Genomic DNA, 72,089 nt, shown 5'->3' with positions numbered 1-72,089 from the left:
GTTTCTCCTTCTTGAAAGAGCTTACAGTTCATCTACCTGGTCAGAAAGTGAAATATCTTCATTAAAATAGATGCACAGTGTTCTTTAAAGTTATGCTTACACCTAAGTCTTAGAAAATATCAGCCCAAGTATATAGAAATAGTGTTAAAAAACAATTTCTTCCTCTTAAATGTCCATTAACTTAGCACAGTATAAGAAGAGCAGGACAGGAGCCACCTTGTACATGCACACTTCACAGGTGTGCTCTTAAAACAAGGCACCTGTAGGTCTTCTCATCTCCATCACCATTGTCTCTCTCATTCTGAACCACTCTCAATTAGGGCTATCGAATATTCTTAAATATTTTTAAGAACTAGGCTTATCCTTACTTTACTAAATGCTCCAATTCATATTTTCTTTTTGATAAACTCCAGGAGTAGCTTCACCAAAAAACTCTTAAGCTGCTACTGAACTTACCCTCCTCATGGCGACAATTGCCAAGGAAAAGTGACAGTTAACTTCATTAATCTCAGCTCAGGACACAATGTTGGCAGTGGTCTTTTTCTTCCTTTTTTTTTTGTTTGTTTGGTTTTTTTTCTTTAGCTCCTCTTGTTTGCTCAGCCTGCCTGGCAAGCCCAGACTTGATTATCTTTTATAGGGATGTGGAGTGAATGCAATTACACTAACAGCTGCTCAATATTTGATGAGCAGCAGCCAAAGCTAGCCGGAAGGGTCAAGACAGCGTGAAGCTGGGGTGAGATAATGTACACTTGCAAATTTTACTTACATTCTCCACAAGTTTAAATTAGTTTTAATGAAACATTAACTGAAGATTTGACAAATGACCCCCTGAGACTTAAAGTTTCACAGGGAACTTGCAGTGAAATTAAATTAATAGGCAAATTTTCAGCATGTAGTTTTTGCTGTGAAACCAAAATCTTTTTACCACTTAATTTTGTCATATTATCTTATTATGTTACACTCAAATCATTTTCCCTTGTGCAAATAATACCTATTATTTACTCCCTCTTACTTATTAATGTCAGAATGTCTCTGACCCAATTCCTTTCAGAAAACTGACCATCCTTTGAAAGGTATCTCCAAGATCTTCCCTAGTGCCAGTAAAACTAAATAAGATTTTCCATAAACATTTAACATGTTCAAAATATTTCCTTTGTGTTGCATACTGGTTTAACATTTAGTACATTTTCCTTCTGAAATAAAAATTTTGAAAGAAGAATGTATAGCTTCATTGATCTTTCTGGAGAAAAAAAAAAAGAAACAAAAAGAAAAATTTACTTCACTATTGAACTGAGCCTGCTTCAAGCAGATATATGAACATTTACAAATTTATCCAGACATAATAGGTGCAGAAAAAATACTTTGTAAAATGATGTTCCAACTGTGCAGCTCTAATACTTTTCAGTACTGTTTTAATACCATTGCTTCTGGAAATGGCCAGTGGTATAAAAACAGGCCTAAAAGTAACCATTCAATATCCTCATAAATCAGTCAGGCAGAATTCACATTCAAAAATGCTTAACTTAGGTAAGCAACTCAGTGAATAAATAGCCAGATCTCATATTAAGTGACTAGATGATCTATATCCTTAGAAGCTTTCCAAGGATTTGGAAGTTCTAAAAGCCACTTGGATGCAGCAGATAAGATCTCATACCGCCAAAATTAAACTCCAGTCTGGTTCAAGACCACAATGATTAAGAATCTGTGACTATTTCTTATGAATCAGTGACAGAATTAATGAACACCCAATATCATGACAGTGCCAGGAGAAACCATCTTTGCAGGGGCTTTCCAGGGGCCCCATGGGTTTCAGTGAGAACCCAAGTAACAAACACTATGGAGAAATTTGCCACAGTTTTCTTAAGGTTAAGCTTAATACTAACCCAGCTCCATCAGGAGCTCCCTGGAGTAAGGGTTGGCACATGACATGGTAAGTATGAGTTATATATTTGGCTCCTTTAGGTGGGATTGGAAGAGTGATTTCTAGATACTAACAAAAAACATCGTGGACATTAAAGCATCTGACATACCACACAGTAACTGGCTGTTTCCCTTCTTATTCTTCTAAATCCACATATAGTCAATAGAATTGTTGGTATTTCAGGCTCACACTACCCCACTGATATTAAGGACACAGATTAAATTATACAGGTCACATAGACCTGTTTAAATAGAACCATTCAAGTTGGAAAAGATCATTGAGTCCAACCATTAACCTGTCACTACCAAGTCCATATAGAATAGAAACATTCAAAAACCGAATAGAAACACGTTAAAAAGAATCAAAACAGGTTTTTTAAATACAAATTATTATATGGAAAAAAATGCTACAAAACAATACAGAAAATAAATACTGACTTTGTCCAAGGGCTTTCAAAGTAAACGCTTCAAAAGGCTATTCAAGTTTGCAGGATGAAGAGCTCACGGTGTTCAGAATGACAAAATGAGCGGTGAAGGCAGCAAGGGAGAAAAAGAACCTCCCCTCTGAAACCCTGCACCATAAGGGGCACAGTGTGGGTATCTGTGATTCTTGTAATGGAGGTACAGATCACACAAACCCTGTAAAGTGTCTGTATTCTTCCCCCTCAGGTATTTTATGACAACTTTGAGGCACGCAGGGCTAAGGACACCGTTTATATTCCCCTACACAGGCGTCTTAAATCTCAGCTTTTACACAGAATCTTTTTGTTAACTCTTACTCAACCTGGATTAGTGAAATCCAACTTCAGAGATTTTTCTCTGCAAAATCAAAATCATAAAGCATTTTAAAATTAAAAATAACAGATTACACCTGTTCTCTTAGTTCAACTTTTCTTGAGGTCTTATAAAGTAATTCGACTACACTAAATATGTCCTAGTCTGTTACCATGGTCTCATTTATAAATAAAACACTGATAAAATTTCCCATCTAAAAAACTTAAAAATTCTAAGCAAAATACATATTTATAGTAACATGGCATAACAATACAGCATGGTTCACAATCATCTTTGTATAGTTTAATTTTCTCTCCAAGCACAGGAAGCAAACAAGATTCTTGGACTTGATTAAGACTCCTCTGTCTAAAGAGTTGGTGTAAAAGCTAATGTATAAAATTGTAATCTTAAAACATTTCTCATATTTCTTTTTTAGAGCTAGGCCATAATAAATTGCAGAGAGATGATTTTTTTGTGGGATCTACAGACTTGCCTTGCAGACCCAACTAAGGAAGAAATGTAAGTCTATCAACTAATGCAAATACCTGTGCACATACAGCAAGTCACACAGTATTTATCCTAAACTAACTTGAATTTTGTATGTAACATGAAGAGCTCCTCTTCCATTACTAGCTCATTCTGGCCAGGTGGGCCAAATAATTCAAGCCCATTAATAAATTAATCGGATTTATGAACAATAAATCTGGCTCAGGCATAAGAGTGTGTTTTTCTTCTGTAAAGAAGTTTTCTGAAAATTTGGTCTGTCATCCTCATTCAGGAAGTTCTAACATTCACTGGAGATAACATGTAAGAACAAAAACTACAATGCAGACCTACAACTGGGTTCTGCAGCATCTCTCACCGCACAAAGAAGGCAGGCTGTTGCAGATAATGTAAAGAGGAGTCTTTATTAGGTTACTAAAGGAATGAAACCATTTTTCCTAGCCCTCCAACCTGGGAAGTAACCCAGAAATTTTGCTAACCAATAAAATCAAAGATTTTTCCATGATGTGGCATGAACTTCAGAGGGAAAAGTACTACGCTAACTTCTATAGGGTTGGCGTGAATTATGGAACTTTCTAATGATTCAAGAATTACACACACGGTTGTTGTAATCTCTTCCTCTTTCATGGCAGATCAGCAACCCACCACTCCAATGACAGTATCTAGAGTCAATCCCTCTGATTATCATTTGGCAGCGTTTTGAAGCAGGCAGCTAGAGAATGTGTTCCTGTGTAATTTAATTAACCAGCCATTTCTGTTCCATCAAACATCTGTGCTCTGGCTGACCCACTTAAAAATATGAATGAAATAGTTGAACTTCTTCCTTTTAAAAGAGTAGTCTTGTATTCTGTACTTGGGCTCTTCCTATAGCAGTAACACTACAAATGTCCCATAATTATTAAACTAAACGTTGTAGCTCCTTATGCTAGCAATAATCATCCTTAAACACTGACTTCCTTATAGACCAGGTTTTGTCACTGTTTAATGTAAATTCATCTTCTGGATAAATTCAGCAGACAATGAAATTAGCTGAGTTCTATGTTATTCCAAGATGAAAGGGGAGGTAATCTCACTGTGTGTGCTGATGGTCAGAAGTAAACTGCAGGTCTCACTTGTCCATTTGGTCTTTAAAACAACAATAATGTCCAATTCTTCTACCACAATGGCTGAAAGTGGGTTCTGCATTAGCTCGGTGTCAAGTCCTTCCTGAGGTCAGTAAGGGGGTTTGCTACAGAATGCTGTCTCAAATTTCTTTCACCGAGGCTCTCAGAGCACATTGCTATTTTCTATTACAAGAACTGTAATTGCCTCTGCAGCCAATTACGTGTGTTCAAAGGGAGCAATAGCTGCAGGAATGCATCACTTGATGTTACAGCATGTTATAATTAGGTTTTCAGCCCTAATCACTGAGAAGGATAAAAACTTCCCCTGCAACTTATAAATGCCACTATCAACAAGCAACTTTTTGTTGCATAAGCAATTCATATGATCGACACTGGGTTTTTTGTGGAGCAGAATTCCATCTATAAGTTCACTTAACACTGTCAATGAGTTTAGTGAATTTTGCCCTGGAGAGCAGTGCATAAACATTCACTTTTCTAACAAGCAGCACAATTTGGCTGATCATGGCCCATCAACAGATAGTTTATCCCACTGAATACAAAATAAAATTCTTGTTTAAGATTAGTCCACTAATGCCTCATATTTCGTTTACACTTGCCTTCACTGTGGAAAGGGAAGCCAAGAGGTCAAAGAAAAAAAACAAAAACTGTATTTTAATTGTGTGAAAACCCAAACATCTTTGTAAAAGTAATCCCTGTTACTAGTAAGAACTATAACAAAACCTTGCAATTTTACACGTTGCAGATTTGTTACAATTCAAAAGAACAAAAACATTTCTTAGGACATTAAAAAACTCTTCAGGGGAATTCATTGATTTCCACCCTCTTTGACCATGGAACAATATAAGCGTAGACAAATAAATTTGTCTTGGAATAAATTCCCCAAATCTGCTACTCTGAAAATGATCAAACTGTTTCATCTTCATCATCAGATTATTTCAGTTTTTCTTACGTTGACAGTCTAGTACTGAAAGGGAGAGATTCAAGAAGAAAAGTTATGATTCCACAACATAGTTTTTTTCCAAATGGAAAAATCACAGAAATAGGTATAGTAAGTCTCCCTAAAGGCAAGATGGGATGCACTGGGAAGGGAAAAAAAAAAAAAAAAAAATCTTCACCAGGAGTCCGGAAACCTACCTGCATTCAGTGAACTCAATCCTGCTCGATACATCATTATCACATGCTCTAAATAAGAATAAGAATCTAAGAATTGATTAATCTAAGAATATTATAGGAATAAACTCTAAATAAGAAGCTAATCAAGAAATGAAGATGTCATCTTTTTTTCTTCTTCTTCTTTCTTTTCGTCTCCCTTAGACAATTTTAGTTGCAAAGCTGTGCCAGATTATTGTCCTTCTGGAGGGGAAGTCCTTCTGGGCAGAACAAACAGGAGCAGCACAGCCCCTGCCAGTGCTCCTGGAGCACGTGCCGGAGGAACGGCCTGGCTGGGCCCGCTGCCCCCGCAAGCTGTGCCAGTGGCACTAATTAAGAGCAGCTGTGGAAATTCAGAGGGACACCTCTGAGGAACAGGGCTGATGCAAGGGCCAGCTTCCAAGGAACAAGCATTTGTACATGAAACAGTCACAGCCAGTAATGCAGCAAGATGACCCAGTGGCAGCAGTGCATGAGCCCATTTACAGCTTTTCTACACAGCTCTTGATGCTGAAGCTGTCCCAGAGACCTAGGGACTGGACTCAAGCTTGTCACATCTGGTCTCCACTGTTCCCCGGAGAGCAAGTGATCCCTGGGTGTCTCCCAGCTGACAAGACACTGGCATTTCTCCCTCCTCTTCCATCTGAGCAGCACGGGCAATGGCTGGCCTACAGCCACAGAGTAGCGGTCACCCACAAACTCTGCAGCTGAAACAGGCAGCCAGGGCCTATTTAACAATTTATCTGATGTTTAAATAAACCACTGCAGAAGTGAAATAACTGCAGGTGCTAAAACCCTGTGTACTCACCCTTTCTCTCTGTCAAGCCCTGATTTGGCTACTCCATCGCAATGATTTATTTAGCCTATCCAGCAGAATTACAATGGTCAGTGTGGCGCGAGCTTTTCTTTAAGCAGCACATTTACCCACGCAGACACATGCACTCACAAGAAGCTGCAGCTTTCAACACACAATAGCTGCAAGACATCATAGTGTTAAAAGCATCACTAGAGAAGCAGTCAGACACTATCAGAGGACTAAGGAAGCAAATGGCCAAATGATTGCATCTTTGTCAGTGCCATTTTACTCCTTGCAGGAGTGTTGTAGGTGATAATTGACATTGTCATGATGTAAACAGCAATTGCCTCTGGGCACTAATGTGGAACATGTGCTGTTTTGAGTCATCCCCAACCTCTGTAAATGAGCAGAACAGTCTTGGCAGCCGCCGTGTCGTGTCATGTGTTAGTCAGCAGCTTCGGCACCGCGGCTGCTGCGACGCAGCTGAGGCTGAAGGACCTCCTCCCCCCACCAGTGCATGATAAACTTCCTCACAGACACAACTGACTTGCAAGTCACTGGTCTCATCTCATTGGAATCAAGAGGTGTACATCACACGAGTGCTCAAACATGCTGGTCATCGGGTATCTCCACACCACGCGAGAGGCACGCTGGAGTACCTGACCTCTGGGGAGGGATACGCTGCCTGCACACTCTGCCTCTGGCATCGCGTCTTCTAAGCACCCGAAACTCCTCCAGGTCCTCAGGGAAGAGGATGTGTGTACAACCGTAAAGCATGTCCAGTGCAGGACTAGGAGCATGGATATAAAATCCCTTCCACTGATATTAATGAGCCTAATGAATTAATTCACATATTGAAGTGCAGCACCTAAAGATTTTGATCATAATTCTCCAAAAATCTGTGCTAGATTTCACACTGCCAGAAAAGTTCCATTAATGTAAATGGTATCTCCAATAAAGCAATGTACCCACAGAATAATTTTACAGGATCAGGGCCTCAGTTAATTACAGTAACTCCTCAACATGCTATTTTTCCAACAGTCATTTATAAAAACTTTGGTGACAATTTGTTAAAATGAGAAAGTGATGATTTGGGCAAAAGGGTCGGTATTCTTCCACAGACACAGAAATACTGCTACCAAAAAGTGAATGCGAGGAATCTAGTGTGAAGAAAATAAAGAGCTATAATAAATGTGGTGACCGCAGGAACAAAAGTAAAATAGCTTACACTGCTGTATATTTAGGGCAAAGTCCAAAAGCTGTCATTTACATTAGACTACTTTATACATTTAAAGGGCAAGTATAAATAGAGAAAAAGGTCCCTATGGAACAGGCACTTGCTGTTTCAAAAGTCATTCTTAAAGCAAAAGTGCAAAATAGGAAATCAGTGCCGGTTATAAATAGGGCAAGTGAAAAGAAAGAAGTCTTAATGACATGAATTACCTAGCTACTCTTACTAAAGCCCTGTATTCACTTTTCATTTAAGCATTCAAGCGCCTTTCAGAAGGTTACTCCTAAAAAGCAAATATTAAGCCCGCATGTTCAAGTATTTCTGAATTTATTAAGAGTCTGTCCAGGAATTATGCTTGTGCCAAAATGAAAATTAACCTAGTTATCTGTTTAAGGTTCTAATGTATTTTTCCAGAGAAATCTTTTATGTTGCTCTCTCTTTATTGTACATCAATGACTGGTAAAGACAATTAATACATATAATAAATGATTCCCTATAGTACTTAGGGAAAACAAAAACAAAACAAACAAAACAAACAAAAAAAAACAACCAACCAAACAAACAAAAAAACCCAAACAAACAAAAAAAACCTATCACAGTCTGAATTGTGAGTAGATGACTCAGGCTCTGTGTTCCTCGCGTGATCTCAGAATGAGAGCCCAGTCCCTACAGAATGGTTTTCCTGCAGACCAAGTACACCAGCCACAGCAGCACCCTTCCTTCCACACAGATATGCCTGTGGTCCTTTATGCTGCTCTGAAATGGCTCTTTCCTCAAAGGAAAGCTCACTTCCAGAGTCAATCACCTTCATTTATTAATCCCATTTTCTTCTGAGGCTTCCTGTAATTTCTAGCTGCTGGGCTTGCTTTTGTGATGAAAACAGTCAAAGGGTGAAATGTAACTAGAAAAACTGTATTGAACTGTCAGCTACTTTCTTAGTATTGCCAAACTGTTTAAGAGGTGGAGAAATAGCCCTCTGCGGAAAGGGTTGTTAGATTACTAATGCATGATGCTATCTAGTTGCTTTCCAAAACTGTGCTGACAGATTCTGCAGAAGGTACTCTACTACCATCACTCAAATGCCTTCCATACAACAGTGAAAAGCCCATCAACAGCATTGAAAGGTTTAAACAGAGTTGAAGAACTACTCCCATGGTCATTTCTACATGCTGCAATCTAATTAAAACAATTCGGAATTTCAGACAAGAATGAGAAAGTCTGCAAGTGATGACAAGGAAAGTTTCGACTCTCAACTCACCAAAACACCCAACTGGGATCTCTCTAAGTATTAGCAGGTGAGAGCCAACAAGAAGGCTTGTAGAGCAAGCTACTGTAGATAAATACTGGAAAATAAGATTTTTTTAGTGGGAATTCTCAGGCAACCTGAATAGGTGACATTACCTACACTGAGCATATCGTCATGGTTGAAAGTCTCAGCACTGAAGATCACCGTTGCAAGCACAGGGAAAACAGTAACCTAACCACAGAATTAAGCTATGACTAAATACCTACAATACAGAATAGGCTAAGAAAGCCACCAAAAGGACTAATAAATATAAATAGTGAGTAAAATAATCACAGCTTTTTAAAACTAAAAGATGTTACTGGTAGCTGTTTCATTATTTAGAAAGCAAGCTAGTCTAAAGAACAGCTGTTTTGTAATCTAATGTGAAGACAAAAGTCACTGCTCTAGGAGAAACAGGTTTTACTGAGCTACGTTTCTGCAACTGTTTTGCTTCAATCACCCTCCATTTGAATATCAGATGATGTAACAAATTCAGTTCCACTTGCCAGATTTCTGTTTGTGTGTAAAAAGTAAAACAGCCAGGCATTACAGCTTCAACAGCGTATGCGGCTGTTGGAAAACTTCCTTTAGGGAAGGTTTATTGTACATACTGATTTTAGTCTAGCAAAACAAGACATAGAGGACAACACTTAAGAAACTTTGTTCAGCTTCCCATCAATAATACCAACTGCAAATCATTAAATGATCTAAGTTAAGATGGCTTAACTTTATTTAGCTTTGTAGAGAAAACCAGACACCATCAAGCATTTCAACACTGTCCATGTAAAGGCAATGAGAGTGGAGTTACTAGTTTTAAGTACTGCAGCAGGTAAAATTAGGTTAAATACAGTCATTAGAAAAAAAGGCTGTGTCTACATAGCAGGGTTCACATTCATTTGTAGAGCCAAGTCTGTTAGCTTTCAAACACTGATTAAGTATCAGCTATGTTAAAAATAAAGATCATAGAAGCACACAAATTTAAACTGGTAAAAACTAGACAATGCCCTGACAGATTCAATGCAAGAATTCCAAATTTTATACATTCTTCACAAGCTGATTGGTAGGATTTCAACAGCTAGACATCAGATAAGACACAGGGGTCACAATGTCATTCCTCCTCACTAACAGAGTCCATATCTTCTTGTTAGTACCACCCTAACATTTCTATCCTGTTTCATTGCCTGGTGAATTTATCAGAAGGGATGGAGCATGGGTAAGATATGAGCAAAGGCTTACATGACAAAAACATGACAAGCTGAAGAACATGATTTAAGAGTTGTAGTAAAATAAAACCTATTAATATAGCAGCAAGCATGTTACTTGTCATTGTTCTTCAGTGCACAGAAATAAAATCCCACTCTACTGAGCAAATGCTTTGCGTGATTTTCTTAGCATAATTCTGGCTGTCAGTTTTGTTGTTCTCTTTGTAGGAATTCTGAAAGATGCTCTGTATAATTGGGTGTATGTTATCCCCCACAACGCATTCGCAACATTTTCACAGATTCACAGCAAACAATATTACTCTCTCCAGTATGCCAGTACAAACACAGATTCAAATGCCTGTATACAACATGATATGGCAGGAGCATTTATAGCCTGGTATTTTAGGAATACGAATTTTTCAGGAGAGGGAATATCTCTAATAAAACAGATACAGCTGGGAAAAAAAACTGGGGCACAAGGACCCTTCTACAGACAGCTGGAAAATGGAATGAGGTTTCTGGGATGCAGTCTCCACTCTACTAAGAATAAAGTATTAGGCTTTAAAAAGATGAATTGTATTTCATTTTAACTTGTTCATGCTAGTGACTTCATACAGTTGTTCACAGAGCTGGGCAAAACAGAACGATTTAATGACAACTCCTAATAATCTGGTGCTAGGAGATGGGAAAACGTGATTGTTTCTCTTTTTAAAGAACTGCTTTGTGGTGTGAAGCTGGCCAGTCTCACAAACTGCACAGAACTTGGAAGTACACATAGGAGACAATTTGCTTGCCCAAAGACCGGGCTGAACCTTTGAAAAATCATAGGGTGATAAAACCCCAGATTTGCAGATGTTCTAACCTTTGGGAAAACAGTGGTGCATATATTCCATGTCAACTCTGTGGCAGATCCAACCAAAAGTCCCAGAACTGAACAGCTGCAAACGCAGAAAGTGGAAAATTAGGCTCCAGTTGCAAAGCTTTTGCCCATACGTATAGCCAGTGCCAAGGTGTCCATCCATTGCCATGTGACACCTGACCTGAGTGTATCACACTTGCCATAGGTATCATCTCTCCTTCCTCAAAGCACTGGGAGTTACAGTCCCAAACTCTCTTTGAGTTTGATTTTGCTTCTGCTTTCATCATTCTAAATCAAGTGGGAATAGCAGACTGACAGGCCTTGTGAACACATACAGCAAGTCGCAGCTAGAAATACCCTTTTGAAGTTTTCGGTCTGCTCATTACAGCAGGAAGCAACAGTCCTGATCGTGTGCCACATTTGAGCAACCCCATCCACATCCATGGATGCTCTGAAAAGCATACCGACGCGTTTCCCTTGTTTAAGAACAGATGCATCTATACAAGAAGAAACCTACCCTCACTGCCCTTCACTTTGCCTATAGACTTGTCTCAGCATTTCCTTAAGACTCCAGGCTATAAAAGCACATACACCAATGAAAAAGGTTCTTTCTGACTTTACCATCAGTGTTTTATTATGGAGATAAGAATATCAGCTAGGGAATGACGCCACAGCTTCACGGACAGACACCCAGCTCAGCCCCCACCTCCCATTCTCACAGCAGCACGAGAATTCTTTGGCAGCGTTTAGTCAAGCTGGGGTAGGGCAGCTTGTGCCACAACAAGACAGACAAAATGAAAGCTTCCACCTCAGCAGGCAGCCACAAGTTGCTATTGTCTCTAGACATGATTCTTAATGAGAACAAAGCCACCAACACTTTAAAAGCACATGAGAGGGTGTGATCATTAAATGAAAAATGCAAAACCACTTGGTTTCTTCTTCACTATATTAGACTCCTCTCCAAGATAAACATATTAAATAACAAATAACTACAAGGCAAAAAAATTATCTGCTGAGTCTTCTTTTTGTTTGGGGAACTTTTGCCAAACTTCTATTTAAAAATAACTAAAACCCACCCAACATCAGCATTCCTTGTCCTATTTCCATCAGCATTCCATATACAGGTGAACCCACTCCTGACATCTTCAGCAAAGAAATCCAGTCAAGAATACGACTCCCAGCTCTAACCTTCCAGATAAGGAATATAGCTTTTTCTACTATGAACATCTCCGATTTTTTGCTCAACCTTCCAAATTTCTTGGCAAAACTCAATCACTGTCTGGCTCTCCTGAGCTTACTGGAGTTAACCTAAGTCCAAATCTGGCTCTGTTAGACACTGACTTCTCTTTGCAGTCTTTCTAGGTGTGCACTCCAGGAACAGCTGAGAACAATGGAACTACCAAATAATATATTGAAAACAAATGTCAGATGTGGTAGAAATCCATGCAGAATAATTAGAATTACATGAATTAATGTGCTAGGAAGACTAATAAAGTGATTAGAATATTAAAAGGATGAAAGGTATAAAGAAAGAAAAAGCTTTGACATGTCCATGGGTCTCTGAAGTCTTCATCAGCTAGTTATGATAATTAACAGTGCTAATTGATCTCTGTTGGTCACAAGTACCATGGAACACCTGGAACTCATGAGAACAACTGATTCCAAACCTTGTACTTCAGGAATGACTTAGAAACACACACTGATACTGATAAATACTCATTCTTTGCAGTTTGTGCTATAAAAATAAAAGAATAAATAGATAGATAAAAGTGTACATCAAATAAAAAAACCCAAACAACACCTTTAAATTCATTGCAGAATTGATCTTTTTAATGATTCTCCTGTACAGGTCTTATTGACCAGCTCTCTTAACAAGACCTACTGAAGCTTTGTAGAATCACCACTAACACGACAAGACAATGATGAATCTGGAGATCTTCAGTAAGGGAGCTTTGTTATGCTGAACTGTGCGGCCATAGAGAATGCAACACAGTGGTAAGGAGCCAGTGCATTCAGCAGAGGGCTTGCAGAGCAGGTCAGGTAAGGTCTGGAGAGCTATGGTTACGCTATCTGTCAGCACTTACCAAGTCCTTCCTTACCTTAAAACACCTTTCATGCTCCTGGGAGTTACCGCTGTCCCAGACTGGAGGGGGGGGGGGGGGGGGGGGGGGAAGTGTTAGGTATTACTGCACACTCTATTTAGAGTGTTTTGAAAATTCACACAATGCACACACACTCTTCTATTTATGTGAGGTCTTAAAAAAAGTCAGCAGCTTGAGGTAATCCAACTCCCACTGTTCAAATTTTAAGAGGATTCTCCAGGAACCGTACAGTCTTATTCTCCTAAAAAAGTTTAATAAGGCATCTTAGACTAACGATGTGAAGGGGGGTAAGCAAGAGGAGTTTACTTACATTCGCTCTCATTGAACTCCTTCTGCAAAACTGCTGATTATGTATGTAATACTGTACAGCCCTGTTTTAGATAACATACTGATGAACTTAAAATAGGAGTATAGAGCTGATCTTGGCATGAACTCATTCCATTACATTGCAAACAGCATAACCACTCGTGCCATCACGTACTTGCCATCTAAGGAAATGTATCAAATATTACGTCCCACATGTCAGGTTTAGCTACCGTGTTAGTTACTAGCAACCAAAATCTCATGCAACATGATAGTTGCCAAGGTAACTACTCTTCCAGAGGAAGGACAAAATCTGACAACGGTTTGTGCGCACTCTCATCTAACAGAACAGCTGCCCTAGGTAATTTAGGCACCCCATAAATCTGAGTGGATCTCCATGGTTTTGTACCCTCAGCTAAAACAAACCTGTTGGAGGCCTGCTCAGGGAAAGACCCGCTCTGTACAGATGTGTGAATTCTGGAATATCAGCATTGTGTAACCTCGGCTCTAACGGGGCTCCCTCTGCCCATGAGAGCATCACATCGTTCCAGCCTGCAGAATGGAAACAAGGATTACCTTGGACGGGCCAATACAGTTGTTCCAATGACATTTTAAGTAGCTGCAGGGCAACATAAGTTCTCCTTGACAGGATAATTTTTGAGTTATAACGCAGCTGGAGCTGCTAAAACTTGCACAAAATTATGTTACCCACTGTGTTTTCTGAAAACAATACAAGAGAGGGTCTAATATTATCTAGGTATCTGAGGAGCAGGGTCCTTCATGCACTGACAGTAACAATCTTCCAAAGGCAACAGGCAAAGCAGTGAATACAGGGAATGTAACACAGTTTGACAACCTCAGAGAATCATTCAGGCCTTCTTCCCTTCTTATGTATGGACTTGTTGCTGTGAGCTACCCTGCATGAACAACGCCTCAGTTCTTCTGGAGGAAACAACGGCACCTCCGTTAGCTTATGTCAAAAGACACCTCAGCCGAGCAAAGAGATTGAGCAGGAGTTTACCAGTGCAGATGTGTCTTCAAAACAGGGACATGAGTAAAGGCTGTCAAAGTTGAGGTGCATAATCCATAAACTGTATTTAAATCAAGACCTTCAAATTTTTAATTGCACATATGTACCAAGAAATCAGATACAGACCTTGAGTGCATAAATGATTTCACAATAGCCACAGGGGTTTATCCACTGAAATGAAGCCTTAATTGGGTTCTAAATGACATAATAATCTGCTTGCAAGGGAGATGATGTGACTGTTGGTGTAAAAATACTGGTTTTGCAAATTATTATACTAGCTTCACAAAATCTGCTTGAAAATATCTGGCTTTGATCAATGGGATTCTTTCTCTCAACCACTGACAATTTGGTGCAAGAGATATAATTAACACAGGCTGTTACATACTAAGAGTCAGATACATGATACACAAATCCAGACTAAAAATTTACCCAAGGCTGGAGAATTTATACAGAACATTAGTGTACTCCTGTGCTTCCACAACTATCAGATTGTTTGGTCTTCCTAATCCTACTCTCCTTCCCTTATACTCCCACATAGAAATGAACCAACCAGCACTAATTTTCCACTGAAACTATCCTTGATAAATAAATCACCTCTCATTCTAAGGCTGTTATCACAATGACCCTTGTGAACTAGAACTACTGAATCCTAATAGAGCAAATGAAAGATCAGTCAAAAAGGCAAAATTTAAAGCAATCAAATAATGTCAAAGAAAAAGGAAAAAACAAATCCTAGTACCCCAGCAGAAAGTTAGGAAAAACTTAAAATCCAATACATATATTACACTTCTAAAGATTCAGAAGTCATAGCGGAGGTTACTAAATAGTTCCTTGACATCTGTGAAGTTAATGAATGTTTTTAGCCAAATGATCTGCTCCGTGTTTTCATAAGTGAAATTGTGGCGAGCATCATCACCTGGGTTGAAATTTAGCTTCACCGCAACCTTCTTGACACTGGAGAAGAGACCCCCATGACTGAAACTCTTCTAACGTTTAGCACTGGCAATAGCTTGACCCATGAGCAACATAAAGTCTGTTGTCAGTGTTTTGCATAGACTGGCAAACTTGTCACCTGTTTTCCTTATTCACCACTTCTCCACCTTTTCAAGGAAACATAACCGCTAGTCCAGCCTCCATCTGTAGCCCTTGTGGTGCAATAAACCTAAGAAACTGGTACATCTAATAAAAGCTCTAAAGCTGACTTAGTAACATGAGACAGATCTTCATTGTTTATTGCAGGAGAAGTAGCACAACACAGCAGCTGTAATCCTAAGGAAAATCATATTGTTTAAAACTTATCGATTATTAAACTATTCAAGAATAAAAGTAATCTCAACTGACAGGGTAATGCCAAATCAAGTGTCTGCCCTGAATACTTAAAATGCTTCTACGATTTAGTTCAGAGAATAATACAGCATGCCTATGAAGAGCAAGTAACAAAATGAGATAATCATTTATCCAAACTAAAAGTGCATGTGTATAACAAACATTAAGAGGGCATGCATTGATCCATATATTAATCAGATTCATAACAACAGACCAATTTTTCTCTCTCTGGGGTGTGAAGAATAAGGTTATGAATCAGAATGCAAACACGGAAAGATCACACTTGAATAACCTAATTGTGTACAACAATGATAGAATGAAAAGAAACTTAATCAAACTCTGAACTGTTGTTAGGTTTCATCCTCTTAAATGCAGTTCTGTGACATGACTCTAATAAATTATTTGGATAGAAAAAAAAATGTTGGTTTACCTTATTAATATTCTGAACCTCCTCTGCCCATTTTCTTCATGCTTCATCTCTTCATTTGAATAGAAATAAACACAATTACAGGGGAAAAAAAATCTCGGTTTAATGCAAGTTTCAATTCTTTTTTGTTACAAATCACATAAATATATACTTTTTATAAATTTACTGCCTTATAGAGGAACTAGAGTTTTGCTACATTTGAAAACTGTCAGCTGATCTTTAAATATTTATCTTTGAATTCCCCTGGTTGCATGTACTTGGGAATGTTTTCATAAATACATCAATAACTGTCTTGTACAGCTCATTAAGGAAGCTTTTTATCCTTTAGTGGAATAGTTCAGTTTACAGTTGCCTGTGAATCATTTTTATGGACCTCCATTAAGCATGCCCTTCAAACTGCAATTATTTGTCAAATTTCATATATACAGAAGCAATCACCAGAGAAACCATGAAAGCTGAGAATATGCATAAACGTTTGGAACCAGAAGTTGGCCCATCTCCAGCAGCGTATTCTCTCCCCTAACACTGACTCCACAGTGGGTAAGATGTTTAATGGCTCCACCTACGCGAGGCAGGCAGGTTGTCCGAAGGGCAGGGTGGGCACACTGGCTTACACTGACCAAGACCGGACACCTTGAATTTCCTCCTCCAATCTGTTAACAGTCTTCCTCTGAGGTCCCAGGACACCATTCCCTCACTTGTGGTTTTACCACTTCCCTTATGACCTTGGATACTGAAGAGGGGACCTCCGCCACAGTGGAAAGCTGCAGCCACTCATGTTTCTTGCCCAACCCAAAGCAACAAACACCAGCAAGCTTCTACTATAGAGAAAGCTTACTTGCAGGGATGTTGCCCTTCAACTTAATATGCCAACGTTATTTTTACTTCCTAGAACTTAGCAAAATAGAGAGTTGGAGAAGTAAATTTATAAATACCAAGTTTGGGAGCTTTTTTTTTTTTATATATATATCATAAGTATATATATGTGCTGAAAACTCTAGAGTGCTTTCCTCAAGAATTAGCTTCCTGGAAATCTTCACTAGAATTCTATTATATTTTCGCCAAAATCTAAAATATCTGTCAAAAACTTAATTACAGAACTAATCTGCCAAAACAGTGTGAATTCAGTCAAACAGGTTACCTTACAGTGAGCTGAAAAGGTTATGCAACAGGTTAAAAGGTTATGCAACAGGTTAAAAGCTCCAGTCCACTGTGATGAAACAGCTGTGATTATCTGCACAAGCACTCTGTAAGAGAAACATAGCGAAACAGTAGCATCCAAGGCTACACTCAATTGATTCATCTAGTCAAGACAGATGGCAAGAATGTCGAAGACAAGGTGAGAAGATGAAAATTAAGAAAGAACTGCAGTAGACTTTCTTCCAACTGGATGGTGCTCTTGCTGCCAAGGACAGGCAGCAATAGAAGCTAGTGGCTTCTCAGTGTCTACAGAGAGCTGAACTGTAAGAACAAATTAGATTAACATGATTAATTGACTGATTTGTGTATTCTGACCCACTGCTGTTGCAATCTATTAAATATTTCACTGTCATATCTCACCTTCTGCAAGGGCTGTTGGTCACAAGAAGTTAACATATATTCTCTATTGAAGTTCAACTATACGCATTTCTGAATGTTGGCCTCATGAAACAAAATGCTTTTCTAACAATATAGAATACATTTTAACATATACAGACGTGGCTGTTGTAGCTTTTGCCACCGTTGAGCACCACATATTACGTTCCTCCTGTATCAAATCAACTTGTGACTAATATTATAAATACTAAAGAATATTCATAATGATTTTCCACATATTGCAAAATACTACTGCAATTTAATTGTACAGCATGCTTACATTATTAAACTAGATACGAGACACTAATCAGCTACAAGGTAAAATAATATTAATGTTTTTATCAGTACTAGGGAGTGACAGAAGAACTTTTGTTCAGTTACAATGCTGAAGGGAAACAGTAGTGGGTGTGGTGGCTGGTGATAGCTGCATTGTGCACACACTGCTGTGTACTTCCCTCATTCTGATATTACTGATAGATTTCATTGCTCCTCACATGTTCATGAATGTAGCAAAAACGGGTAACAGAAGATAAAACTGGGTAACAAAGGAAAAAGCTCATTCAAAAGCAAAAGAAAACATACCTTCTTATCTTTCAAGGAGGTTTTCTTGCTTGATCCAGCCACTTTATGTGATGTGTAAAAATAGGCAACTCCAGATTTTTTTCATTAGTATTAATTCTTGCTAAATAGGTCATACCTGAAAGATTATCAACGTGTTTTTAAACACTTTGACATCCAGTGCTGCCACAGTTTATACTATTTAAAATACATTTGCTTGTCACACTTGAGCAGGTTGAGAAAGGGGCTTCATATTGTAACCCATCTCCAACTCTCCCTATCTCAACCAGTAACTGTTTTTTTCTTGATTGATGTAACAATTTCTCTAATTGCCATGTGCTTTGAGGTACTGCAGAGAAGTGATGCCCATTACTAACAGCTGCTGTTAATAGAAGATTTTTCCATAGCACCAACAGGAGCCTTTCATTTCAGGAAGCACTAAAAGCTCTTACCTGGGTTCCAAAATTCCAGCTGCATTTCAAAGCCCAGCAACACGACTTTCACTGCAACAACTCCGCACTGTTAACTCTGCAGCCTCGTACTGTAGAAGATGAGGATCTCTCAAACTCAGAAACAGAGAAATGACCTAGTGCATGTGCAGAGATCCTGATGAAAGCAGCAAGCAGCAGCATCAAGCGTTGCGGCACTCTGAAGTCTGGCCATCATGTAGATTCTCAAGCAGTTGCTAACTGCATGTTGGCAAAGTCCACAGAGGCGCTGAGCAGATCTGGAAAAAACATTCAAAACACAGTATCCCAGCAATGCATTGGGACTGAGACCTAGTAGCAATTTTTAGCAATGCTAAAAATACAGGCATGAGCACTTGTGCAGGAAAACAGTTTATTTCTCTTGTTCAACTGTTTTCTGAAGTGAACTTGCACTTGCAAGTTGAGACTCTTCCCCACATCATTTGCACTTTGTCCAATTCTGGTTGGAATTTTGTCTGTAGGACAGATCTTAGCCTTTACACGCAACTAAGGGAGGGGTAGAAAATCAATAACTAGCATAAATTAATCTCCCACAAGTTTCTTTCTAAGAAGTCAAATTCACGCTCAAAGCTGCCTGCAAATTTGAAGCATGTATTATTTATTAGTCTTACAGAGTTGAATAATGATCTCTTTGCTGGAGTAGTGTTTACAGAAGGTTCACAGTATAAAGGAAGAAAAACTCCTTCTGAAGAAAGTTGTACTTTCCCACCATTAATTTCACGATGTAAGAGACAGGATGACAGCAATGTTGTTCTGCACTACAAACCCACCTATATGCAGACATCCTGGGAACTGTACCCTTGCGTGTAGTAGCCTGGTATTCACCTAGAAATGGGCTCGGAACAAACCTACCGCCTGGGTGCTTTGCCATGAATTTCCAGCGAGCAGTCGCAATGGTTAGAGTTGAAGAGTAGACAAGACCCCCAAGAAAACCACTGCCTGCAAGGTTTTGCCTTGGTCTAAGCAACACTGTTCTTCCTAGCGTGCCATCGCTAGTGCCCGTGGAGCAATGTACCAGGTGACACCAGCACAAAAGTCTTGCCCAAAGCTGGTTTTATAGAATGAGGCTGAAGGTCCCCACAACTTATAAATCTGAACCAGAGCACAGCTGGACAGTGTGAATCTTGGTCATTTCCACAAGGGATGTGTCGTAGGAATATTACTGCTTAAAAAGTCTCTACCACCTCTCTTACAATGAAGTGCCTTTTCCAGCTGATTTTTCTTTTTAACAGAGCTCTGCTCTGTGTTTTCAAAGCTTTTTTATTTGGGGGGAGGGAATAGGGAAGGGGAGGTTGGTTTTATTTGTTTTGGCTGTCTATCGAGTTGCTGGCAAGATAACTCAAAATATCTGTAGTGCATGTGCCGTGGCAATTATTACAGTGGCAAGAAACTCCCAAAGTAAACAGTCTCCATAAACAGATATTGTTTTCTACATCTGAACCTGTAGGACTCAAACAAAAGCCACTCTCTGTGCAGGTTTTCCTTGCACTGAATTTCTGGTCACAGAAATCACTCAAAAAAAGTCACAAACAAGCACCTCCAGTTACTCAGGTGTTATGACAACACTGCCACTTCAAGCTCCTCCACTCCCATACCTACCTCTGATTTCCCGTGAAGGAGGAACCAGCCGATGCTCCACCTTGCAATGATTCACATGGTGTTACTGATGCTCCCTCCAGGATGCCAAACACAGCTTGTGAGGTTCTGCACACCCTCAACTCGGTTCAACATGTCAAGCAGCTTGGAGGATGGCAGACAAGCCCCAAGGCTGTAAATGTTTTCAGTGTCACAAGAGTGAAGAGTGTGTTTGTTCTGTATGTTCAAATATTAGAAGTTCAATGACCTATACATACTATCTAAAGCAACAGAGCATTTAACCCAGCAGTTATTGCATATCAGCTAAAGGGTTATGCATTCTTCTAGTTTAGTTAAGAGGGAAAAAAAAAAAAAAAGTATCTCTTCTTTTGGTTTATGTACTACAGAGAATGCATTCCAGAGACTTCATATACCAGTGTTGTTATGAAATAGGTTCCCACACCAGCAAGCAAGCAGAATCGATGCACTTGTGTACAGCTTCTACATTATTTTTCACAGCTATCCAAAAATGAAATGTCATATACAGAGACTTGTTCTTTATTGCTTAATTCATCATTTCCACAGCCACAATCCCCAGCATAGCAGGTGACGCTATACAAAGTAGCCTATCACACACTCCCCTAAAATGAGCAGCACTGTAGTTCTGTTTTGTTTCAATAAAACTATGAATGTTAAACGATACTTTTTATATATTTTTCTTCAACAGCTGCACCGCATCCAAGAAACTTTTTATTCCTCACACTGTGTAAAATGATTAATACACTTGCTATGCTATAAAGAACTGTAGTGAAAACTACAGGTTGCAGTGGTACAAACACTTACTAGCTCCTTGAAGCTTTAAGTTCAGTGAAGTTTAATCATACAGTTCCACTGCACAAAACCTAGTTGACTAGCAGTTTCAGGTAACACCAACCAAAAACATTTATTAGGATCTTCAAGTTCAATGTGAAACCACTATCACAAAGTTTTCATCTTTCTCTGAAGACTGGAGAACAGACAAAAGGCTGTAAGGGCTGTAAAACACTGAAAGTTAAATTGAACCTTTAAAGCAGAGATACGTAGTACAACATAGGAACAAGTTTAAGGCCATAGATACAATCAGATAAATAATTGTTTCATGTTAACTCGGACAGAAATCAAATAAAAGAAAATAAAGCATCTGTTAGATATAGCTTCACATTTCTCCAAGATTAACTAGACTTTGGATTCTTTTGACAAGGAATTCTGCTGCAAACTTAAGTCTTGTTTTATTTTGCCTGGAAAGTAAATAACATCAGCCACACTGTGCAAATGTAATGTTTCTATATAATGTGCCATGGGAGAAATTTTATATTTCATTTACCATCACCTTGTATCTGTGATTCCTCCACTTTGCAATTTCCGCAATGAATTAATGCTCACTTGAAATGTGACCATTATTTAAAACAGCCAAGTGTCACCTCTTCTATGGAAGCAAAGCAACATGGTTTTAATTCAGTGTAGATTTGGCTTCTTGACAATTTGTTGCTTTTGAATAAGCAGAAAAATAAATTAGTCATGTGCAGTGCTTTGGAAGCAGAAATGCTCATTCTAAAGCTGAGAGCCATTAATAAGCATTCACAGCCTTACAAATGAATAATTGTAGGGAACCCAAATGCTGGCCTAAATTTACAGTATAAATTTAAACACATCATTTAGTCAACAAATTTACTAGAATGTAGGACACAACAAATTCAGAGAAAAATAGATATTAGAAGATGCATTTTGAATTGGTATCAAATTTCTCATCTAGCTTTCCATATTTTCCCTATAAAATAGATCAAATTAATCCTTTGTGTTTCTTTCAAAGCCAAGGTGTACTCTTCACTTGAGGTATTTCAGGTTTACAGTGGTGTGACAAAGTCTCTGCTTGCTTTGTGGACTTGAACAAAATTACCCTAGAAAGTAATTTGCTGTGTTGAATTTTGGCATTAGAAATACATCCAGTGTAGAAAATAAGCATGAATAATGAAATTTAATATCAATATTCTAATCCAGAATATTTTTTATGGAATATGAATTCTTCCTACCTCATCACACTGTTCTGTTTCAGCTGAATTTGTTCTTTATTTACGAAATCCAGATGATCCAAAACCAGGTGAAACAATCCACATATTCTCCTACTTCATAATGCTGTCAGACATAACCTAATTAAATGCTTTGTAAATATCTTAGCCGTCCTCCTGCCAACACAACATCGCTCCTAGAAAACTGTTTGCTATTGCTTTGTCCCATCAATTTTTCACGTGTCAAGCAATGGGCCTTTTGAGACCAGCTTTTTATCTAAATAATCATGTTGCTAAAAGTTTTACCCCTATTATTGATTTAATCTTTCCTTTTCTTCCAATTTATCTGCTTTTTCTCATTGTGCTTCTTTATGTCTTCCTAACTGCAGGAGAGAAGGACCGAAGGTTGTTCTGAGCTGAGCTCACACTTAAGCTATTCCTACCCAACTCACGCCTGTTAGCAAATTCACAGGTTTCTCAATAGTCTAAAACAGTTCTGATGGGCCCAGGTTTGTTCATCTCGTTCATAAAGCATTTCAAAGCCCACTCTAAGAGTGATTATTTCATTCTGAAAGCAGCATTATCTTATGTTAACAATAAAGTCCAATTATTAGTGGCTGAATCTTAAATTATAAGGTAACGAGGTAAGGTTACTGTCTTGTGACACCCCCCTGAACACATTTTGACAAGGACTTGCATTTTAATTTACAGTAATACATCAATGTACACATAAATTAATTGTATTAAAGTAAGCAAAATGAAACCTTGGTAATGAGACTTCCCTTCTCTCCTCACATTTTAGAACTTCTTGTAGATGTATGAAGAGAAACCTCCCAGTTTCTGTGAAAATCATTGATAACAGGATCTATTGCACTGACTAGCCTTCGTAGCATGCAAGCTTGGTATGGTTGCCATTTTTGAGAAAAGACAGTACGTGTTTGCTCATCACTCCACTTCCGCTTTACAGATTCAAATAACAGAGTTTCCTACGTAAAATACTTCCATGGTATTTTCCCAGATGGCAGGTCACAAAGTTCAGACTCCTCCAGGCCCCAGATTTCATTGAGACAGGCAGTGTATTATTAACTGGATAGCACAAATGGTGGAGCTGCTGCAGGGGTGCTACAAGATCTATCAAGAGAGGGAATGTGCTCCAGAGAACAATCCTCATTACCAGCGACCACTTCTCTGTGCCTAAACTAGTAGCAAAGGTGGTGCAATACTGTATTCTGTGTCACCTCATTATTTCTGGGTTGTAAGCGGTAGGAAATGAGACCACTAAACAAACTTTCCATTCGCTATTCATACTGTGGTAAACCAAAGCCTAAATATAGCAGTCACCATTAAACAGCTTGACACTGACTGTCTTGGTGACTTCAGTTACCATGGCATCTCTTTACATAATACCATTCTATTAGATCTACTGCAGAGTGGTGAATACTGGGCTTCTAAGCTTTTTACGTGCACATTCTTATAAGGTATAAAGAGAAAAAAAAAAAAAAAGCCTCAGACAATGCACCGTTTAACAAAATATATTTCCTTGAGTTTCCTAGAATAAGCTTCTGAAATGTTTGCTTGGTGTTAATCCCTTTAAATTTAAATAAGGAAAGGCAAATATGACCCTAAGACATTTGAGCCTCAATATACAAAGTTTCTGGGTTTTTTGGCTGTCCAAGTGAAGACACTAAAAGTGAAACTCATCTTCAAATTGCTGAGTACACATCTTCAGATCACTTGCCTAAACTGCTGGGTTGAGAAGCCAAAAACAAACCTGCAGAGTTGCCAGTCAACTGAACTGACTGACAGCTAAAAGGGAAACAAGCATTAAATCAATTCAACCACTCCAATACCTAAAATATGTTAATCCCTAACATAATGATTAATGAAGGCTTAGAAACATCACATTGAAACAGACGTAATTTAAAAGATGACTAAAGAATGAAAAGGTATGTTGAGTATTTAAGAGTTCTCTAAGTGGGAGACTTGCAAATCTAATCAAAAAGAGTGTGACTAATTCTGACTTCAGACATTCATATTTTCAATCTTTTTAATAGCTCATTTTCACTCCCACATACAGATGCTGTACATGTTTAATAATCCTTATACTTTTAGTAATTCATAGCAACAAGCAATCTTACGGAGCTACAACCAGACCAGGAATTTAAAAGTCACGTCCATGCAATAGGAAAATGCCATACAGCAAGTTACCTCAGCCTGTGCCTGACATAGTTTGTCTGACATTACGATTCCATGAATTATAGCTTTTGTTCAGTTAATATAATCCTGAACCTCACCTTAAATTTCTTGGCTTTCATTTCACAAAGTTTCAGTGTTGTTTCCTGAAAAAAAAAGTTAAGATGTCCATGCAGTACATGGGTCTGATTAAGAAATAAATACCATTCAGAAGTTCCTAAGCATACTATAAGCAATGTTCTGTAATTCCCAACAACTTAGTGAATCAATAGGGCTGTCTAGGACTCATTTACAGAGTAACTGTCACAGGTGGCTGATTGGCCAGTGGTTAAAATTGAATTTAGGCTTGTTACAATTCAGAGCACATTCTATTTACTCCATATTAAAAGACAGATTATATTTTCCAAACTATCTCGTGTAACCTTCTTGCCACATGTCATAGCAGTAATAAAGCCAGATTAAATGCTGACTAGGGGCTCTGCTTTAAAAAAATAGGTTTTTGACAGAACCTTCCACCTAAACCCCAGGTGTTTGTATTGCTTGGCAGCTATCACAGCCCTCAATCATCTTTACAGGTGTGCAGGTTCAGGTTCTTTTGCTCTGCTTTTTTGCTTATCCACAAACCTTTAGGAGCAAGAAAACAAAACCACCTCTGTGTGGCCAAATACATAACTGTATATTCCCAAACCAGAAAATGGATGGCTACACCACAGTTCGTCATTAGTTGCCAAGGTGATTAAAAACAAACCAGACTCCTGCTTCAGAGGCCACCATTGTTCAGAAACTCCATGTAACCTGGTGGACATCTGAATGTGGTACAGTTCCTCTGTCATTTTGCACCAGTTAAGCAAAGTTGGTCCTCCCCTTAACACACTACCTCATCCAGTCCCATGGAAGGTTTCCCCTAAAGCTCCCAAACACTGATAATCAAGGGCTGCTGCAAGACACCAGGAGCTGGACACCAGTAAGTTATTTACACAGAGCTCAGAAGTCCCCACAGAGAAAAGGCGAACAAGACAAGATGTCCTGAAAGAGTCCTGTCCTCTTTCCTGATGTCCTGCTGCTGAAATTAAAAGACTTGCAGCTTCCATTACTCTGTTTTGCACAATTCAACTATGTAGCAGTTGCATCTCCTACTATACCCATAGTATCCTCTTTTTTTCTCTCCTTTTTGTCATCTTTTCTCCAAAAAAGAAAGCTGAAGCCACAAAGCAAAGCAGCAGCAGGAGGAACCTCATGACATCCACTCCATCCTCTACCACAATCCCCAGAGCGCCCTGGGATGGAGCACTGGTGAATAGGAATGTCTCAGGCAGGGCTGTACATGCACACAGACACACACCAGTTTAAACAAACAAGTCAATATAGTGGTGATGAAAACAGCTCAGTCCTGGGCTACAACTGAACCGAGTGCTCAAAGCAGAAACTTTGGCTTGCTGGGTTTTCTTATGCCTGCCAATTCTCGCACCGACAAAAGAACAGACACCCCTTTTTGGGCTTAAATGACCCATGTATTTTTGAAAGTATGACTGCACTAAAAACCTTTTCTATGTGCTCATCCAACAATGCAGAAGTTTATATGTGAACAACTGCTAAACAGTAGTTTAGCTGAAAAGCCCAATAGACAGTTACTTCCACTACATTTTCTTTATGTTCTTTAACTGTAGCAAAAGAATATTGATATTTTTAAGCCAAGAAGACTAGGGTCTGGGTAGGCGTTTTACTATGGGATCAAACATTAACCAGGCATAATCCTATGGCTTCAGAACATCAACCTCTGCATCAGCTACACGAGCAGCAAACACGTGTAGCTGTAATTCATGCCTTACACCTCACATCTAAACTGCTAAGATTACTCTACTGTCAGCCTCTCACATTGGACATATTCTAGCCGAAATACATCCTGAATGCATAAGAAACATTCTGCAGAAATCTGAACTGCATATATTTCTGGATCAGATTTTGCAGTCATGTCTTTAAATTCATCTTTTACAAAATGGCAAACACTGTGAAAAGGATTTAGCTACGCTGCAATGCAATGAGCAGTACTAACCAACTGGAAGAATTTAGAGCAAGTCACCTGCCTCATTCTAATGAACTATTTAGCAATTTTTTCCCCAAAACTTAGCTGAACCTCTAAGAAAAAAAAAAAAAAATACAACCAGCTTAAATCATGTACAATAGAAGAAATACACTTCTGGGTATGCCAAAACCCTCAACTCATTTAAATTCATAAATGAATAAACACTAGGAAAAACTTTACATCTCTTGTCCAAAAACCACTGAAAAATAGTTCTTAAGTGTTAACAGTGAATGCTTAACATCAAAAAAAATATGCAAAATTATCATTGTTAATTATGCTGCGGACCACAGAAGTACGAACGGAATGTTTTATTACTTAAATAAAATAAAAAGGCCTGGATTCCTCCCTCCAAATTCCATCTTGCGTTTCAATTCAACCTGCAGTCAGCATTCTCCTCACATCAGATATCATGAAATTATGACCTCAGCTATTCACAAAGCCAGAAAATCAGGACTTATATGGCCTCAAACACTCCAAAAGATATTATTAACGATTTGATGCTGATTGCTGGATGCCTTAAAAATTAACTCTCACAGGCTTCAGTCTCTCTGAACTAATTTCAGTAACTACTGTGAGAATTTCTCTGCCTTTATTCTCCTGGTGATATGGAAACACCTGATGTCTGATCCTGAATTTACAGAGGACTGGAAGCTCTCGTTAAACTGACTTACTACACATGAATTTAGTCCCTTCGTCAACTACAGATGGGGCTGTGGTGGCAGAGATGCTTAGAACAGCAAGGTGACAGCTGAGAAAATACCTAACAAACATCGCTTAATGTTGGCTCAGACAAATGCAACAAATTTAAATTGCTTGTGCTCAGTAGTGATTTTGCTAGTAGGGCTGTTAATAGAAAAAGTGAAATTTAGCAATTAGGATAATCTCAGGCATCTCTAAAAGCATAGGAGTATCCACAACAGAAACTTTACCAATTCCTTGTCCAACCTGAGCTATGGAGCACAAAGTCCATGTAAACTGAACACAGCACTTGTCAAGTACTGCCAACTGTTTCTGAATTGTTTCAAGAAATCCATGACTTTATTTCAATGAACTTGGCCAGTGGTGTTAACTCACAGTCTAGGTGTTCACAAACAGATCTGTGAGCAGGAAGAAACAAGGAAATGAGAATTTAGGTTATCCACATTATTTGTCCATGAAGTGTGTTCTTGATATTTTGGGGGGCATTCATCAGCATGATCAATCTTTCATCTATTCTTTTAAACTCTGTCCCCTCCCTCCAAACATGTAGAAAAACTTGTATTAACTCAGAAGTTGAATTTTTTTCTTTTTTTTTTTTTTTAAACCAAGTCTTCTGTACAAATGCTTTATCTGAATGGACAGCAGCTCCAAACTCTTCAGCAACACTTTGCTAGTGCAGATAAAAAAAAAAAATCTGTCCTAACAGAGGAGAGATTTTTCATTGTTGGCTATTAAAGCACTGAAAAGCTCCAAATTGCCACCAAGATTGCAAAACAAAAGCTTGTGAGTGCTACAGGCAGCACTAAAGAAAGCCAGTGCCCTCAAGTTCTGCCTTGTGCCTACAAAGATCTCATCAGAACTGACAGCTGCTTTTCCTGACAAAAGATGTTTCAGTCGGGTAATGCAAGTGTACGTCAGAGCCGTGTATTTCCACCCGTGCTGCCTCATCCATTCCCAGTGGCCTTCTGTAGGTAGCAAACACAAAAGGGAGAGAGAGCTGGCCAACAAAAACATTCTTAGAGAAGGGAGAATAGCTGCTGATAAACATTTGGATTTGGCTGGGGAGAAAAGATTTCCATTTCAGGGCATATCAGATCATTGCAGCAGCTTTTGAAGGGTCATCAGAATTCAGAGAAAATCAGAACCAACAGAAATCAAGACTATGCACGTCCCTTTGCATGTGTTTGGCCTGATGAAGGTCAGCTACAAGAGGAATTAGGAATTAATAGCCTCTTGAAATCACACTCTTGCCTGATAGAGCCAACCAAGTTGCTGGGAGCTGTCACCAAAGGCTTTGTTACAAGTCCTTGGTTGATTGTAAAAATGCCCACAAAGAACAGACAAGCGGTTGAAGCAAAGTCATTCAAAGTTTCCATCAGTTGAATGTGCTTGCAGTATATTGCAATGGTTAAAATGACTAGTTTTTGCTAGCAGTAAATACTGAGATGACAAAAAGCAAATGATGAATTAGTTGAATAGAAAGTCCAACACAGAGAAGTGAAGGGCAGATTCATTTTACACAGCACACATGCTTACCCAGGACATGATGTGTTTGCACAGCCTCAGCACATTTCCCCCTGCACAAAGTTTGGTGCTGTACCTGCCCGAGGCGAAGGGCACATTTCCTCGCAAAAGCCGCCAGTTCACATCTCTCACAACTCCGATCAAAATGCATTCACCGAATGAAACAGAAATAAAAGCGTCATCTCGATACTGCATTTAGTGATTCAGTGAACCGGATGTCAGGTCACATACTTGGTGACTGCTGAATCAATTAGCCCATTAGGAGGAATTAAGTGTGGCCAGCTTTACGTGTACTGTAGGAAAAGAAAAACTGGAATTTGAAAAAAGAAAACACATTACATTTACTCATTCCTCTTGACTGAATATCTTTTAAGCTAATGCAACAACACACAGAACATTCAAACACAGGGACAAACAATACCCATTTGCGTAAGGTTCAGTAAGTCAGACCTCACTTCATCTTGTTACTGAACTGCCCAATAGAAGTTGTTACTGAGTTTAAATTTCATATAAGATTTACTCCTAAAAAGGAAGAAAATTCTTAGTGCTCTTTATTGGTAAAAGCAGTTTTGATCTTCCTTAAACTGCAATCGCTCAATTTGCAAACAATCCTGCCAGAGAAGAAGATGACTAAGCTTTTCTCTCTGAACATGCAGTATTTGTCTGCAGGCTCGATCCACCCATGGGACTTGGTGTAATCTGTCTGGGTGAGGGGCATTAAGCAACGTTTAACAGCACAGACACAGGTGTCTCCTCTCCCTGAACTGGCAGGGGCTCACTGGCAGCACCAGTAACAGCCCTGCCACCCCCCTGCTCTCAGCTGGACACTGCCTAACAACTACCAAATTCTGAGCTGCAAATTATCACTGGTAAACTACACCTCTAGAAATCAGTTCATTCTCCCAGCACCTTTTGTACAAGCTCCCTTTTCATATCCCTGGAAAATATTATCCATCACATTAGTAATTCATAATGATTACATAGCAGTTTTCATTTGTAGATCTCATTGCTCTTCATGAGAAGTGGCAAATATTCTATTTTCAAGATATGGAAGCAGCTCAAGGAGAATCAGTGCTTATTTCAGGAAAAGAATCCAGGTCTACTGAGTTGCAATCAAGATGCTTTTACTGTGATAATATTTGTTAAGGCATTTCAGACAATTATATCTGGATCTGAGCATAAAAATTTCCTTAACTCATGGGCACATACCTGTATCTTGCAGCTTTTTAGGAAAAAAAAAAAAGACGGTGAATTTTCTATGTGCACATTAACAATATATTGGTATTGATTTAAAATGCAGCAGTACAAATTTGAATTGCGCAGACATACTTCCATCTCTTAAAAAAATTCAGCCTCTTTTAAAGCATGTCTTACTCTCACGTTGGTATTCCATTAAAAAAGGGTCAAGGAGTGGTCACCTCAAGACACAATAACATTTTCAAATAACTTTATAAGTGCAAAAAGTGAAAACAGAGCTAGAAATGCAGATCTCCAAGAAACAGCTTGATATAGCTTCTTTCAATGCATACTTGTTCTGAAGATGAAATACTTGCTTTTAGAACATCTTTGATTACAAAACAAATGTACAGATTTGAGATAAAACAGTTTATGCCTTATTAATAATCAAATGTTAGATGTTGGAACCAAAGGTTCAAGGATGTCAGAAGAATAGAAATGTTTTTTAAGATATTATACAAATAGTAAGATTGGTGATTTCTGGGTCGTTTTGTAAACATTTCACAACACGATTTAACAAATTGCCGGTACAAAAGCTGAGTACTCCTTCGACAGAACAGGTTTTGAGCAAATGATGCTTTTTTTTAATTGCATAAAGCCACGTTTTTATATAACAAATCTGAATGAGTGTTCATAGATATCTGTAAAAACTTTTTTAAAGCAACTAATAAATTTTCCACCGATTGTGGGACAAGGTTGTAAGTTTGGCTTGTAAATATTTAGCAGACATGATAAGACAGGATTATGTGTGACCACTGCAACGTTATGTCTCCTTTCCATAGTGCCAGCAAAACATCAACCATTGTTTCAATGGACTTAGCCTTTACTTATGTAAGAGATTCAGGAAAAAAAGAAAAAAAGAAAAAAAACCCACACCAGCAAACCCAACACTACAGCACAACAAACCTCATTGATTTCACAAGATGTGACTGCTAAGAAAAATGGCTTTCATCACACTTCATAATAAATTTATCTAAAAAGTCATTTGTTTAAAGTATTGCCTCAGAAAGCTCCCTTGAGACATGCCACTTTGATGGCACTCTTTTCATTATTCAAATATAATGAAGTGATTCTGCATGGTTATGCTGGACTATAAATCACTGCTGTAAAAAAAAAGCATGTTCAGCATGTTAACAGACCAAAGATCAGATTTTGAAGAGTGTTTTATTATTGCATATGCACTTTATCTCTTGCACATACATACCAGATAGCAGCTTTTCCAAATTCCATCATTATTAAATTGGGGAGCTGACGGGAAGAGAAACTTTAAACAGGGACTCATATTTTGCAGTTCATGTCCAGTGCTATTGCAAACACACAGTTTAAAACCTGCCTGCAGTCTCACACATCCACACCGAAATACTGGAGAAAGTCAGCAAAAGGAGAATACTAGCAGTAGTATTTGTTGCAACCAACTTCTGGTTAACAAAGAATTATACACACATTAATGGCTACATCTAATTGGCACCTTAAGAAAATGGAGAAAAATCAGCTAATATGAAAACGCTCTTTCGGAAAAAAAGTAAAAGGAGTCTAAAAGGACTTGTCTTCTTTCCAAAGCTGTCAGGAATTTTTTCTTTTTTAAATAAATTTATATCCAGTTTTATAACTGAGCAAATGTCAAATACTTTCCTAAGGTTGCAAACCAAAACCCAATGGCAATCTGTTTCACACAGTGGATTATCCAGAGTGAAAATAATTCTAGATTTATAGGACAATTTTTTTAATTTAGTCCTGGTCATGCCTCACAGAAGTTTGGAGCTTTCAGTTCTTTAAGAAACACTTCACTGAAAATGAGCAGGATCCCCTTTGTCAGTGCCATACAGACCGTAAGAATGTTGGATTACTTCAACCAGGTGAGAAACTAATTAAAATTATAACCTTCTATTATCAATGTAAGCTAGCAGTGATTACTTTCTAGGCATGGAGGGAACAAACCTTCATGACTGTATATGGCCCACTGCATGGTTTGCTTCCTTTTTCCTATGAATTTGTTCCTGAAAAAAAGGTGTGGATTACTGAACAGTCTAGCCAAGCCCCCTACCAACCTCAAGTAAGTTCAGTGCTGCAGTTTTACCTTGAAGTTTATGACTTCATGTGAATAACAGCATTTTTAGGGAGATCATAGTAAGATTTAAAGCTGTACAAAGAGTATCAGTGAAGTGCAACCAAATTATAGCATATATGATAACCCGAATAAGGCACTGATATTGTGTACTTCACTTCTGCATGAAAAAGTTAAGATCAGTAAGAGCAGATAACAAGAAAGTTTCAAAGACTGCATTCTAGTTAATAATGGCTTTCTTTTATCAATTATGCAGTTTGTATTTTTATTACCTTTCAATACTATATCATATATTCATTCATATCTTTAAAGACTGAACCAGGAGATACAAAGAACATTACCACCACAGAAAGAGACCTAAACTACAAGTAATATAATGTAAGATAAAGTATTTCAAGACTTCATAAAATCATTTCAACATTAAGGATACAAATAGGGAATGTATGCCAAGTAATTAATCATGGTGGAATGCCATTTAACCTAACTGACAGGAAAACCTCAAAGATGAATGATATTTATAGTGGAAATCATGAAAGATTAGTGCACTTTTACCAGACTTCCTAAAAATGAGAGATCCAAAGGGTGACAAACAGAAGATCTGAAGATCGGGAGATCTGCTTAAATCTTAACAGCAACTGCAGTACTGCACATAGTTAACAGTTCAAATTACAACAGGCTGAGAAGCTGAATAAAGCAGGCAACGTGAAAGCTGAGTCGGTAACCAATTCAATGTTGTATGAGAAACTTCCATACTCGATAAATTTTGGAAAACTCAACAGAATATGTGTCCTATCTAATACCACTGGCGTCAAAAGAGATAAATGCTTGATTTGACCAAAGAAATTCAGTTGGCTGATACAGAAGCAGCCAAATTCTGCTTACTATTTTCAGGGGCTGCACAGATGTCAGTGAGAAAAGTTACTAACTTCTCACCCATATTCACACACAGGGGATAAGCCATACTTTTCCAAGAAAACCTTGCAGATTTTCTGTACAATACTCCAAAATATTGATGCTGTGTAAATAAGTCTGAAAAAGAAAGAAAGAAAGAAAAAGGTATTAAAATAAGAAAACACTTTAAAACCAGATTTCTATTCTTAAGTGTACAGAACTAACAAAAAATACCACTATCACTGAAGAAATCAGAGGAAGATAGAGCTGGGCATATTAGGAGGAAGACTATTGATTATGTATGTTATATTATCTTACCAGCATCCCTCAGTTGTTCCTCAAAATTTCAACCCTTACAGGTTTCAGCCTGGACAGAATCTCCGTATCTATACAGGAAAGAAAAACCCATACTCAAAAGTCCAGGAGTAGGGTAAAAGCACTGAGCAAAAAAACCCAAACCATTCTCAATGCTTTCTTTCCTATCAGTTCTAACCCTCACTCGGATACAATCCTTCCATTCTCTTGTGTTTTTTTAGAGAAACAATTTAGGTTGAAATATTTTGGGGAAAGGACCAGTGACCTGAAAAAAGAGTTCAGGAAAGTACAGATGGTTGTTTCCTTTTCACACTCAAAACAGGCCTTCTGCTTAAAACAAAGGGACAGTAACATACCTGTACGTCGGGATTATGCATTTCTAAAATGTAGTCCTAGCAACGTGCATCTCCAGTGTCCCTTCAGCAGAGTTTGGCCACCCAAGTCCTCAAAGGCATTTCAGGATGACCCCTCAAGCTCAGCTAAATGGCTGCAACTAGGCCAGGGAAGAACACTTCACTGAAAGTCCGTCCCACGATACCCATCTCCATGCACCATCTGTGAAACGGGACTGGGGCTGATGGTGCCCGACATTTGCCAGTAATGATGGCAATGATTAAAGCACACGATGGTAAGCACACTTTGGCCAAGGAGGGGGAGAGCTCATTTCCAATTCCTCCTCAGGCGAAGAGGTGAGGACACACACACATACCAGAGGACAGAAGCCTGACCTACCCGCTCCGACTCGAGCTGCTACAGACCACAGTTCCTCCATTCCTCTGTGGAAGCAGGACCACAGTGTCGTTAGGCATGTACTTGCTGTGCCCTGCATTCAGCCTGACTTTGAATGTTATTACCCATTTACAGTACAGCACAAGGGGTCAAAATCAAACCCTTCACAGAGGTAAGAAATACTGGTACTCCGTTCTGTCACAGGAACAAGGTTAGTTACAAATTTGGCTAATCCCATCTCTCTATTCATATGCACCGTTTCACTCTGTTCAGTTTTACCCTTGCACTCAACATTCCCATCTATATTGAACTGCATATGATAATTTAAACCTTAAATGTTATTTACAAGATCTGCCTCATCTTATAAGGCATTGTGAGAACAATTAAAAAAGAGAAGCAAGCGTGAAGGGCAATGTGGCACACACATATCTACTGCAAGAGCTGATTGAAACATATTCATTTAGGCAAGCTTCTTATTCTTGCAGTGATCAGTCAAATTCATTCACGCTCTAAAACACTAGTCATTAACCACATCGACTACATACTAAAACAAGTGAAGACTGTTATATAATGAAAATCACCAAGTGGCACTTTAGGAGCTTTATGTTTTACAGCAATGAAATTCCACAAGTTTCAAAAGAGCTTTTTACGACTATTAGAAATTAGCCACTAAATTACTACCTGATAAAATTTTACTTACACAAAAATATACACTGAAAAAGCAGAGTGTATTTTTTCCTGGATAAATGAATTCTTAGTGTCCATGCACTGAGAGAAATCTTCCTCAAACTCCAGAATTACAAACTATGCTTCCAAGTTTACAGCATTATATCCCACTGAATGGCCAAAAAATTCTTCAGCAAAGCTCTGAAAGTAAGACATTTTTCAGGATTTTATAACGAAGCCAAGTAACAGAGTATTCCAAGACCCAGTTTACTGTTAAATTAAAGCTGGAACTAAAAAAAAAAAATAAAAATATTAAGCTCCAAGTTTCCAGGCATCAATTTTCAATAGAAAAAAACCACATCTGATACTGCAAACAACACAAGACAAAATTATAAGGCAGGGGCTATAAGCAAGATGGAAAATATTGCTACATGTCAGGATCTTCAACATCAAAATTGCTGGTCATTTCATCTTTTTTTTTTTTCTTAGTAAGATATTCATAAAATCTATGGAAATAGCCCAGGCAACACAGAAGACAAGTCAAGGTTTCTGTTTCCAAGTACAAAAGATCAGACTATTTTAAGTGTAACTCAAGTTAAGGGAGAAGATATAAAGAGCATCACAAAGAGCCAGAGAGCCATAAAACTGTGGGTCCTGAGTCCTTTGCTAGCTCGTTTCCTTGGCTTTTTTCTTTCTTTCATATTTTCCTTCAAAAGAAAACTGCAGTTAACAATTTGTTTCAGTCAGCAGAATAGCCAAAGATAAAAAAGTCAGATCTGGATCCTGATTCAACTTTTGGATTCAAACATTTGTTTGAAGACTACTTCAAACTTGCAGCAACCTATAACATTAATTGATCAACCTTATTTTGAAAACTTTCATTCAAATTCAGTGTTTTATTTTTAGTGTGCTTACTTTCTCAGAAAATAATCGTATTTGTATTAAACTGGGAATAATTTATGTATGTGATCAACACATATTTATTAACAAAGCATACATCATACGGGCCAGGAACCAGTGTTGACTTCAGCATGTTAGGCTAAAAAATAAAAGATGTCTCATCATCAAGGATTTCTCCTAGGACCACCTTCTCCCTTTTTACCAAATATCAGTCAGCAATTTCCCTTCTCCCAGCCCTTCTGATAGGTGTGGAAATTGCTGCCACAACTAAGCAAAGTTTCATCCTACTCCATTTCTGGACTGTAGCACAACAATTATTAAACTGCGACTTATCCCCACAGTTTCCAATGGGATTGAAGTTACACCTCCAGTGTGGTAAACAAACACACTGAATTTTAAAAGATTTAGATAATTTGGATCAGTGTGACTTTCAAATATACACTGAAATAAAGCTAATCAAACCTCTACCAGGCTTGCCAGGTTAGAAAAGGTAGCAAAATTAACCCGTGCAAGGTGCATCAAGCAAGCTGTAAACAAGCATTAAGAGAATGAGCCGGGGGAGGAGAGGAAAACAGAGCGCTTGTAAAGGCTCCCAGAACACTTCCCCTCTATCTCATTCTATGGCCATTTCTAACCACTTTACCCTTAGCGGCTGCGTGCCAAAAGACAAACTCTCCAGCCCAAAAGCTGCCTCTTGGGTTCAAATACTTTTCCTGTTTGCAAGTTTGGGTGTGTTTACAAGTTGCAGGGGATCCTTTTCATAGTTTAGTAATATGAAATGGAATTATTTGTGGAAGATGAAGGTTTTAACTGCAAGAAAGAATTGTGACTCTTAAAAAAAAACCAAAAAAAAAGAACAATAAGGTAATTCTGTTTAAACACCACAGCTTTATGCAGCTCTCTGAACTGTGGTCTCTTAATAAATGAAATGGCTTTCCATGTACTCCTTCATACAGAACTTTCACCCCTTCATCTTTCTTTTTTCCTGCTGAAGTTTTTTGGTATCATTGGAGTGAATAGTGTACAGAAAGTAGTCAAAATACTGACCAGTATCTTAATAGCTATGGAAAGTGATATACATACCAACACATAAAGCAGATCTCACCTTTCATCTTTAAATCTTTTAGCTGACATGCTCTGAAAGGCAGTCACACTTTAAAACCATATAAAATTTAATACAAAGTCCAGGTTAAAAGGATGAGGAAGACTGCATGAATTTAGCAAAAATAATGTTGAAACTGAGACACATTGGTCTCTTCTGTAACTCCTTTCTTGTTCTTATAATACTCAACTGCATCACTGCTGATAACATGCTTTCAACTTGAAGAAAAAAAAAATACAGAGGCATATTAAGGAAGCAGAACAGACTCAGGTTGAGGACTAGATAAGAAGATGGTACTTTTGACATTAGAAGTAAAAATTATGGAGTTTTATGCAAGGAATCCATTTACAAAACTTTTGATGGACTAAGCAAAGATGCAAAAAACATCTGCTATTTCACCATGGGTTGTGTCCCACCCGCAGTAAGTAATCTCCATGGCAGTCAATACAGAAGTGACCTACAGTTTTTATCCTGCCAACTCTCCAAATAAGATGTATCAGGCTTTAACAGTATTTGGACATGAAACTTCCATTACTGGAATGCCCAGGAAAGGTGGAGCTGGCACTCCTCTGAGACAGTGCAAACTGATGTCTCATTTTGCCCTTGCTGGTCACCATGCTGCAAAAGGTGTTCCTCACACAAAACTCAACATTAACCACATTCTGATCATTTTTGGTTAAGAGCATTTTGTTTCTAAATCATTACATAAGACAGTTCATTTCCTGGCTATATTCCAGTTTAAGTATTTGTATTTGGCCTTCCTAACTTTCTCCTAGGAGTTTTGATTCATTCTGAGAGTACCTTTTTTTTTTTTTTTTTGGCCAGCCTCCGTTTCTCCCTTGCATTCATCTGTGCATCAGACAGCATTTCACTAGAGGAGTTCCTACTTTTCAGTGGCAGGTGACTCAACATCCAAGGCATGCCCTGAGTTTGCAAAGCATATTGTCATCGTGAAAAAAGAGGTTAGAGATACAGAAAAAAGCATTTTGTAGTCTTCACGTTCATCAGAATATTCTTTAAAAACTGAAAGGATATTACAAAGGTGGGAACATACCCAGCTTGTTTTATAGTTACGCCCATATCCATGAACAATTGTGGGTGCTTATTGCTGGTTTGACTACATCATTCTCGTAGTCACTTCATACACTTTTCAATATTCTTCATACACTTTTCAATATTCTAGAGACTCTATAGCTTTGCTGCTCACTCTTCACAATCATTTAAATATGGAATATGATTTGAGGTTTGCAGTTGAAAGATCAAAAAAGAAATATTACCTATTTCATATTTTACAAATCATTTGCACAAAAGAGATCAGCAGTTAAACACTGAAAAAAGTAGAGCTATTGCAAAACAAATAGCTCTTGCAAGATATCTTGGGCCTTTTGTGTGCAAATATAATAAATATGAAACTTGAATGACTAAGAACCTAAATACATGTGCAAGTTTTACTAATAGATGTGGGTATATTTAAGCAACCAAGCACTGCCATGATACCTTCCCTGTGCTTGCCTTCTTACTCAAGTATGTCTCCTTTAGTCAAGCCATACACCATAAAAACAAAAGAAAGACCCTGTTCCTATTACACCAGAAGTAGCATCCACACAAGATTTTATGCTGCCATACATCACATGAAATGGTGTTTTGACCAGGAATCTTAGCCATACTAAAGGGAGAGTATATGCTTCTGCCAAAATTTTGCTCTTTGCAAGTCTATATTTTGCAAATACAAGTTTTCTCATAAAGCTCTTGAAATTGTGATGACTTCAGATTAATGTAATTTCTTCATATTCAAGTAATGAATTACAGATTTGTTAGTTCAACCTGACTAGCACTCATTAAACTGAGAATCCATCCAACTGATACTTCCCCTCTGATTCTAAAATAATCCTCAAGAATTTTTCAAATTTATGTGAACGTCTTCAGTAGGGATTAAACAACTTTCAGTCTACAGATCAATTAGCAATGCTTTTTGGGGATGAATTCCTACTCACAGCATAACTGGGAGATACAGTATTTCTGGTGCTTAAACAGTTCAGCAAAGTATTGCAGAATCCACAAAACACAACATTACAGCGGAAAAAGTAAAATTAGTTGCCAGAAAGGACCTGCTCCTCACCAGTTTCACTTACACCATAACTCAGAAGCACATACAAATCAGAGCAGTGAAAGAACCCACCTTTGTGTTTCATACAGTTTCCTGGAAGCTTCCTCAGTCACTTGCCTACTTGCTCCTCCCTGTTCCACAGCATCTTCAGTGCTTTTTTAAAAAAAAAAAAAAAAAAAAAAAAAAATCTAGTCTTACATGGGAAGAACATCAGAAGTAAGCTGTTAAATTGATTTTATGAAGCATAAAACATGAGGAACATACAGCAATTTAAGCATTCAATTGACTAGAGGTGAAGAGAGAACGTCTACTGACTATTTCTTCACCATCTCAAGAAAGCAAACAGCTTCTACATCCTGCCTTTGGGAGAAGAACAGGAGATTTTAGCATGTCTTTCACTTAGTTTTCAGCATACCTGTCATATATCAAACACTGCTGTAAGGAATGCACAAACTTTTACCCTTAGGTATTGAATAAAGACTAGACAGGAAACTTTCTCAACCACATTTTAAACAATATATATAAACTACTCCATTACTTCCTTTTGGAGACTTACCAAACATCTACTAAAAGTTTCCTATTTTTCTATTAAATTACCCCTATTTTTTCTTTTTTAACAGAAAGCCACTTCCACTCAGCCAGTATAACTGAGTTTATGATCCTTTTACTCAGAGGTATTTTCCCTCTGCCCCTCTGTATTAGAGCTTATATGAAAACATGCATACAAGCAAGCAGTAGTTCTTTCTCTATTACAGCATCTCACAAGTTGCAACTGGAAAAAAGTACCAATAACAACTTCTAAACAACTCACAATGCTTCCTTTTTACCTTTCCTAAACTAAGAAAATAAGAGCTGCTGCATTTTAAAAATTAAAGAAACATCAGTAGAGTATCAGCCCATGCAGCTCAATAGAAGGACCTTTAGTGCAAAATTTTTTCAGTTATCCATCCAAAGTTCTGCTGTTTCTCAGATGAAGAAATATAGCACAGTATTGTTATACATGCTTAAAGAGAAAAGTAAAAAAGTTTAAAAAAATATATTTTATTCCTCATTCTTATCAGACAGAAGGTAGCACCGCTACCAACCGCAGAATATAAAGCCAAACCAGTCGCAACCCCTGCTGGTAGTGAAGTACTTTCCATGTGACAAATAATTGATTTTGAACCAAAGATACACACAGGTCATACACATTAAAAATGAAAAAGCCATTTCTTATCGGTATAAAATTTCCCTCAGTTCTGTAGCAGCTGGAATGCAACCTAAGTTTATTAACAAAAGAATAGCCCCTTGAGACTTGAACTCGCTGAATTGATTGCTAAGTACCGTCAAAAATATTATGAGATACAATCCAGACACTAAATCTCCACTGATAAGAGAACTTACTTAATTATTTTCTTGAATGGGGCATTTCTCGACATGGTGGGCAAGGGAATTCACTGCTGTCAAGAAGGTAACATAATTAATTGTGCAGCAAGGAACATGCCCTTTCCGTTATGTGTTCATCATTGTGCACTTGAGATGCTGTATTACAACCTACTTGTATTTCTCTTTTGATTTCTCAACTGTTCTTCAGGTTCCTCTCCTCTCTTCCCTTTCTTTAGAAGGTAAAAACCATGGAGTTGACCACCTTCATATAAAATTGCTTCTACACTAGCCTTAGCTGATCAAAAAAAAACCTAGAGCCTTTTAGGCCAGAGAGTTTATTTGTTGTATCAAATTTCCAGATAATTTCACTGTCATCTGTAGCATTAGCACAAGCAGGTTGGTCGGCAGTGAAGATCAGAGACAGCCATATAAAGTTGCACTAATTTGATAACCATAGCCAAGGCACAGGCCTTACATCATGACATCTTTGGTCTTGGTGTACTTATTCCAAGGTCAGCCTTCAGCCTCAACAGTTCCATCCATCAAAACTAACAGGTTGCAGATTGAATCAACTGATAAGAGGCCAGAGTGCAAGATGCAGAGTAATAGCTCTCCCACATCAAGGTTATAGCTTTTGACTTTCACTGCACAACAGGCTAAATCTAATATTCACATGTGAGCTGTAAGACCCATTCAACAGACTTCATCGTAAGAAACATAAAAGAGTATACTGAATAACTAACAGGTCCTCTGATTTCCTGATGTATGGTTACTGTGGTAGCAGACACATTTCTCAGTAAGTTTGTATCACCCATAAATTACTCAGATAATAGAAAAGTCTGAGTGAAAAAACTCTTTAACAAAATTCTGAGTCTTCCAGACTTGTGTGGATTTTTAGAACAGGGAAATTAAATGTTATCTTTTATATTGTATTTAACTGTATTTTTACGATGGGTAGATAGGGATCACAGAATAAAACGGTATATGAAAACAGGCAGAATGATGCAAGAAAAGAAACTGCCCTTCCTTTGCAAGCAAGAGTACTGTAGCTGTGATGGAGTCAAAAGGCGAGCCCAAGCTTTGCATAAACTTTGGAAGCAGAAGTTGATTGCTGGCAACGGAAAATGAGACTTCTGTTTCAATTCTGATGTCCAGCAGCTACTTATGACAATAAAAACCTCAGCCAAATTCATCCCCGGTGTAACTTGTCTGACTACAGCACACAGGAACAAATTTAGCACCTGATTTTCAGCTTCTTGCTAATTACAGTGCTTGGGTCAGCAGTGGGTTGTATATATACAGACAGAATAAATTACATAAACTCAGCTTCTCTCCTGAACACAGCCTGTCAGTATTTGTGATCTGTACAATGCAACAGTGTTAACTTTACCTGTTTCTCCAAACACTTCAAATCAGTGTCAGAGTATAGCGTGACCAGCAAGCAGAGTTCTCACTATTTTGCTAATGCATTACATTCGGTGCCTGAGCACAAAACCATGAACAGGAAAGCCAATGCAAAGCATCCCTTAGACGACCAGTTTAATGTTAAAGGCACGCACATAGACTTACTGAGCAGTAGTTTGAATAATGACAAGTTAAAGTTTGTTTTCCATTGACAACACTGAAGGAAACCAGCAAAGGCCCTAGGAGCCATGCCTTCAGTTCTCCAGGCAGCTCTGCGCTGGGCAGCAGCCAGCACAGAGCTACTGCTGGCAACAGGTTAACGGTGCCTCATCACAAACCCTGCGCCAAAGCAGGTGAGAGATACTCAGAATTAGTGAGTATCATAAACAAAAAGAAGCCCACAGTATATAATAGCTGGGAGGCAGAAAGCAAGAATAGCTTACTCAAAAAGAATTTCACTTATCTTGTAACCTTCTATTCTTGTTATTAGTGATGGTATTTATGATCTAATACAGGGATTTTGTTCCATCCAATGAGTTGTGCTCTTTCTGATAAATGAATTGTATAAATTGTCATTTGTCATACTGCTTTCAGGTAGAAAAGTTACAATAATGCATAAATTCAAAATTATGATTCATTGTATGAGCGAACAACTGGACAGTATATCTTGTCTGGAAGCCTTCTCAGAACATGTATTTTAATCAGTAGCCAAGGAAAACTTAAAAAAAATGCAAACTCATGATAAGGAGTATTGTGTTTAAGCACTAGGCATTTTCAAATTTTCCCAAGAGAGAAAATTCAATCTCAAAGTACTCTGAACAATGCAGGCATGAATTCATCACCTGCTGGCTGTCTTATTGTGTCACAGCATTTTCTGATTCCTTCTCTACATCAGTTGTAATAAACAGCTATTATCATAATCAAAGCCATGTTTGTAAAGCTTTAGCATTGCAAATGATCAGCTTCTAAGATAAAAGATGTCTTTATACGGGAGAGGCAGCATGGTTAAGTAAACTGCACAGTGGGCTGAGAAGGTTATTTGTTACTGCTCCACACCGTTTTGAAGACTTAGTGTTACACCCAATAAAATGTTCTAATAAGTAGGAAACACTGCAGAAAATCTGTCTGAGCAAATCAACAGCTCTGCTTTTAAGCATTTGTTATGGCTCCATTTCTCCAATAAGAATCACAGTTTTCACAGCAATTTCTAATCTCTTTTGTGTTCTGTAGCCTTTCTCCTGTCCCCCAAGAATCCCTCTGCCACTCCCTGCAGTATAATGTAAATGCCCTGATGTTTTGTGCCTGAGACAGACAAGCACAACTCATCAGTGGGACAGAATAGCCAGCTAGAAGTGAACCCAGGCAAGGGAAGGAGTATTCCTAAGATCTTTCCTTCATATCTCATTCACGTTGACCTCTGGGTCTTGCGCTTCTTTTGGGACGGAGAGGTTTTTAAAATAACTGGGCAAAAAGCAGTGGGCTATCTCGAGACACAGCATGCAGTTTCACTAAATGCCCACTTAAATAACATATAGTAGCAATAATCTCTGGCTAGAGACCACATAAAATTGAAAACTCTATGCAAAGTTAACTTTGCATAAATAGTTCTTGCTCCTGAAGCAAGGTTTAGGATGCTGCCACATCTGCAAGGAGCAATTAAAAGGCATCTGAAAGAAAGTTGTATCTTCCTTCTCATTGCCTATTACCAACCTCTCTAATTCCACTGACTGAATCAATCTGCCAATTTATAAATGCCCCTTCATCTTTACAATTAATAAAGTTGGTAAGTCTACTTAACACTCCTTAAGCCCTTGTAAATGTCTCTTCTTGGTGCCTATCCATCCTTAAAAACTGCTGCCTGATGGGGTTAATTTGGAAAGCCTTGTGTTTCTTTTATTTTACATGCTTCAAAGAACAGTGGAGCTGTTTATAGACATTAAGACTGAGCATCAATAAGTAATCAGCAAACACCTTAGGAACTGCAGCTCTTTCACAGTTAAGCATCTTTAAAAACATTACCTGAAATTACTGTTAGGCCCTGCTTCAGGCACATTTTAGGAGAGATTGCTCATACAGAAAACTCCTGCGTGAGTTTCTCACAGGAGTCTCTCCAGCTCGAGGTGCAGCTGCAGCCTCTCCTGCCCTAGGCTGTAGTCTCATAAACATATTCTGGCAAACATCTGGAGAGATGCACTAAAGGCAGGCTTAACTACAAGTATTAATTTCAAGTAGGTCATGTCCAAATGAGCTGAGCTGCTGTCACCAATGTGAGCTCAGCATTTTTGAGGATGAAGTTTAGACTGTAAAAAAGTAAAAAAGATCCTTGTTTTAAAAGGAAGACAAATAATTAGCAGTATATTGCACTAAAGTCCACATCCAAAATTTCCAATAAACACTTGATATTTTTGGCCCAAAGTCAGAAATAACTGAAATAAAGGTTGCTTACATCTTTTCATGGCTAACTTACACCCCATTCCAACCTCCTTCTTCTCTAGCAACAGTGCAAAATTTAGTTCCAAAATTTCAACATTATTGCAGGAGTTAAATACTGGGGACTGTGAGGAAAATACAGAAAATCAGCATTTTCTGCTCTCTTTTAAAACCTATATATATTCATTAGTCATAAGTATCTGTGAATTGGAAGTGGGTGCAATAATGACATGAGTAGCCAAGAAAGTGGGTCAGTACCACAGACAGAGAATGCCAGACGTATCATAACCTAAGCAGTCTGAACTACAAACAAATAAATCTCATTTTAAAAGGAGGAAACTATCCATGGAAAAAGTAACCCTGGAGTGTTCAGAGAAGACAGGTTTATCACACAGACTGTATTTAACTGATTAGTCCTTCACATTGCAGGAAACCTTGCCTTGCTGGCTCACTGTTTCAAGGTAATAGAGTCTTATCTCCCTTTACAACATAAATGACACCAGAAGAGTCACTTAAACTGATTGAAATTTTGCTTCTTAATACAGAAATAATAAAAGGCACTTGATGCAACACTCGTAGTCTTGCTGTATATTCTACTCCCATTGCAGAACAGTAGCAGCAGCTGAGCATACTGCAGAAGTAGGCCAGCAAGAGTGAAGCACCAAGTCCTGAACAAGCATCCACATCACAAGCTGAAAATAAACCTAGAGACACAAAAGACCTGGGGGAACATGAAAGCTTCAAGCTATGAATAAAGCGATTCCTCCAACTCCTCCCACAGTCAGAGAACAAAGAAGATGCACATAGTTCCCCTGTTTGGGGAAGGCAGTTGCTGTGGTTTTGGTGGTCAGCCTATTTTTTTCAGCTGGCCTTTACATGGTGATCCGTGAAGATCTGCCATGGCACGTCTGATACAACAGTCTTATTGGGGCATGAGCTGCCTCACACTGGGTGCCTCAAAACGTTTACCAAGTTCATTATTTCCTGAATTTTGTTATTTAAACCACCCCTTATTAGCTGCAAAAACATATGGGACCATGCTATAATGAAGCTATTCAATATATTTAGCTGTTTAATTTTGGATCATCATATCATCTGGAGCAATCACCCCTCACATTTCTCTTTAATTGGGCTATCTGGAACAGAAGGGTTGAGAAAGCCGCACATGTTCCATTTCTAAGCAGCATGTTCAACTGGCTTATGAAAGGTTAAAATCAAGAATAAGAAAATAGTTTTACTCTCCCTGGAGTAATGTCAGTCGATCAATTTAAACACAGATGTTTTAAACTCCACATCTAATAAAGAGTATACCAAGGCTCCAGAGATCTGCACAAATAGGGAAATTCCTTCCTTTCAAAGAAGATTCTCATTATAATGTCTTCTACTATGCAAATATCGGACAAAGAAATTATAAAAGCCAAAGCAGTGGGTGGTCTGCTTGGGTGACAACACTGATACATCTTTAGTTGATGATAATATGTGATTTGTTAGCGATAAAGAGCACTCAATATTCTCTAAATGCAAATGTTTACATAGCCAGACAATAGACTGATCAGTCCCATACAGACTGAAAGATTAATGGCTGCATATTCTTAACCAGGTTTCTGAATGCCTCAAGGGAAATAATGACTTGCTACAATGTCCAGCTCTCAAGCATCACTCAGAACAAGCATCCCAAATGTCTTTTTTTTTTTTTTAAAAAAAAAAAAAAAATCACAAAACTTGAAAGCTGTCTTTTCTCTTAAAGATACTATTGCAATAGTCCAAATCACTAAGCAACATTGAACAAATATTTGCACATGAATAAATCACGCTCATACAGAATATACAAGCTGAATTTCCTTAAACTAGTCCTTAGTTCAAGCATGAGCAGTGCTGCAGGGCTCTATGTTAACAATCCAAACTACCACAGTAATACAATGCTTTAAGAGTAGTTCCAGGTAAGTAATTATAGTGCACTGGCAGTTTGTGATACATCCCACTCCTTGACTACCAACTTTCTCCTTTCCGTTCAGCTTTCCTACCTCATTTTCAGATGATTGCTGTTATTAGTAAGGAAATTTCTGGATGTTAAACAACATAGCATGTCTTAGAGATTCATCTTGGAAAACAGCAAACCTTGGTGTCATTCTCAAGAGAACTAGTAACTGTAATTCAAGTACTTCCCAACATTTTACCAAAGAATTCCTAAATAGGGTTGATATTCGATGACATTTTATAGCAGAATGCTTGTTGAATTTGACAGGCTGCCAACAGGTTCCCACAAAAAGTTCCTCATTCCCCTGTACTGTGGGATTCTGAGTTTACCAGTAAAAAATATTATTTCATGGAGGGAGAGAGGAGAAAAGGAAAAGTTAATTGAAATTAGATGTGACTTATCACAGCTAAAGATAGAAATAGATGCATTAGACTTAAAACAGCATTTTTGACAAAGAGCTAATGCTGATATTGAACAGTTAATATTATTTTCCTTAAGCTATCTCTGCATTCCATTTTTGTATCTTATCCACATTCCTCAAGGGTTTGATGCTAGAGAGGCTTAAAAGAGTAAATATCATCAGTGAGCCATATCAGCTTCCAAACACATAATCATGTAGTTCAACCAGGGTGACACACCAGGACAGAGCACTTTGAGCAATTGCAGCAGCTAGGGACAAGTGTAATTCTGAATATCAGTGTAACCAGCTCTTCCTAATCTTGCCATGGTCATTTCTGAATGTTGAATCTTCGATGTAATTACAAACTACATTGTCAAAGACAAACAAGGCTATATTGACAGTCCTGAGCTTTTTAAAAACCATGACTAGTTTCCTTGCAACATGATAAAGACCTTCATTTATCCTATGACTTGAGTGTGGCAGACAGTATCTCAGGTATTTGTCATTTAACCATAGGTTATGCTCCTCCAAGACTGACTGAATCTCACAAACCCCTGGGAAGACAGAGGATGTGCCACCTCCCAGGAGCACGAGCCTGCTGGGGAGAGCCTGGGCACACCAGAAGAAATGCATTTCTCAGCACAAGGCTGGTAGCCTGCATTCCTGTGGTAGGAAATACTGGCAACTCTGCCAAGTTTCATGGGTGACAAAATAAATTTGTTGGTGATGGACAGGACCATTCTGTTTCCTTCAACTACAAAGGTCATGAAATAAAGGACCAAGATGTGTAGGTTTGGCTGAGGCAGCAGTTTGCACCGTTGTAGTTTACACTGTGCCTCACACTGATTTGCAATAAATTGTCCATAATCCGTCCCCTTCTCACCATTCATTTGAGGATGTTGAGAAGTCACAAGGTGAGAAGCAGCATGGGTTCCCTCCACCCACGTGTGAGGTGTCTCCTGAGCTGCCTCAGCTCTTGATAGGACAGGTGGGACACAGCTGGCCAGTGTCCTGTCCACACACTGCAGCAGCCAAACCCAGTGCTCCCCCCTAGAAACGGCAGCACCAAAGGCATTGCTGGTCACCAGAGCTACTGAGCCCTCCCCACCCTGAGCTGACCAAGCCAAGACACTATATTGAATGTACCAAGAAGGACAGAAATAGGGGTTTGGTTTTGCTGAACAGGATGTAGTGTTACTCTTCAAAAAAATAATGTTTCATTTTGGGGCCTGTATGCTCAGTATCTTTGTCCACCCCACAAATACTGTCTCATTAGACATATTCATTAATATCTCTAAATCACTTTGCCAAGCAGAAGGATTTTTGACTGTGCTAAACAGCAGTCTGCACACGTGTAATTTAGGTTTGTATTTGACACTGACCTAAGAACAAAACATGGTTTGACAAGGTCAGAACAGAATGCTGAGTACAGCAGTTTGCAAGAGAAACTTGGATGTGGCAACATAACTACGCTGATGTACTAGCAAAGGCATCCCCCCAAGAACCCTCCAATACCCTGCTTAGTATTCAATAAAACCTATTAGTATAATCACTTTGACTTCTAATATGCTTTGTCTTGTACATCACTGGGTCATTATTCTTTGTGAACATGTTGGCAGTATTTAATTCAACTAAGTTTGTATCCATGGCAATGGTTAGGAGTAGACTAAAGAAAAAGGAATGTAGTCATAGGCCAGTAGCTCAGTAACAAAAAAAAAATACAGCAGCCCATTAATGAAGTGAAAGGAGGTGAACAGGAGCTAGGAGAGCGCCAAAAGAGGGGGGAGTTGTAATTACAGTTGTGAGGGAGGGCAGAGAAGCGTGGGAAGCTGCCGAACTCCAATCAGACTCCGATTTGGCAAATCTTGTCCTTTTAGTGCTATAAATGTTTGGTGGTCACTTCCAGCATTCAAGTAAATACAAGCAAACTTGGAGGGCGATGCTGACTAATTCCTCACCACATTAAGTCTGTCAAAATTAAGTGCTTATCCACATAAGCATCTTGTGCTGCTTTATCTTCCATGGAAGAGCAAAACAACATGACCCTCACCTCCCAAGCAAATTCACTTACATGGATTTACAAGGTTTCAGACCCTCCTTAAAGTATAATATAGTTGTTGAAACGGTGACAAGGCCCACACTAAAAACTGCCATTTTCTGTAAATGACTGGCAGTAGAGTAAAATTGTGACGATGTAAACGGCTTATCATTTGCAGCTCAAGACAAAAATCAAAGGTTGTGGATCTACCCAACCCTGATGCTGATCTTTAGTGAAAATTATATATCCCCAGTCATCAGGAAGGGGTTTTAATGAAATTCACCCAAACTGGAAATGTGTTTGAGATATTTTCCAAAATTACCACAGGCTATAGTGGCTAATGAAACACAAAACATACAAGCATCTTCTAGTTCCACATTTCATTACAAAAAAAGCTCTCATCCAAGTTTTAAGGCAAAAAGAATACCTCAAGCTGTTACTAAATTGCTCAGCTCAAAATCAGAGTCTATAATCACATCTCTTTTTAACAGTACCTTATGCCTTCCAGGTTATTATTCTGAGAGACTGAGTTAAGAGATTAACGGCAATACAAGATCATATTCTTATGCATTTTTCTCAGGTACAGACTGCAGTTTTTTAATATATAAATCTTCATATCCAACTAAAATGAGTTAACTGTTTCTTTTATAAGGCAATAAATGCTTTCTAGTAACCTAAATTGTCAAATCTGCTATGCGCATGAAAACAATGGTATTTGGTTTGTTCAAAAACCTGTAGAGTTACAATTCCTTCTGCATGACTGCTCCTCAAACAATATATCTGAAATCAGCTAGACAAAACTGCAGATCCTGTAAACTGAAGCATCTTTGATACAGTAAGATGTTGCATTAATTTAACTAAAACACTTCTGAAATCACTTTAGCTACCTAGTTAACACAACTGTCTTGTGTATAAAACTGCATACATCAATCTTCCTTAAATATAGCAGCCAAAGCCCTTACTTTTAACAAAGTACCAAGAACAGAAAACATCTGTTGCCTCCAATATTTGAGGGACTGGAAAACCAGGAAACATTCATTCACAGTGGCAGCTGAGCATACATGGTTTACCATTATACACGTTATTAGGTTAGCTTCTTATTTTTCTACTTCTGCCACAATAGACAAACTCAATTTTGGAATGTAAACAGAAGGGCTATCTCAGAACTGCAGGAACGATCTTGTGAGAAGTTGAAAAACATCAGTTTGGACAAGGTATTTCTTCTTGTAGTACATGGTAATGTAAGATAAAAGATATATAGGCTAAAAGGTGGACTAAAGCTTTTTCATTTTAGGAATTCTTCCAATACCACATTCCTCTTCCTTATTTCCATGGTGTACTTAAAGCCATTAAATGTGGTCCTGTGGCCTCTGAAGCATGTAATTACTAAGATAAAATACGAAAACCTCTATTTGTCTTTCTGTGTTGCCAGCTCTACAGGCTGCCAAAAGGAGTGTGCACTGTGGTACATTCTCTTGGGTTTTGTCAGAAAGATTTTAATTGTCCAAACCACCCAGAGCAGATACACCGAAATATGCACTGTTACACCACCTACTCGTAAGATTTTTAACGTTACAACAAGAATACTCAAAGAAAAGGATAAAATTCAACCATTATTACAAGGATAGCAAGTAGCAACACTCAATACCATTGCAACTGTCTGAAATCCCTCTTACCTGTAGTGTCAAATGAAATAAAAATCCCACAATGGCTCTACCACCCAGATGCAGCACCCACAGGACAACTTCCAAAAGGAGAATTCAGAATACCAGCTATCAGTAGTCTCCTCTACAACTTTTCCTGGATCTGAGGTTGGTTCAGTCAGCTGGACCTTCAAACAATAAAGAACAGTGTAAAAACAGATTCAATTAAAAACATATTTATTTCCACTCAGCAGTTTTCACAAAGTAAATAAAAGCAGAAGGCTGGAGATAGTCTCAAAATAAAATGTTATGATTTAACGATTAAATTTATCATTGCCATAGGTTAAAAAATAAAAAGAACGTTACATAGAGCTCCCTAGCTGTCACCATGGAACACAACAGATGACTGCTACAGCTATCACAGCCAACAAGATTATTGAAACACAAATGACCCTTCAGTAAAGCTGCTCGGAAAATAATGGTTTATGCTCACAGTTTACAATCTATTCATGTTTTGTAACATTGCCTAGAGCTAAAGACCTCTCAGAACTGTTCCTGCTGGGTTTTTCTTAAAGAGTAGCTGTCATATAAGCCTGGGAGAGGAGGGATTAACAGCAGAAAATATCTCAAAGAAGTCCTATTAAGTGTGCTTATTTTCACCTCTTTTTCTGGTTGACTGCTAACTATATTTTCTCCAATAGAAACAACTCCAGGCATCACTGAACCACATAGACACATCCAGATGCCCCTTAGTCAATAAGGCCACAGGATGCAAAATGTTTCCTCAGCTCTTTAACCAAGTATCAAGCCCAGAACATCTCAGCACTGGGACATCTGCCTTAAAGTAATCAGACACAGGATTTATAGTTGCTTATTAGCCGCCTTCCATCATTTCAAAGAAATGCAGAACTTGAGTAGAGGTGGTGGCCTGGTACCTACCTACCACTAGGACAGATTTCACCGCCCAGACTCCAGCTTTTCACACAGCTAAATTACGTACAGATATACAGAAGAGATTAGGGGGAACTCCATGTGGCTCTCTTTCTCAGGTGCCATTTTTTCCAGAAATCAGCGTAGCAGGAGGGCTATCCAAACTAACTTGAGAACTACAAGAGACTTGCTTTCAGCGTAAGATCAGCTCACAGGTTTTCTGCTTTTTCATTATGTCCAGTTTGCAGGCAGTGATAGAAGTAACGAAGTCAGAAATTGTCCATGCAACCAGCAATTCTCCTGTGATTCTCTCTGGAAGATTGGGGGACATATACACTGTTTGCTAGAGTTCAGGATACAGCCTAGATTAGTCAAAAAGACCATCTTATCTTTATTTCCATTCAAAGGTAAACATGCAGCTCACTTATTCCTTAATTCTTTGCAGTGCTCTCAACTACCACACTAAAGAGAATTAGTTCTGCTGAATGAATTCATTACTTCTACCAGAAGCTAAATTTTTAAAAATTATATTCTCCTATTTTTCGAAGTTATTACTATACTTACGATGGCAAACTGAAAGAATGCATATAAGCTCTCCTTTTCTGACCATTTAAAGGAGGAACAAATACAGGACAGCCTACTGTCATCCCTTTTCCCAAACAGCGTAACATTGATCAGGATATTGTCAGTATAATTCAGGTTGCAAACAAGGCAAGAAGGATTTGTTTCCTAGACGTTCTAGTAAATCTTCAATCTTTCAGCTTTATCAGCCTTCCAATATCTTGCCAGGCTTTCTAGCAGCTCCTCTATCTAGTAATGCTGTGTTCCAATGCCTAATGTTTTACACAGGTACAATTTTAGCCTTTTTTTTCTTCACATATATATATATATATATATATATATATATAAAATAATGTGTTGTGTTTATAATTTTATATATATATATAAAAAAATAATTCACATTGTTTTTTTTTTTCTAACTGAACCCCACTTTGAGCATTTCTACCTCACTGAAAGTGGGCAATTTTAAATGTAATAGCTAGCATCTCTCACAGTTATCTTAAACTTGAGCATATTTTCCTTGGGTTTTGGTATTTGGTATAAGTTACTCCTTTGTCCCATGATAGAAGAGAAGTAGTGTCCAGGAGTGCATGGTTTGCTGTGGAGTGGAATGCCTTATTGCATACACTCCAGGAATTTTTGTGAAATATTCTTTTCTGGGCATAGGGCCATGCACAAGACCATACAGAGAATAAAACAAAAGGCTTAAGTCACACTTTATCCAGGCAGGCAGGTTAGATAGCTTGCAAGATGAAGGGTTTAATTGAACTTAGAGTCAGTCATCAACGTGCCTGGTTATTTTGCAGTACATTCACATGAAAGGAGAAGGATGGCTCAAGAAACAAAGTTAAATCATCACACTCCAACACATATGTCACAGCCCTCAGTCAATTTATGGAGGTATAGGTGATAAATTAATAAATTTAGATTACAAAAGCACTTTTCAAATATAGCTGGAGACCAAGGTCTTTGACTATAAGCATAGAGTGTGGATAGGAATCATATATATGCATGAACTTAAGACCAGTATGCATGGTTATACAGACCATTTGATTTCTACAGTTACTTAAAGTACACAGACTTTAAAGTTACTGGCTGCCCCATCTCTTTCAACAGTGAATAAGCATCTGTAACATGTAACCATATGAATTTGAATGGTTTGTTCTAAAGAGTAAATAAGGAAAAGAGCATAACTGCTTACATAAGCAACAACTAGTGTTTGTCATGAGGCTGCATATACAAGAGCTGCTGCAACAGCTCCTGATTATTTACTAGTATATTTATATACATAAGCATACATGTAACTCACGTGTGATTTTTTTTCCTGAAAGCTTTCCATTTACCATTTGGTATTGTGAATGAACGGTGCAGTGTCACTGAGGATACTGAGGAATATACTGCAGATGAAACTGTATTCCTTGATGGTAGTGGGGTTATTACAAAGGTTTAAATAAATAGAAGTTGTGCTCCCCCATTCTTCCTTCTAGCAGCTGTGCCAGTCCACAGGAAAAAAAAACAAAACAAAACAAAACAAAAAACAACAGTATTTTATCACCAAAAACTTTGAGTATTTTCCATTGCAGGTACTTCCATAGCCATACTGCAAAGGTAGGAGGTACATACCTACTAGGGCAGCTCACCCACTGCCTGTTTTTCTAAGGTGTTATTTCAGAGACACTTGCAGCTGGTACTTCCATGGAGTTCTCTGCCTGCAGCTCAGTTCCGCTGGCAGTAACAGTCTACAGATGTTTATCAAATCTATGGCAATAGGAAGGTTCAGATTAACCACTGATAACTTGCCTTTTTTTTTTTTTTTTTCACTTAAATCACGTAGGCTTTTTATAGAGCAATTCAACTGAACAGAAATAGTGCAATATCCTTACAATACTTTATTTTGTAATTAACTAGCCAAAGGATGCTGCACTAAGAGTAGAGGTGACCCTGGTTCTCATCCTGTGCATGGACTAGTAATTCTTCTCCTCTAACTACAGATGGTGATGCGGGATTATTGGAAATCTGTGTTTTGACTTCTTTTGAAGACACGAGAAACAGTTCAGTTTTGCTACTCCTGCTCCTCTCTTGCATCACAATGGCACACTTTTCACCATGATAAAATTAGTTGTAAAGACCCAGGAAAACCAAATTTACTTGCAATGAAAATAAAGTAATGACTGGGACAACAACAAAGTACACAACTGTGCACACAAAACATTGTCCTAAACCTTCATTAATAACAAAACACAGTATTTTTTGAAATATTTTTGACCTGGTCAGAGATGGGAAAAGTCTGAAGATTCATAAAAGACCTCTCCTCAAGATTTTCAGCCCAACTCTGTAGATGAAAGCCATTTAGATATGCAATACAGTGCTGGGTGATTTATCTCAAACAAAAAGTTTGATAATCCTCAACCACTAGCTAAAATACAATGTTGTCAGTTTTGTGAGCTCTCTGCAGCCATGTAATAAATAACTCTAAAATAAACAAGGCAAGAAGTTTAGATGAAGATCACAGAATATTTATGCTAACTGACACTAATGGAAATGGTTTAGGCCAATTGCTGCATTTTGTTATTCTGATTTTCAGACAAATACCATCCAGCATGTATTTAAGCTAGTCAACAGCTGACATTTAAACACATTTATAAAATAAATTATATGATACTTAAAAAAAAAAAAAAAGAAAATGTTATTTCTTCCAAAACATGTTGGCCTTGAACTTTTTTGCACTGTGTCACAGATGTACTTACAAGCTTTAACTGGCATTGAAAAATGCAGCAAACTAAATATGCAAACTGTCATCGGAATAAAGGCTACTTCTGTTCTGTTAGACTTTGTGTGAAAAATAGCTTAGTGTCACTGAAGTACTGTAGATAGAGTTTGAAGAGATGCTTTCCCAAGGTTTTCAATGTATTCTTAAAACAATCAAATAGTTTACAAAACTTCCTTTGGTCTCACAGAATTGTAAAGGATATGTATTTTTAAAAAATGAAATCATTAAACAACAAAACTTCTTCATTTTAAAAAGAAGCCTTAATTCTTCATCTATTTCAGTTTACTTATCAATAAGTAATTGGTTATAACCCTATTCCTACAGAAGGAAGATAAATCTTTAAATCAATCTTTCACCTGAAGAAACTGCAAGTAATCTATTTCGGCACAGAGAAGGGCAGCTAATGCCTGCACTGCTGCTCTGGATCTTTGTTTTCTCCTTTCTCTTCTCCTCTCAACACCAATATGCTTATAAAGCAAACAAACCACTCCTGCAGTTACAGTGTTTTCAAACATGCTTTCAACATTTTCGTTTGTGGTGCTTTGTTCTTCACCACCTGCTCAGCTGCTGATAGTTTTATGTACACGCAGTATGCAGGTCACACACTGAACATGCCAGGCAAGCCTGGGTCAGAGCAGCAGACAGAAAAACCTGCTTCTAAAGATAAGCCAAAAAGAAAGCGTTTGCTCTTCCCTGTAGTTCAGTTTAAGCCCTGAAAAAAATGTGTCAAAATAATTTTCTAAATTCCAGTGGCTTTCAGAAGTCTCTCACTAGGGGCCAAATCCCCAAACTGGTCCACACACACCTGTGGACCAGTGTCTTAAGGATCCACATTGAACAAAGCACACTTGTTTTTTTCTTAAAAAAAGGGATCTTAGCAATTGTGTTCATTTTAGGTGTCAGACGATGCTGTATGTTATATTTCAGTTACGCTTCCCAGCTGACACTGTCATATAGTTAACACAAAGACCTATTTTGCTGCCGTTGGATCTGTTACCAACACATGCTTCCCAACTGATTCTTCTGGCTTTGAATTAAGGAAGCTGTGTGTCCAGGTCTCTCCAGGGAAAAAAGGTTGTCTTATCTCTGAAAATGAAAAGCAAGATCAGGGATAGGGCAAGTCTACTGAAAAAGTAAAAGACTTGTCAGAGTCCTGGGTTATGTGGCAAAAGCTAAGGTTTTTTGTCCTGAAGAATTCTGTTCCAGAAACACAAAGATATTATGTCACAGTTTAACCTTCCTTAGTCAGACAAAGATATAACCAAAACCTACAAACTGCTCAAAAAGCCCAAGCTGTTACTTGCTGATAATCTCCACTGACGGAAATACGTATCAAAGGTTTGTACAAGCAGAAATTAAATCTGTGAGGAACTTTGTTAAGACACACAGACACGATGGCGGGCGCACCCGCGGGCAGGCAGCGCGCTGGCACGGGGGCATCTCTGGCACACCGCGGCTGGATGAGCTGCCACCGACTTCCAGACACAGCAGCACAAACCTGAAAGCATAACGATACGCTTTTCGCTATGGTTTTGATAACACAGTTAAGCTAATTAAAAGCTGATCATTAACAATCTTTGCAAGTGCATGAAACAATGACTTAAGCAGAGACAATAACTTTTTTAAAGGTCTACACGATCTAGTGTCCATGATTTTGCACCTTCTTTTGTTAGGTGTTTTTTTCTGCAATTAGTGTCAGTGCTGTTAGAAGTCAAAGATAAAAAATGCTTCTTCGCAAGAGAGAGTCTTAGTACAAACCCATTAAATGCATTTTTTTTATGTCTGAAAGGGAGAAACACGGAGAATTAAATAGAAGAAAATATGTCTCAAAACAAAACCTAATTTGTAAGCCACACTAGTTAGTGGATGTTTTCTGGCTTCATTTCAAAGCTCTCCCTACACCAGTCTTACCACAGAAGTAAAATGTGGGGACGGAGTTCAAATTCCCACCTTCTTCATTTGCCTGGGCAGAGCTGAATGTCCCATTTTTAAAAGAATAAAGGAGAAAGGCAGCATTGCCACTTCTACATTTCAAAATCTATTCTTTCTCAAATATCTTTGGCTATTAGGAAACAAATTTAGCTACTGATCTAATTTGTTTCAACTTATAAGTACTAATATCCAAGCAAACATATGTTGAACAGGCTGGTTAAGAATATTTAATGAGAGTTTAGTTACCGATTTGTAAATGAAAAGTGCAAATGTGGCAGTTGCCATAGATCCTTGTAGTTCCTTGCTGGCACTGAGCCCAGCTAGACTTAAAAATATGCAACATATTGATGGGAGAAAAAGGAGAAAAAAATTTTAATATTATGTGTAAAACTTGCTGTGAAAATACAATTCTGCATATGGATCTTAATGTAAATTGTATAAGCAAGACAAAATAATTCTGAATGCATTTATGTATGCTTTGTGCTGATGGGATTAATGCAAATATTATAGTCACACCATAAATTCACAATGAAGTGAATGCCTACAGGCAATTCAGTTTCCTGTCCTTGGTAGCTGTGAACAGAACTGCGTTCTGTTCTACATTTGTCAGCAAATGAAATGGTGAGGAATAAGCTCTTCACTTGTACCTACCTCTTTGTGACATTTCTGCCTTGGAAACAGGAATGCCTTTTACTGAAGACACAGCCACAGAAAAGACACATCATGTTCTCATTCCTGGAAAATAGAATGCAAAAGAGAGCTGTTATTAAACCCCAATGCTAACAGAAGTTAAGCCTATTGCATTAATAAGTTATGGTAAACTCTACTATTCTCCTCCTACCCCAATTATCATATCCATTTCTGTAACCTCTTGCCTCATTTTCTGTCATAGTCCTTGTCTAGAAAGTAAAAGAAGCCCTGAGTACTGGGCAACCAAAGAGCTGCTACTGAAAGAGATTACTTGTCAGTACCCCCAGTACCCCCCATCACCGGCCAGGAAAGATTAGCCCTTATGAAAGATATTTGAGTTTGAAGAGTCTTTTCTGGGTGACCTGCCCACTGTGGCACTGTCCTAGTGAAGAATTTTTCCTAATGCACAATCTGAACCTCCTGAAACTCGATTTGTGGCTGCTGCCCCTTGTATCACTACTGAGAACAGCACATCATCTCCGGCTACTACCTGCAGAGCAGTTCCAAAGCTGCCTCCAGGGCACACTTTAACCTCCTCTTTGCCAAGAAGCAATTTAATATGAGCTTCTCTTCACTGAGCACACACAGCTCCCTCAACCCCTGATGTCAACTCGCTCCCTGGTCAGGTAGAACTTGTCTCTGCCGTGTATTCACAGACTACGTCAAAGTAATCAAAAAAAAAATAACAGGTGTCAGAAACTGGAACACAGAATTAGACATTTAAACAAGCAAGTACTTCAAAACATTACACAGACAACATTAGCACTGTCTAATTGTCCTGGGTGGTCACACACAGTATGTACTTAGCATCCTATGATGGATAGAAAAGTCTTAGTTTCCCTACAGACTTGTGTCGCTTTAGCCTCTTTCACTTTTATAACATCGGTATGATTGAGAGCGATACTATTTCACACACACATGAAAATCAGAACAGACAGAATCAACGCCTGTTTTGGCAGACTCAATGTCATAAGTAGGAGTGCAGTTCTGCCGGTGGACTCAGCATTTCAATTTGTGACCTGGGTTTTCACTGACCTCAGTACGTTACAGCCAGCACTCGGCTTTCTGCAAGGCACATCCAGGTGCCCCGAAGCTGAACCACAGCCACCAGCAAAGCAACCGGTTTGTGCCTTGTCTGGTGTCAGTCAGGATTTCTGCAGAATCAGAAAGGATAAAATATAGCCTTTAATTGTCTTAATTACCTGACCAGTTTACAAGGGCCCCTTTTAGTCACCACATGCAGCCCCGCGCGCTGAGCGCCGCACTAGCTGGTGGAAAAGCCCATCAGCATGGCCCGCACCAACACCCACACAGCCCCCGCCACCAGCAGCAACCGCCGCGGGCGCAGGGCTCACCTCAGCAGCAGCTCCCCAGCAGTTACCAAAACATCCCAGCGGCAGCTCGTTTGTGAAACTGGGGTTTCCAGAGGCTTACATTTTGGTCTCATTTGGTTGGATTTTCACAATTACACAAAAAAAATACAACTCCGCATTTCACAATTACACAAGAAACACAACTCTGCAGTTAGCAAAGATCCTCTTTTGCAGATTTCATATCCCCACTTCAGATTTATAAACATACTTTAGTACTTCAAAATAAAACCTCATAAAGAAGTTTTAAAGGAAGAAGCAACATACTTTTGCCTTTTACCATTCCCAGAATTTCCAACTACTGTAGATTAAATTTTTCCTTTCTCCAAATTGAATGTTTAAAAAAAAAAAATTTCCAACTACTGTAGATTAAATTTTTCCTTTCTCCAAATTGAATGTTTAAAAAAAAAAAAAAATAAAAAAATAAAATCACACTAGGCACACACTAAATACTAGCATTTCCCAAAGCCTGAGTTGCTTAAACTTCACAAAGCTATAAGTATTTGAAGATTTTATTTTTTTTTTAATGGAAATTTTCAGAAAACCTCAGCTGGACACACAGCTGCTTATACCATATACGTTAGAGACATAAGGAATTAATAATATACCATACAAAATGTTAAGACACCACTCTGAAATATAAAATTATTGAAGAGTGAAATCGGAAAAAAAATTTTAAATATTATTTCAAGTATATTATCCACGAGCGATCTGACTTCTGTTCAAATCAGCTTTACGCACACTCACGTCCCTTGAAGACCACACGGACACCAGGGCTGCCCCAGGGATGTCTGCGTGGTTACACCATCCCGGGCATCCCACGCCCCGCAAACACAGAGCCTGTCACGGGCCACAGAGGCACAAACCCTCAGCTGTGCTCAGTGGCAGCAAGTACTGCAGTCCCTTACGGGAAAAGCCTTCAGGTTAAATGATGAATCTTCTATTTTCTCAGCTATGGCTGAGAAGAGCTATAAAGCAATTGAGATTTTTATGTGCTTATAGGTATTTAGAAAAATGCTTATATATCCTAATTATGTTTCTATAGTCCCTTCTAGTTTCTTCCATAGGATTTCTTCTCATCCATGAATGGTTACGTACCCATTATTAAAGATGATTACACACCAAACAAAGCATCTGAGTGTACTTATAAAACCTTTACAAGAAGCCATGATCTAATACAGGAACTGCGTGGCTCATTAAGAATCTGAGGAATTAGCCTGAAGAAATGTGACTGGTTTATAGAATATTATTTGTGTAAAAAGCATTTTTATTGAGTTTTTAAATTACACTGACATATAAACTGCCAATCAAAACTGCCTATAAAGAGTGAGTGAATGAAATGTTGGTGAACAGGCACAAATTATGAAGACAAGGGCTGAGAGATCAAATGAGTTACAACCACACAACAGCATCCAAGGCAAAAGATACTTTTTCTACAGGCAATAACATCTATCACAATTAACAGCTCAAGTCTGTTTCCACCCCTAGCATCACAGAGTTCATTCAAAGTTTAAAGAAGTTTAGAGGATGCTTTAGTAAGGATGATTTTGCCCAAGCAAAAACAGAAATCAAGTTCAGTGTAATCTGTCACTGATTCCCATGGGGTCAATGGAAACCAGCCTGGCTTGCTTTCTTCAGGCAACAGGCCAGCAACAGGTATATGAGGACTGGCACCATCAACTTTGAAATTAGTTTGCAGAGAGCTTGTTTAACTGTAAACCCCACCTCCCTTATAATGATGGGGGGACCAGTTATTTGGGCTAGGCAGAGTAACTGATGTTATAGCTACTCATTTTACCAAAGAAAAATAACTTTGGACAAGACTGAGTTTTGTATTTGTTGCCCTCTTGTTTCTAGAAAACAAGAGCCAGCCAACCAAGTACCACGGTCATACGCAGTATCTCAGATGCACTCTTAATGAATTCGTGCTGCAAGGTCCTTCCTCCTCCCAGTGGGTCAGCACACCTAACACAAACTAAGTCATTCCACTACATCAAATCTCATCCTACCAACCCATATGTTTGCTGATGGAGCTCATTTCTCTGGCAGCAGTGACACTTGTCACATAGGACACTCCATGTCTCCTCTCCCTTTCTCTCACTGGTCTTTCAGTGCCCCCTGTGACCTTGAGACTGGCTCAGCTGACTTATTCCTGGCAATGTTTAAAGCAGCAAAATTACCCAGCGCTTCCATCAGAGCAGTGATCCACAAGAACAGTGAGAAGGCAAGGTAGTCAGGAGGAATAGCAAAGGAGGCACGCAAACATTTGCTTGCTGAAGTAATAGCTGTCAGCTAAATTGTTATAAGTAAATATTCTGATAAGGATTGAAATTTCAGATGGTGAAAACAGCTGCTCAAACTCTGTCCCACTGCCTGTGAGCACGTACATTGCTTCAGGGTCTGTGGACACTGAAAGTTCTCTGTGTGCTGCAAAGCCCATCATCTGATTTCAGGTGCCAGAGACCATTCTCCCCAAGCCTGGGACTTCCAGAGGCAGGTTCAGTTCAGGCCTGTCACTTCCCACAGTGAACAACACTACAGTATCACAGTGACTTGCACCCTGTGGCTTCAGGGTTAGCTTGGTCACCACAGCTATTACAGAACTGCCCCACCTTCAGAAGCAAATGCTGCAATGGGCTTGTTCACCAGTTTCATCTCACTTTAGTATTAGAAAGGAAAAATCCCACAAGTTATGTGCCATAGGGTCTGGAGAAACAGGAGACAGGGAGAGAGGAACACAAGAATTGCCAAGTCTTTTTTTTTCCTTTTTTTTTTTTTTTTTTTTTTTTGCTATAACTTGTTATCCATTCTGCACAGCAGATGACAGAATTTGTCCAGTAACTTTAGCAGGAAGACTTATGCAGGTCATGGGTAACTATTTGGGAAGATAAAAAGCACCTATGCAGCTTGTCTGTCTTCAGCTGTCAGCTTTCTTCATTACCTTTGCCAATTAGAAAGCCTTCTGCTTCACTTAAAATACAGAGACTATCTTTTTAATAGTAACCTATATTGACATTATATATTAAACATTTCTACTGACAAAAAAGTATTTTATGTATTTAACATTTTAATTTTAAAGCATAGCATTCTCAGAATGCTCCTATACTAACTTGACATAATCAACTATCTAAGAGTAAACCCACAATCACCATAAATCATTTAGCAACCTCCCAATTATATTCTAGGTACCCCTGGGTTTACAACTTATCTTAAAATGTTAATCTAATATTTAAAAAAAAAATTAAATATATAAGTGATTGTACAGTGAAATAGGAAACAGCAGTAGATCAGAGTACATCAGCACTTCTAAACAGCACCCCAAGGGCTGCCCATCTTACTTGAGAGTTAGACAGGATTGCAGCACCATGCTTCTCAGTTCAAATCTGACCCAGATTGGCTGCAAGCAAATTCATCCACTCAGTCCCAGCTGAAGCTCATCTGTCCATCAGACATGAAAGGAAAAAAACACAAAGAACAGTTAACAAGGAAGAGGTAGGCTTTTTTTCTTTTTCTTTTTGCCATTGGAGTCTAGGTCTAGAGTACACCCCAGCTGTGTACAAGCTTGTAGCAATCATTAACAGTATTATGAACTTTTATTTAAAACAAAAACACATTTAAGCTCAGATTCTTAGAAGTAGCCTCTAAGTTCTGTGTTACTGAGGGGGAAAAATAAAATAAAATAAAATAAAATAAAATAAAATAAAATAAAATAAAATAAAATAAAATAAAATAAAATAAAATAAAATAAAATAAAATAAAATAAAAGCATGTGGCTTTTTAAATTAAGAAAAACATATTTTCACTGAATGCATTATAACCAGGCACTGACTTATTGTGCCATGCAAAACTGTACTAAAAAAAAGTAGATATCCATGTATTTTAAACTTTGCCCTAAAACTACACTCATTCCTATACTCCAAGAGTATAACCCAATTTCAAAGATACTTCTGACCTGTTTTATTTCTGAACATCATGAAATCAGTTAACTCTTTCTTGTGCCACAACAAAGTGACTTTGTTATTATATCTATCACCTTCTGTGAAGGATGTTATTTGAAAACTAATGTATTGAACAGCAACTGTAAACTTTTGAAGACCCTCATGCTGCGAATTTTGCAGAATTGTTGTTAATACTTTACATTGTACAGAACAACCTTTGTCTAAATAGTTCAGAAGACTGCACAGCACAGTACTCACCCGCTCAGTATTTCTTCCAGCCTTTGCTTACAGGATTCCTGAAGAAAATGTTGCATTAGCTGAGACCTGCTTGGGTAGTTACGGGGGTTTTTTATAAAAATAGGTTAAAAAAAGTTGCTGTACAGGGGCAGCTGCACTGTACAGAATCAGTCATCTCACTGATAGATTTAAAAAGTGAAGTTTGGTTGCAAACTCGAGAAGCCTACATACAGCCCTCCTCAAACAATTCTAGCAAACCTTTCTTTTTCTTGAACACTGCACGCTAAAGAAGAAAATAAGGTCACAACCAGACATGTCAAATTAATTGCCTCCCCTTATCTGAAAAAGTTCTTCATTGCTGCTGGCTTTTAATAGGCAACTAAAAGCTGTCTCTTCTAAGGCCGCCTATCTTCAATTAGCCAGTGCAGATACACTACACAAAAGAAACACTTAGTGACTGAGTCTCTCAAGTCATACAAGTAGATTAAAATCCTTTTTAGAAACGCCACTGTACTACTACTCTTCCCATCTCCAGGCTTTGCCTCTTCTAGTCATTCTTTTGTCTTCATTTTGACCTTCTGTGCGCACTGTTTCTAGGTTTAGTCTCATTCTGGCCTGGAATAAAGAGTAATAATGTCTGCTGAAAGCTGAAGTTAGTAAAGTGAAATATATCAACAAATTCTCTCCATATATGCAAGATCTTATTATTTTCCTTACATCTTTCACAGAAATCTTTAAGCATGACTGTGTTCTCAGTGGCATTGACTACAATAGCAAGCTCTTCCTAATTGAAGATTGAGACAGGATGAGTCCTTTAGCACAGAGGCCAACTCCTTCTTGAAAAAATCTTACACACGCCCCTACATACATCTGTTTCTTGCACTCATAAACATATATTTGATTTCCAAACACTCAGTACTGTGTGGAAAATAATTTTCTTCGTACTACATTTTTTTAATCATTCTATAATTCTATGTTGGGATCAAATTATTTCCTAAAATCTGTCAAAGCACTGAAGGTCCAAAAGAGGATGTGCATCACCTAGATGTTCCATGTTCTTTTGAAATTGCTATTTCCACTCTGTTAAATCCTACAGGACTTTTCTCAGAAGAGAAGACAGACCTGTGAGCTCAGTGCTTCACAGTGCAAGAGACTTCAGCTGAAATCTCTACAGGAATTGCTAGTGAAAGTGACAGAATAAACACTGTCTTCTCTTGGGTTTCATAAAAACTACTGACACCAAGATTTTATTATCAATCCTTTTTTTCCTAAAAATAGTCCAATGTATAATAATAGGTTTTAGTACTAGAGCCAGCAATAAAATAATGTTTTACAGACTCTGTGCTTTATTACTGAAATGTGTCTTGTTTTTTAGATCTCAAACTTAGTTTTTCCAGAGGACTATTATATAGCAGAGAAGAAAAGTCCTTCCAATTTTTACTAGACAAGCTAAACAAGTTTCCCTTGGAAAGAATATTTTTAATCAGACTAAGTTAGCATAACAGCATATGTGCTATTGTTAATGTGTAGAGTCTCAGGTCTTGGAATCGTATTCAGCTTCTTAACTGAACCCTCCCCCAAAAAATCCACAACTCACACCTATACAGTAACTTACATAAGTTATCACAGATACAACTACATGCAACTGTCATGCTTTAAGCTCAGCCAGCACCTAAGCGCCACGTGGCTGGTTGCTCACTCCTCCCCACCCCGGTGGGATGGGGAAGAGAATGGGAGGAAAAACATTAAAAACTCATGGGTTGAGATAAGGACAGTTTAATAGGACAACACAAGGAGAGATGAACTAATAACAACATTGTTACAAAACAAGAATATATAAAAGCAAAACCCAATGCCCAGCCCACTCCCCCAGGCACGAACACAACCTCCCCTCCCGCTGCCAGCTCTCCCAGTTATATACTGGGCATGACATCATATGGTATTAAATCTGCCCTTGGCTAGTTCGGGTCAGCTAACCTGGCTGTGTCCCCTCTCACAGCTTCTTGTGAAAATTAACTCTATCCTAGCCAAACCCAAGACAGCAACTATGACATATCTATCGTATATGTGTGTATACATAAATACAAAATCTTATACAGAAGAGTCCACACACACACACACACACTTGGGTCAAGTTCTGTTTTCTGCCATTCACCCAGCTTCAATCATGAAGAAAAATGCAATTAAACTGGTCATCTTCCTCCTTCACGGTTTACCATTTCCCACATTAAAGAACAGCTATTCCTCCAGTATATTTAATGTGCACCAGAAAGGGATGAATCAAGCCTCCTAAAAAAAGATCATTTTTGTCTGTTTCTAGTCAGTCTTACAGGTCCAAAGTACTATCTGGAAGGTTAGTTCATTTCTGCATTTACTGAGATTCACTCAGGTATCTTCTTATCCACTTACCATACAAATACTGGCTAAATAAGATGAGCTTGTTCTTCCTTTAATAAAATTAGTTCAATATTTAACATCGCACATCATGGAGCTAAATCCTGAAATTGCAGAGAGCCGACTGGCCTCGATTATATTCTTTAACAATTCAGAACCCACTGCCATGTTTCAAGCAGCATGTGAACAATAATATATTCAAGAGAAACAATATTTCCATTACACAAAGACTTATCTTACATTTCTGTAAAGATTTATCACTTGAGAAATCCCCTCACGCAAAAAATTTCCGCTGGTATACTTATGAAGAATGGCTATTAAAATCAGATCTACAGCTTACTTCTATTGCTACTACTCATAACTAAACACCTTTTCATTAGTTTCAATCACATTTAGTGCTGGCAAAAAACATTTAACTATTAAAGAGAAAAAAATTCTGTATGTATACAACAGGCCAATTTTATTAATGTGTCTGCCAGCCACATAAAGGCTAAATGACCTTTGTGTTTGAGGAGATCCTCCTGAGTCAAAGTCATCTCTAATCTCTGCTGAAGTTCTGAAGAGAGACAGTTGCTGCTACTCAAGGTTTGTGACTATAAACTCATTCCACAGCACATTCAAATAGTAATAACTTTGGAACACATTATAAAGGGCTGGATCCAACCTTTGATCGACAGAGTTCAAATCCCAAGGAAAGTATTAATTTCCAGAATGAGCTACTCATTAAAGACTCCCCTAACGTACTTACCCTTCAACTGCTCTAATAAATCTAAGTCACATTGCAAAGAAGCTTTACCAAAAACTAGAGATATTTACAGAGCTGTCAGTGTTATGATTAGAAAAAAAAAAAAAAAAAAAAAAAGGCAATTATCGAAAAGGAGACAGATTTCAGAAATGATTGTTCTAAAAGCTTCAGATGTGCTGAAATAAACCAGTAACTCATTCTCAGTTTTCAGATGTTGCATTACTAAGAGACAGGACATTCTTAATGATGTGTGTCCTGGAATTTCCAAAGCCAGCATGGCCTCTGGAAATGAATAAGGAGCAGATTTGTGTGTACTTCAAGGAAAGATACCTATATTTTATATATATGTGTGTGTGTATATATATATATGTGTGTATATATATATATATATATTGGATTGTGAAGTTAAGAACCCAATATAATCAGGATTCTTAATAAAGCTGGTAAATTTTTCAACACAGATGTTCCCACTGAGGAATTGGATTTAATCAAAAAACGTTCTTATTTTTCTATGAAAAGTTTGCCATATTTTTCAATTATGGAAAAACATTAAATTAAGGTAACTGAAAGTTCAGTTCTAGTTCTGTTTTTTTTTTTTTCCAGAAGGGTATTAAAACCGTTCCTTCCCTTGTGCACTCTAAAATGGTGAGGAAAGGCATAGAAATTATAAATGAAGAAAAAGAGGACTTCAACTGGAGAAGTGTTTTTAAAAACAAGTTCATTTTTTTCATTATTTTTACTTCTTTCATGTGTCAAATATAGAAAACCATCTTTTCCATCACTTCATCCATCCATCAGAAGCTGTGGGTCCCCACAAGCTTAACAAAGGCAATTTTTTTGCAAGAAAGAAAACTGAGCATTACTACCACTTATTGAACAATCTCAGCTGGTTAAATGGAAAGCAGTTATTTACAGGAAGCCTTTGCAAGGCAGAAAAGACAAGAGGCCTTCAAGCAGGGTAACCAGCATTTGTTTGTCCCATAAATTTTGTGAGCATGCTGAATTAAGAACCAAGGTTATAAATGCTGCAGAGTTGGGCCTGTAAGTCTGTCAGAGCACCAACATCTGCACCTGCTGCTTCTGAGAGACGGAAGTTGGTCCTGGGTAAGACTCCTCCCGTCTTCCGTAAGCTCTCGGCACGCAGCACTAACAGATAGTTCCCCTCCAGGGTAATTCTTCTATTGCCACCAACAAATTAAATTTCATCTGGCAAATACCTCCACTGCATATTGAAAGCTCAAGACCTAAATATGCATGATGGGGCAGTGGCTTACCAATAGCTTACAGAAGAGAACATTTTCCACTTCATGTTTTTTTCGGTCAGAGCGGAGAGCAGCAGGTTGCTGAGAAACTGGATTAATATCAGAATCAGGCTAAGACCAGCTTTCAAGTTAAGGAGCACCAGGCCATAACCTACCTGAACAGCCTCAGTTCTGCCCCTCCGTATGTTCCCAAGCTTTACAGCCTTCACTTGCACACCTGCAGGGCTCCCTCCTCATTCTGTACATGACAAGCACCGTACAACTGTAAATCTGCCATTTCCCAACACCGGAATGCTCTATTTTGAAACCTCATTTCTATCAGTAATGTTATTGGTACACCTTGTCAAGGTGTCTGAAAATAACACAGGTAAAAATCTGCAATATGCTCCTGACAGATCCTTTTTCTCAGTCTAAACGTATAAGTATTCTTAAGACTATCAAGAACATTACCATACATCCAGTGGAGAAGGACAAGACTGATGCTGTATTGTCAGGAAACCAATTGTAACTAAATATGACGCTTCTCAACAGGTATATATCGCAAATTCATTAAATAGAGAAACTAAATAAAATGGGTTAGGTAACAGAAAACATAACCATCAGTTTTTAAAAAAATCAATGTAACAGTAAAAGTACATTTGACAATGCAATTAGCTAAGATTGAATCTTATATATTGGCTATGAATATTCTTCTATGAAGTACATAATCCCTAATAAGCAGGAATGTCTCACTGCACACTCACAGTATCAAGTTTAAGCATGTGTGATGTGAAGAAGTCTATCCTCAAAAGAAAGTATTGAGTGTATATATTTAGATTGGTTTTTCCTACTAGACTGATTGCACAAATTTAAGCTTTTTATACACTAAACATGCATCATGAACTTTACTTAGATCACAACATAAACATCCCTGTATTACTGGATAGCCAAAATGTTACAGTGAATTGGATGAGAAAAGTCAGCTACAGTATTAGGCAAATAAAAGACTTATTGCTGGGGACTGCAATAACAACATCATATAATAAGTAACAAACAAATATGATCCCATCTTCTAGAAATAAATATATTTTAAAGGTATTGTAGATACTGACATACTAAAATGTACTCCATTAGAAGCAGATGAACTCAAACTAGAAGAGAGATCTGGCAACATCTGAAACCACAGCTTCAAATTGGAAGAAGTACAATGACATCATGCTAAGGAGCTCACATCATATTCACACTGGCACACATTTCTACCGCAACTGATTGATGGTGCTAAAAAAAACTTGTATTGTGAAACCTATATATATATGTGTACACACATACACACATCCCCTGTGGAGTCTCCAATCCTTGAATGTATATATAAAATTTGACTGCACAATTTTGACTTGAGCAAACTGTATATTTTCAGATTAATTGCATAAAATACAAATACTGTAAGATCCATGAATGGAAATGCAAACAGTTGCATACAGATAGAGCAAGCAGGCCTTAAACTCTTCCCTGCCAAAACGCAAAAATCAGACTTACATATTCTGAAATATTAAGGCTGAGAAAGAAAAAATTACTTAACGACACAGGTTCTTCTTCCTGTAGCTTGTTTCTTAAACGTGTGCAATTCTTTCCCTGATAATTCTGGCATTTTCTGTAGCTGAAATGGAGTTTTTAAATGGGGTTGATAGCCTATAAAGATATTAACATTGTATTTCAGTAGCTGTATGAAGAAAGACCTGGTAAGGGTGAACAAGGCAAAAAGGAAACAGGCTTTAAAAGAATTCAGAACTTTACCAAGCTTAAAAAAAAAGTCCCAATTCAACTGCATTCAGTAATATGCAACTCCTTTCAGAATGAATACAGGTATTTTTTGACTCCTTAGTGTATACCATAGACAAAACAATACCAGAAGTCTGTCTCTGTAAAGTGCATATATACTATATGTATTTTGAGAGACAGAGAGCTCAAACAGAAACGTACACAATGTGTCTCTAAAATATCAAGTCCTACACCAAACGACAGGAACCAATTGCCTGTGTCTCATGTCACACATAACACTCTTTACATCTTTGTGACTTTAATCTAGATGACTGATAGCCTACTACAAGTTTAACTGCAGTACAAACAGAATAAATAAAAACAGTAACAGATGTAAATGTTTTATGAAATCAGACACACAGGAATGCCTAATTTTTGCTTATTGGCACTTTTCTAAATTGGAAAAAAAAACTACAGCAGTTACCGATGTAAACGAAACTGAGGTCAAAATTACTGTGAAGTAGCTTTGGAAGAAGTGCTCATTTATCTTCTATCAAATCCAATTCTTCAGTGGCACAGGTAGCTACAGAGATAGCAATTAACTCTTCTCTGCAAAACTGCTGGTCAATAAAAACTTTGCTCTGTTATAGTAGTATTGACAGAGAGAGCTAAGACATTTCATCAGGAATAACCTGTTGCAAACATAAAAATTACACTGAAGAAGTCAACATGGTCCCCAACTATTCCACACAGCTAATATGTGCTGCTAAGCATCTAGATAACACATGTGCAGCAGAAGTGCGAAGTCATGCATTAATCAACTCGATTAAGTTCTCTGCAACTCTACATAATCAATCTATCAATGTCCAAGAAATAGCTGAGAAGGTAGCCTCTCTGTCTCCATCTAATCCTATGCAACAAGTCATTTAAACCAATGCATTGTTTCTCCCTCTTAATGACATCTAAGTATTATCACATAACAGAGGTTGTACCTACCACCCAATAACCCAGGCAGAATGTCCACTGCCTGTGGCAAGACACTGAATTCACTCATCCTATTAAAACCCTTGCTGAAGCACAGAGACAATACAGATCATTCAATTTTAAGATGTCCTCTGGATGGAAGGGTAGTTTCTCAGTAACAATAAGGGGCTTTCCCCTTTTTCTCCCAACCAGCAATACCCATTAGTTATTTCTTGTGGAGCTTTACTGGTCAGAAAACTGTCCCAATGGTCCCACAACAGCCTGGGACCACTTGGCTTGTGTTCTTGATTCAATTCACATTTAAAAAAAAATATAAATCCTGAGTTAGATTTTCTTCCTTTCACAGTTGTAGAAACAGGAAGAAAGAAGTGTCAGAAATTAAACACCTGGGTACCATGGGAAATACATGAAATAGCTCAGATGTAGCCTCCTCTTGAGGCCAGAGAGACTGAAGGTAGCAAACTGCAGCATCAATTTCTAAGAGATCTCAGGAAATAGTTTAAAAAGATATAGGCTAGAACATCAGGCTTCCACTGCAGAACTGGCAGAAGTGATCAGGAAAATTTAAGGACACATGCATAAACAGAACATATGGAAGAAGAGTTAACACCATGTTTCTAGAAGAAAATCACGAATCACGAGCTACTAGAGTTCTTGGAAAGATTCATGGAGCATATGGATAGGGAATATATGCCTGATATAGTCTTGCTGGATTTCCATAAGGCTTCTGATCACATATATCATGGCAAGTTCTTATAAAAGTAATCTGCCACGGAACAGAAATATACAAGTTGAATCGGTTAAATATTCAGAAATGAACGACACAAAAATAAACCCATCATCTAATCCAGGAAGCCTCCAGTATGGTCCCACTGCTCAAGCAGCAAACATGTAGAGATCATAGATAGAATACATTTTTGCTAAAGGCTAAACTGTTCCACATATTCATAAATCGTCTGCAAAAGGGGTGAATTCCAAGACGACAATGTCTGCTTATGCTAATAAAGCATCTATAATAATAAAAATATAACTTGACTGCAGGGAATTGCAGAGGGTTCTCACGGTGCTGAGTGACTCTAATAGTAGAGCAAATAAAACTCCAGATTGATAAATGTGCAGTAATGCATGCAGAAAAAGATGATCCTAACTTTTTACACACAGAGATTGACTTTGAAATTGCTATTACCACTCAAGAATGAGATTTTTAAGTTACAGTTGACAGTTCTGTAAACACAACTCAGTCTTCATTAGCAGTTTAAAAAAAAAATAAAAATCAAATGCTAGGAATTATTAACAAAGGAATAAATATGATCCCTTTTCTCTCCATCACAAGAAAGCTGTCATATACCAGAAAAAGTACAGAAGACAGCAAAAAATCAAAGAAAAAAAATGGCTTCCATTCATATGAACAACTAAATACATCAGTATTGTTTGGAAAAGAGACAGCTAAGAGTATGATTATCTTTAAGATACTAGAAGTCATGGAAAAGTTAAATAGGAAACAAGTGTTCAATAGCTCTCATAATACAAGAGCTATGGGATGTCAAATGAAATTGCAACATGTAATTACACTGTAGAACTCACTGCCTTAGGATACAAAAGTTTACAAAGGTTCAGAAATGAAATGGATCACTGGAAGAACTAGGGAAGTGTCATTACGTGCTTATCCTGCTCTTTAGTATTTTGCTATGCATCTGCTTGTGCACTGCTACAGAGAGGATCTAGGTTTGGAAAACAGTATGAATTAGGCTATACTGGGCCAAACAATTATACTACAACCCACTTCACAACACATGGGAATTGAATTCTTTAAGGAATTTAACTTAGATGAAGAATTAGAGTATATTCTGAACAGTTTACAATCAAAAAAGAAGCCTAGATGACACAGATTTCAAAACTGTATTGGAAACATTTTAATTCTTCAGAAAAGAATGTTGTTTTTATCGTTTACACCACAAGAACAGTAAGAAGAAAATTACTCACAAACCTTGCCCAACTAGAAATTACATAGCCACAAACTGCCAGAAAAGCTTGTGTATAAGTAGGGGCTGCAATGATTTTCTCTACAGTTTTAGGAAAGATTAAAAAAATAAGTATGATGAAAATAGAACAATAAAGTTAAGATCAAACAATTTTGTCCCAGTCTGGAAATATGAGAGTCCTAAAACAGGAGACAATATAGCACCAACTTGAGGCGTCATGACTTCCCATACCAGATTTTTCCTCTTACCAAGTACTAAGAGCATTCCTTGGTTTATTGCTATTTATTCCTTTTTTTAAAAAAATGTATAGGAAAATGCTGCTGTGGAGTTCTTAGATTACTACTTTGTTTCCAGGATTAACACTGAAGCAACAAACATGTTCTCAGCCTTACTTTAATGCTGGAGCCAGAGATAGCACCATCTGCTTTGACAGCACAGCTATGTATAGGAGATATTGTTATAAACTCCTAACAGCTTGTTCATGTTATTTATATTTCAATGAAATCAAATCTATCC

General features: G+C 38.1%; 2 long non-coding RNA genes across 2 annotated transcripts; both read right to left on the bottom strand.

The window, feature by feature from the left end:
- Positions 1–37,482: 37,482 nt before the first annotated feature.
- On the bottom strand, positions 37,483–50,223 carry LOC116959475. Its single transcript, XR_004405869.2, has 3 exons — positions 50,075–50,223; positions 38,856–38,936; positions 37,483–37,600 (listed from the first exon to the last, which is right to left on the bottom strand). It is a non-coding gene; the product is annotated as an uncharacterized LOC116959475 (long non-coding RNA).
- Positions 50,224–51,067: 844 nt separating this feature from the next.
- On the bottom strand, positions 51,068–53,492 carry LOC116959476. Its single transcript, XR_004405870.2, has 3 exons — positions 53,156–53,492; positions 52,842–53,022; positions 51,068–51,283 (listed from the first exon to the last, which is right to left on the bottom strand). It is a non-coding gene; the product is annotated as an uncharacterized LOC116959476 (long non-coding RNA).
- Between the last annotated feature and the right edge of the window lie 18,597 nt (positions 53,493–72,089).

The sequence above is a fragment of the Tyto alba genome, unplaced genomic scaffold (assembly GCF_018691265.1).
Source record: "Tyto alba isolate M040663 unplaced genomic scaffold, T.alba_DEE_v4.0 Super-Scaffold_3, whole genome shotgun sequence".
NCBI lineage: Eukaryota > Metazoa > Chordata > Aves > Strigiformes > Tytonidae > Tyto > Tyto alba.
Note: the sequence above shows the minus strand (reverse complement) of the source record. Positions and strands in the feature narration are given on the sequence as shown.